This window comes from Schistocerca cancellata, chromosome 1, assembly GCF_023864275.1.
Source record: "Schistocerca cancellata isolate TAMUIC-IGC-003103 chromosome 1, iqSchCanc2.1, whole genome shotgun sequence".
Classification (NCBI taxonomy): Eukaryota; Metazoa; Arthropoda; class Insecta; order Orthoptera; family Acrididae; genus Schistocerca; species Schistocerca cancellata.
Window position 1 is genome coordinate 541,626,765 of NC_064626.1, and position 72,089 is coordinate 541,698,853.

General features: G+C 41.6%; 1 protein-coding gene and 1 non-coding gene across 2 annotated transcripts; both read right to left on the reverse strand.

Moving 5' to 3' along the window:
* Window positions 1-11,749: 11,749 nt before the first annotated feature.
* LOC126189591 (odorant receptor Or1-like) lies at window positions 11,750-60,055 on the reverse strand. The gene is made up of 7 exons (XM_049930958.1): window positions 59,801-60,055; window positions 52,419-52,568; window positions 44,999-45,462; window positions 36,832-36,931; window positions 24,551-24,664; window positions 13,784-13,939; window positions 11,750-11,847 (listed from the first exon to the last, which is right to left on the reverse strand). Exons 1-7 carry the CDS (start codon window positions 60,053-60,055, stop codon window positions 11,788-11,790), a joined length of 1,299 nt encoding a protein of 432 aa, XP_049786915.1. The 3' UTR covers window positions 11,750-11,787.
* Trnas-uga (transfer RNA serine (anticodon UGA)) lies at window positions 23,155-23,236 on the reverse strand. Its single transcript is given in 2 exon segments — window positions 23,155-23,189; window positions 23,199-23,236. It is a non-coding gene; the product is annotated as a tRNA-Ser (tRNA).
* Window positions 60,056-72,089: the final 12,034 nt, after the last annotated feature.

Genomic DNA, 72,089 nt, shown 5'->3' on the forward strand with positions numbered 1-72,089 from the left:
GTGTACCTGATGTACTGCCAGAATGATAACATGGAATATTACTACGACATTTTAGTGTCTTGGATACGCTGATAAATGCTTCTGGGAAAAGAACTTCAGATTGTCTCACTTGGTGTTGTACTTCTGTGGAAAGATATGGACTTTCAGTGCAGCTGGGTGCAACCTAAAGTGCTACAACCATGATACAATTCTTCCCTTCCTATCCTAGTTCTTGTAACATAGCAAAAAATCATTTTTTTGCTAACATGATTTGTATTCATGACCTATATATTTATATGCCAACTAGCTCTGCAGATGAAGAAATTGAAGAAATGTATGATGAAATAAAAGAAATTATTCAGATAGTGAAGGGAGACGAAAATTTAATAGTCATGGGTGACTGGAATTCGAGTGTAGGAAAAGGGAGAGAAGGAAACGTAGTAGGTGAATATGGATTGGGGCTAAGAAATGAAAGAGGGAGCCGCCTGGTAGAATTTTGCACAGAGCACAACTTAATCATAGCTAACACTTGGTTTAAGAATCATGATAGAAGGTTGTATACATGGAAGAACCCTGGAGATACTAAAAGGTATCAGATAGATTATATAATGGTAAGACAGAGATTTGGGAACCAGGTTTTAAATTGTAAGACATTTCCAGGGGCAGATGTGGACTCTGACCACAATGTGTTGGTTATGACCTGTAGATTAAAACTGAAAAAAATGCAAAAAGGTGGGAATTTAAGGAGATGGGACCTGGATAAACTGAAAGAACCAGAGGTTGTACAGAGTTTCAGGGAGAGCATAAGGGAACAATTGACAGGAATGGGGGAAAGAAATACAGTAGAAGAAGAATGGGTAGCTTTGAGGGATGAAGTAGTGAAGGCAGCAGAGGATCAAGTAGGTAAAAAGACGAGGGCTAGTAGAAATCCTTGGGTAACAGAAAATATATTGAATTTAATTGATGAAAGGAGAAAATATAAAAATGCAGTAAGTGAAGCAGGCAAAAAGGAATACAAACGTCTCAAAAATGAGATCGACAGGAAGTGCAAAATGGCTAAGCAGGGATGGCTAGAGGACAAATGTAAGGATGTAGAGGCTTATCTCACTAGGGGTAAGATAGATACTGCCTACAGGAAAATTAAAGAGACCTTTGGAGATCAGAGAACCACTTGTATGAACATCAAGAGCTCAGATGGAAACCCAGTTATAAGCAAAGAAGGGAAAGAAGAAAGGTGGAAGGAGTATATAGAGGGTCTATACAAGGGCGATGAACTTGTGGACAATATTATGGAAATGGAAGAGGATGTAGCTGAAGACGAAATGGGAGATACGATACTGCGTGTAGAGTTTGACAGAGCACTGAAAGACCTGAGTTGAAACAAGGCCCCCGGAGTAGACAACATTCCATTGGAACTACTGACGGCCTTGGGAGAGCCAGTCCTGACAAAACTCTACCATCTGGTGAGCAAGATGTATGAAACAGGCGAAATACACTCAGACTTCAAGAAGAATATAGTAATTCCAACCCAAAGAAAGCAGGTGTTGACAGATGTGAAAATTACCGAACAATCAGTTTAATAAGCAACAGCTGCAAAATACTAACACGAATTCTTTACAGACGAATGGAAAAACTGGTAGAAGCCGACCTCGGGGAAGATCAGTTTGGATTCCGTAGAAATGTTGGTACACGTGAGGCAATACTGACCTTACGACTTATCTTAGAACAAAGATTAAGGAAAGGCAAACCTACGTTTCTAGCATTTGTAGACTTAGAGAAAGCTTTTGACAATGTTGACTGGAATACTCTCTTTCAAATTCTAAAGGTGGCAGGGGTAAAATACAGGGAGCGAAAGGCTATTTACAATTTGTACAGAAACCAGGTGGCAGTTATAAGAGTCGAGGGACATGAAAGGGAAGCAGTGGTTAAGAAGGGAGTAAGACAGGGTTGTAGCCTCTCCCCGATGTTATTCAATCTGTATATTGGGCAAGCAGTAAAGGAAACAAAAGAAAAATTCGGAGTAGGTATTAAAATCCATGGAGAAGAAATAAAAACGTTGAGGTTCGCCGATGACATTGTAATTCTGTCAGAGACAGCAACGAGCAGTTGAATGGAATGGATGGTGTCTTTAAGGGAGGATATAAGATGAACATCAACAAAAGCAAAACGAGGATAATGGAATGTAGCCGAATTAAGTCGGGTGATGTTGAGGGTATTAGATTAGGAAATGAGACACTTAAAGTAGTAAAGGAGTTTTGCTATTTGGGGAGCAAAATAACTGATGATGGTCGAAGTAGAGAGGATATAAAATGCAGACTGGCAATGGCAAGGAAAGCGTTTCTGAAGAAGAGAAATTTTTTAACATCGAGTATAGATTTAAGAGTCAGGAAGTCATTTCTGAAAGTATTTGTATGGAGTGTAGCCATGTATGGAAGTGAAACATGGACGGTAAATAGTTTGGACAAGAAGAGAATAGAAGCTTTCGAAATGTGGTGCTACAGAAGAATGCTGAAGATTAGATGGGTAGATCACATAACTAAAGAGGAAGTATTCAATAGGATTGGGGAGAAGAGAAGTTTGTGGCACAACTTGACCAGAAGAAGGGATCGGTTGGTAGGACATGTTCTGAGGCATCAAGGGATCACCAATTTAGTATTGGAGGGCAGCGTGGAGGGTAAAAATCGTAGGGGGAGACCAAGAGATGAATACACTAAGCAGATTCTGAAGGATGTAGGTTGCAGTAGGTACTGGGAGATGATGAAGCTTGCACAGGATAGAGTAGCATGGAGAGCTGCATCAAACCAGTCTCAGGACTGAAGACCATAACAACAACAACAACCTATATATTTTTTGTTGATTTGTTGATATGTTCTAAACTGCAGTGCATGTGCACTTATGTCACTTGTCAACATGATTTTTTACCATTGCGTTTATTTGTTGTGAAAATTTTGAAGAATTTTTCAGTGCATGTGCACTTGTGTCATGAGTTAATATGTTTTTTACTGAACAGTGCCGTAGACACTGGCGAGCAGATTGATGCCGTATTCCTGGACTTCAGGAAGGCATTTGATACGGTTCCGCACTTACGTTTAGTGAAAAAAATACGAGCTTACGGAATATCGGACCAGGTTTGTGATTGGATTCAGGATTTCCTAGAAGAAAGAACACAACATGTCATTCTTAACGGTTCAAAATCTGCAGATGTAGAGGTAATTTCGGGAGTACCGCAAGGAAGCGTGATAGGACCTTTATTGTTTACAATATACATAAATGACTTAGTTGACAACATCGGTAGCTCCGTGAGGCTATTTGCAGATGACACGGTTGTCTACAAGAAAGTAGCAACATCAGAAGACTCGTACGTACTACAGGAAGACCTGCAGAGGATTAATGCATGGTGCGACAGCTGGCAGCTTTCCCTAAACGTAGATAAATGTAATATAATGCGCATACATAGGGGCAGAAATCCATTCCAGTACGATTATGCCATAGGTGGTAAATCATTGGAAGCGGTAACGACCGTAAAATACTTAGGAGTTACTATCCGGAGCGATCTGAAGTGGAATGATCACATAAAACAAATAGTGGGAAAAGCAGGCGCTAGGTTGAGATTCATAGGAAGAATTCTAAGAAAATGTGACTCATCGACGAAAGAAGTAGCTTACAAAACGCTTGTTCGTCCGATTCTTGAGTATTGCTCATCAGTATGGGACCCTTACCAGGTTGGATTAATAGAAGAGATAGACATGATCCAGCGAAAAGCAGCGCGATTCGTCATGGGGACATTTAGTCAGCGCGAGAGCGTTACGGAGATGCTGAACAAGCTCCAGTGGCGGACACTTCAAGAAAGGCGTTACGCAATACGGAGAGGTTTATTATCGAAATTACGAGAGAGCACATTCCGGGAAGAGATGGGCAACATATTACTACCGCCCACATATATCTCGCGTAATGATCACAACGAAAAGATCCGAGAAATTAGAGCAAATACGGAGACTTACAAGCAGTCGTTCTTCCCACGCACAATTCGTGAATGGAACAGGGAAGGGGGGATCAGATAGTGGTACAATAAGTACCCTCCGCCACACACCGTAAGGTGGCTCGCGGAGTATAGATGTAGATGTAGATATAGAACTTCAGTGCCTGTGCACTTTTCTCATTTTTCAATTTGTACTCATTCTGTATACATTTTCTGATTTCCTGATATGTTCAGTGCGTATGCACTTCTGTCATTTGTTACTCATTGTATATATATGTCGTCATTTGCTGATATATTCTGTACTACTGTGCCTGTGCACCTTTGCCATTTGTAAATATGTTTTGTACTCATTGTAGATATTTTGCCTTTATCTGATATATTTTGTACTCGGTGCATGTGCACCACATTTCTTTAATGTTCTATATCTGTATATATGCTGCAAATGTGAAGTTAATTAATTATAAAAAAAATTGTTGCTCATGGCAAGTCCAAATGACTCACCATCGCTGCCAAATTTTTGACCTCCTAGTGGAGGGTTATGAAACACGTATGTATGCAGGGTATACTGTACAGCGATGGCGAGCCATGAGAGAATCTCTGACCAGAGAGTTACTTATCGTTGCTAGTCTGCGCTTGACCGCGCGAGAGTTCAGTTGCATGTAGGGAGTCGGTAGTTGCAGTTGCAAGAGAGTAGTGGTACGTAGCGAGTCGCGAGAGTATGTAGTACAGTTGCGGTTAGCAGTTGTGTGTGAGGAGTCGGCGGCCGTCGACGTGGCTCTATGGTCGGGATTCAGGACGAGGTATATTGTTAAATAAGGTAATGAAGCAGCATTGCGCTCATCTGATAATGTACTGGATCTTAAGTATAATTAATTTGTTCAAGAATCGCCCTAATAATAATTTTGTTTTCAAACCAAGCATTTTAATAAAACAAACATTTTATTGAAAGAAAATTTCCCTTGCATTTCCGTAAAGAAAAAATTTACTTAAGTTCAAAGAATTTTTGCGATGCATTTCCTCCAAGCTATGTCGAAAAAAATAAGAGCACATGCAATTTTACTGAGGTAAGAACAGGGCCTAAGATCGACATTTCGGTCTATTTGCGTTTTCAGTGTCACTGAGATTTCATTTTTTTTATTGAATTGACTTTACATTTTTTGCTGGTAGGCTAGACTAGGTTCTATTCTCGTTAACATTTAAATATTGTCTTTCAAATTTCTCTGGGGAGGTTACAATGTCGGCAGGTTCGGGAGTTTTTACATAGGGTAAAGAATAAGAAATTAATATTACTACCTGTAAATTAAAATGACAGTTGGCAGTATAAATAGGCCGATAAGGCAGGGGACAGTAGGTTAACAAATAGGTGTATCTCTGTTTAGATTATAAGATTATTTGGAGGGGTAATTTGCAATGTTTTATTACAGAATTGATAATGGTTTGTTTGTTGTTTTGTCACATAAGGATTTTTGGGCAATTATAAAGAGATAGTTTAGACACACATTTAATTGCAAGGAGATCAGAGAACTCGATTATTTGGTGAATGGTATCAAGTCAAAAATCCGTGTACAGTATCCGTATAAATTAGGTTTTCGTGGGTATATAAGGAATTAATTTATGTGTATGTATGTTTTTGGCTCAAGTTTTGAATGGTTTCATGTTTGTTGTAATTTCGAAATTGTAAGACGTGGTCACACCAAGTTAGGTGCACAGAGGTCAGAGAATTTTTGAAAATGAAAATTAATAATGCTTACCTAGGAAGACAGATGTATGTTTATCTACTTATCTGAGAATATTTTGGGGAAATAATTTATTGTTGTATGGAGCAACGATTTGTGTATGCAGCTTCGCTGCACGGAATTAAACGAGGAGTGAGATTTGTCCATATTCGTTGTTAGTTTTGAATCTAAGGGAGTTATTTAAATTAAAAGAAAATATTAATCTGCCAGTGAATTCGATTGGGAATCTGTCACAAGATGCATGTCTCTAGTGGGACTTGAATAACATGTCAGAATCATTGAAGGATCTACGGTCATCTTGCAAACACAGTAAATCAAATGTTTACTGTGGTGTTTAGATCTGTTTGTATCGATTCCAGCGGGGGAAGCGTTCAGTGCAGATCCTGGGTGGTTTCAGAAGGTGTTTGCTTTTAGGTATCTACACCTGATTCGAATTTAAACAGATTTGTTCCCGAAAACGTTGGCGATGGAATGCAGAGCCATACAGAATTTCAGTGAGGTACTCGGCTCTGAATGTGTGGAACGCCTCTGGAGACTTCGCTGTGGCAAAAAGATTCTGTGATAGTGAGCGAAGTGGTGCTGATATTTCTGCGGCATTTCAGTAGACAGTGGATTTCGATAAATGTATAGCTTTATTTGGCATTTAATTAATAGGCCGCAATTCGTAATTTACATTAGATATAACTTTCTTTAAACTTAAAGCATGCTGCATCAACACCACTACAAATAATTACACTATTGATCTGGCGCTTAGGATATTTATACTATTGTATTATAAATTTATGTCTTATAATTTTGGGTGCTACCTCATGATACATGGCACGCCAACATGTTATGAAGTGGAGGTGTATTAGTTAACGAGCATTTCGCTCTCATATTGTCGAAAAAGTTAGCCTTCAGGAATTGTGAAATAAGCCTGTCGTCCAGGATAGCATGCCACAAAGAGCGCTGATTCGCCACGAGATGGCGTCTATTGTGCTATAGTGTGCGAGTGAGACAGGCGAGAACCTGCGTCTAGGGAAACCCAGTAGAAGGAGTTTGTGGCCAGGGAGACGTAACAGTGTAAAATATGGCGGACATAATAAGATCGGGCATAAAGGGAAACATTTATGGAAACTATTTAATTCTGTAGTAATTTAGGGAATGAAGCAACAGTAATTTTAAACCACCATCCTCCCTAAATTTTCATGGTGATCCCAATAAAACTTGAGTACTAATCACATCAATAATAGTTTAGGATTTACTGTTAGAGTGAAATTAACAAGTTTTGTAACAAAGACCTGAATGCTAAAATCTGAACGCTTTGGTCAATCTTAACTATCGACATTTAATATACAAGCGCATCATTAAAATGACAAGCGCTGTAAATATCAAGTTTGTAACTTCATTTGTTTAAAAGATGTAGTAAATTTAAATTATCAGTATTTTCAGTTAAGCATCAGATCATCATTTCCTTCACACTAAACACATTGAACGATGACAGCATGACATCTTACTGAATCATTAGGTAATAGAATATTTGTTGTAAAGTTTAGTGCACAATAGTTACTTTTGTTCTTTATTTATTTATCAGAAAGCACACTAGTGCCAGACTACTGGACGTTGTCATTCGAAGCTAAGAAGGAAATTATATTGGTTTTATGTACAAGAATTTAACGTTTATTATGTAATGGACATTATAGTTACTTAATTCAGACTGTAAAAGTGATCAAGCTTTGATTATTTAAATATGTTAAAATGTGAAATAATGTAGAATAAGCTGTAGCCGATCAGATGGACGGCTTCAGGAAAGGGAACTGCCCCAGTAAGTTGGGCGAGGATATTCGGCCAGCGGAAACGCGGCCGCTGACCGACAGAGGACAGTTCGGATTGAGACTCGAAAGCGGACAGTCGGTCTTTAGGCAGCTAGGCAGCTTGTGCCAAATTGATAGTTTTATTAATGGGATGGGCGAACTTATACCAGAAACAATAAGTGCCAACATAGCACCCAGATTCAAATACTGCCCACTTACCTCAGTTGATGTAGAACGGTCGTTTTCAGCTTGTAAGACACAATCTTACTACAGAACGTTCGGAACAGTATTTGGGCGTTTATGTTTACAATAGTAGAAAAATGTACAATAAGTGATATACGATGCTTTGGCCCAATAGTATTAATTAAAAGTTAATGCTGTTCCAAAAATTTTAGGTTATTTTTTTCAAAGAAAAAGTTACGGAGTTTTTTGAGAGCGCCCTTCTACGTCCAATATATCTGGAAGTTCGTCCTGTACATATTGATTGCTTCGCTGTGACTCACACGCGTCTCATCCGCTTGTTACCGACAACAATAGCTAAGTAGGAACAATTCTTGAAACACAGTACGCGATCCCATTTTGCAGATTTTTAGAAAATAACCGCAGAAAGGTCCCTTCTTAGGTTTGAATTTGAGATATAATGCACACCGTAAATACTACGTCGTTTTTTGTTATTTGATCTTGCATATCTGGACACTTTTCATGCATTTTTATGCATTTTGATTCATATATGGATGCATATTCTAAGGTTCTTATAATGCATATAATCCGGTCTTTACTGATCAGTGTCTGATAGTCAGTCACATGGAGTTATGTAGATTAATGTCTCTTAAATCTCAGTGTCGGGATAACTTTGTCGATTTAATAACAGGAAACAACTCTCTCACGCATGTGTTTAAAGGTTAAGTTGGAAGTAAAGAGGTACATCGGCAGCCAGAAGCGAGAAGGGTCTGACAATTAAATCCAAATCTGTCTACACCTGATTCGAATTTAAACAGATTTGTTCCCGAAAAACGTTGGTGATGGAATGCAGTGTACGAGAATCTCTTTGAGAACTCATATCGAAATGTTTCAGTTACGTAAATGCTGTAAGTCATGCTTGGTCCACATATAATTGCCTTGAGTTGCGGAAAATATTCCTGGTCATGAACTTGGAGCTGATTTTTCCATACGATTACTTTTTTTCTGGTAGTATCAATCTTGTGATCCATGCCAATTGCCAGATTACTCTACCCTCGGATTAAGAAACTTAACAAATTCAAATAATTGGTGACGTCGATGATAAAAGATATTTTCAACGCTATTTATTAACCATTAACTCGGTTTTCTCCGTTAATGGCCGCCTTCAGTTCAGCCAGAATACACTGTCGTTCGTCAGAAGACAAGTGCATCGTATTGTATTTGTGGTTGGCGTTGTAATAACTTTCTAATATGTGGTTTACTAGCACATAAGAGTGGCATGGCCTATTAAGCATTTTACATAGCCTTTAAGCTGTACCAATATTAAAGTAATTCCTATTCGGCACTGAACGATGTGGCTTCCACACTTCTCTTTTTTGGACAACTGGGTGGATGCCACAATATTCACAGTGCACTATGTAAACGTAATTTAATGCAAGTCGATTTGTCAGCAAACTGCATGGCGTCTGACTGCTTTGCAGTAGGGGCGTCCAGCTTCAGCCTCCACTTTCCTTTCCCTCCCCACCCCTCAGCCACACTCAAGGCTGCGCTCAGAGCGCTGGGCAGGAGCGCGGCGTATGATAGTGAACATACACCTGATTTTTGGAACAGTAAACGTACAGATGAACTACCGGACTTAGATTAACACTATACGCTTATACACTGACAAAATAGAACGCACGTCTAGGATGACTTTAATTGCAGCAGAGATAAAAATTTGGGCGTCAGATGAGTAATCAAGTCGACAATAAAACATAAACAGCATATTCCACCTCTTTTACATATTGCCTGTTGCCTGCATGCGTTTCTCTCTTACATTTTCTTTAACAATATTAATAATATGCACTTTATTTCAACTTTCACTGAAGGACTTGTAACACCATAGCTCTAATGCTCAACTGATTTATTTTGCTTTTGTTTCATTTAATGTCACATTGCTGTGCTTCTGTAAATGTGTTTGATTGAACAGATAACACAAAATTGTATACTCTTTTCTTTGTCAAACCTTTGATGTCATGATTTGATCCTATGCAATGTAGTGTATCTGTTATTTAAATTCTTTGTCCCATTTGGAGGGGACAAAACTTACTGTATATGATTGTAATTTTGTGTGAATAATTTTATGTAAAAGTGTCAATATGCGAAAATGTTCTGTTTTATTTAATGTGTTTGTTTGCTGTTATGTAAACTGCCGACCTTCACTTAGGGTTATTAGTTAATTTGTATGTAAAAGGTGTAGTGGTTCCCCTCGGGAACGGAACTGTGTAGCGCGCGTAAATTGTGGTTGGCCTAGGTAGAAAAGGTGGAACTGATAGTCAGTCGGAGACGAGCTACGAGTCGGAGACGAGCTACGAGTCCGTGCACTGCCATGTAACAGATGCATATTGTGCTGGTTCCGAGAGAGGCTTTTCCTGCCGCTTTCCAGTGCCTCGGAAGAATGGATAAATAGCTGGAAATATTCTGGGATTGGTATCAATCATCGCCACCAAGAAATGACAGAGTCCAGCAATTCTACCTGCAATTCCACCTAACAACATGTAGTTGCCACCACCTTGAAGGATCTGCTTAATGGATGTGTTAGTGTGCTCAAATATAAGGTAATTTATATCTGAATTTATGTACCTACCTTGATTTTTCTCCTTATCATAACACCTCTCAGGTTCCTCTCCGTTTGAGCTAAAGTGATATCCGAGTGTCCTTACTAAAAGAACATTAAAGCCCAATATTTTGCTCATTAATGCCTCTTCAACATAGTAAAAAGAAAGTTAAAGTTAAGGTGGCAAGAGAGTGAGTTAAAGTAAATGTTGTTTGCTGAAAATATTCCCATTAAAACTGCTTATTAAAGTGCTGTTGCTAACTTCAAAATTAAAAGTTCTTAAGACTGAGGCTTATAAAGTAAATGATCACATTGTTGTCTGTAGTAAATTCGAAAAGGTGAGTCAGTTTCTTGCAATTTTGTCAACATTGTGTTTCGCTGTAGTAAAAGTGAGAAAGCTGCAGTTGTGAAGCGTTATATACTCATGTTTGCTAAGTGTTTGTCTCTCTTGTGTATTAGAAGTGCATATTAACAGTATAAAAGGATTCACAGTTTGTCTGTTGTATTAATGCGCGGTAACAAGTAACGGAAAGACCACTAATTAGTAAAACCATAATTTCTTTAAGCCCCGAAAGTAATAGTGTATTTCGCTATCTCTTATATTTTTGCAAATAGTTTGTGCTGCTCCAGTTGTTAGCTTCAATCTTACCGTAAACATATGTATGTGTGAGAGTTCCCTGCACTCGCGTGTGGCAAAGTATAGGTTGTGTTTATCCATTAAAGTTACTAATAACTATTTTCTTGAACGAGAATGTTAATCATTTTCTTGCCTAGTTAGGCTGGCGACCGTTTTCTTTATCAGTTAAACAGTGCAGATAGGCAAAATTTTGTTTGTTACTGCCTCCAGTTTTGAGGTTATGGTATAACAGTAGCAGACGGGAGATTTATAGACTGTTTCTCATATGTATTTTGTTATACTGAATCAATTAACGACAGATGTGATTTACACTTACATTTTCATATATTCTGTGTTTTAAATGGTAATTGCACACGAAAATTGTGTACTCATAGTTTTGATAATTGTAATAATATATACTCACTTAGTTAGCCGCAAAGAGACATAACCAGCGTTATAAACCGCGTTGTTCTGATGTGTGTCCATTTCAGCTCTCTGCAGGTGATGTACGTAATCTTGTTGACTTTTTTCTCACTCATGTGTACATTTTAAATAATTTACTTATTAAATGTACAATACAAACAACGGAAAATAAATCATTTTACGAAAGAAACTCACTGCTTTTATTTATTACTCAGATGAGTACAAATAGGGGAACTGTGTATAAGCCTCTGTCATGTTTCCAAGATATCACGTACCAAAAATCTCATTTAAAAGAAGAGTGTGCAATACCTTAAAATAGTCGTTTTGTGAACACTTATACTGACTGGCACTGATGTTTTTCATTAGCGTGCATAAAATATACAATGTAACTTTTTCTATAGGTTTTTCCATAAAAATTCGTGTCCTGCAGTGTATACTACAGTGTATGTGTTTTAAAGCTTATATACTTATGTATTGCCGAGTTTTTACTCAGAGCTGCGTACTTGGAAAAGCATGTTCAGCAGGACGTATGTTCCGTTGAGTACCTGTCGGAAGAGCAACCCTCAGTTAGAATAAGATATATATAGATAAATAATAAAAGTCAAGAAATGTGGCTTTCACATTACTTGTAAAACCTTGAATGCAATTCAATAGTGATTTAACTTCCCAATTTTTTATACAATATTATGAACTGCTTCTCGTGTACGAACACCAATTTTCAATCTCCTTCTAATTGTTTCAGTGCTAATTTTATCATTTTTACTGACGTGTTATTGTGTAAGGTTATACGCTCCAAGGCTTCTACGAACTATCAGGCCACATTCATTATGGTTCTAGGCCGTCCCTTCTTTCTATGTGATTTGCTAGCTGCTACTTATTTAACTATAGAAGAAAGCACTGTACCAAACACCTTTGATGATGAAAGATCGTCTCGTTTAATGATCTCTGTAATAGATACAAATGTGTAAGTGGAATGTGATTCAAACACAAAGTAGCTCGCTTCAAATTTTCTACTATATAGCTCTCTAATAGTGTCACTTCCTGTATCAGTTGTACAAACAGCATGTGCATGGAGTCATTTCTCTGCCGCTTCTCACCACTTTTTCAACGAACGGAGATCGAATGTCAGAGTGACACCACGTCCATGAGCCCGCTGTCGATTTGCCTTGAAGCTGGCGAGCAATCGCCCACATACAGAAAGACCAGGGGACTTTACCGTTGAATCCAATGGGCGAAGGGTGTTCCAGTTATTTAATTACATATGTGCATCCTTTGTTTCGTCTCCAATTCTGTTTATGTGTACCGAATGAGAATATTTCTGTTTAGGGCACAATATCTGTATGAGATAGCATTTAAAATTTAACCGTATTTTAAACTAAAAATTAAAATATCATAAGAAATCTGTCTTCATATTAAAACTTAGCCCAAACACTGTATAACATAAAAATGAAAAGAATGCCATAGGAAAGCCTGCATATGGAACATGGGAACATACGGTCGCTGAAAAAAATCAGAAGTCGTGCTCACATCTACCGGGTAACATCCTAGAACATGCAGTGGGCACTGAAATGTGCAGTTGTTTGGCAATTTCCTTAAGCATATGGACAGAGATTTTATGTAAAATTGTCAGCTGCTACGGACAAAGTGATCAACAGCTGGAAATACGTTGGAGAATCAGATAAACTATACTAGGATCATGTGAGTTGAGTAAGAACTAATCATCGAATTAAGGAAGAACAGAGCTGCTTTATTAAGCCACACGCTAAGTAATGCTATTTAGGGTAGAAGGAGTGAGAATACACAGTAAAATTACTTGCAGACAAGGGCAGTTCTCCTTAAGGGAAGTCCTGCAACAGAGGTGAGGTAGGTGTTTCTGAAACAACAGCTCTGTTTTAAGAGCAAATTTACATAGCAGTGAAATCAGGTCTAAAAAGCAACCAGAGAGGAATAGCTAGAAGCGTTTGATATTTGATGGTGCCATAGAAGAATGTTAATATATAAAACGACAGAGAAATTTGGAATTGAAGAGCTAATGGAATGAATAGGAGAGGTAAAGATACTCAGGAAAATCCTAAACAGAACAATAATAATGATGACAGGTTTCTTAGGCACCGATTTAAGAAAATTCGAGTGTGTTTGTAACTGATGAGGTGACGGCCTTCATGTACCTGGAATTTTGAGTCACACTACTGTCTCCGCAGGCCAATTCGCTGTCAGGTCCGTTTGCTCATTTCTGTGGATTCCAGCGCCTCCTTATTCTACGTTGCTAGACTCTCGATTGATGAGGAGGCTATATTGTATATCATTTCTGGATGCCTTAGCATGTATGTCACAAAATTATCCCTATCATAAAACCGACAGCTATGTAGCACTTGTGCTATTTCATACAGGAATAGTTAACTTAGCACTGTAGACATCAACTGAGGTAAACAAATTGAGATCAGGATATGTATGTTCAAGATTCATGATCTGCTTACTAACCTGGAGCAACATCTGCTTGGACAGTTGACACGTCTTTCCCACTGTGATCTCGACTGGCCTTCCCACCATCATCATGAAGATGAGCAAGCTGCGTTTGAAGTGAGAATTGCAGTTGATCCAACCACAGCCGAAGGCCGAATGAGACAGCTTCTCACTCTGCAACATTGTAGGTGTCATTAACGGTGACGAGCACGGCAAAACGATTTACAATCATTCTTTCGGTGATTAAAGATGTTATCACTGATTCTTATTTCGATGACTTATTTAATTTAGGCATAAAATGTCATGCTGTCTCAGAAAATTAATTTGAACAATTAGTTCATTAGCCCTCTCGAAACGTAAATGTTTGCGAAAGCATACCTGACCTCTTAGCAACAAATAATCCGGGACAAATAGGGAGTATCATGACGAATACAGAGATTAGCGACCACAAGGCAGTTGCTGCTAGGCTGAATATCGTAACACCCACAACCATCAAAAAGAAAAGCAAAGTTCATCTATTTAAAAGTGCTGATAAAAATTCTCTTAACGTGTTTTCAAGAGAGAGTCTCAACTCATTCCCACCTGACCAGGTAAGTGTTGAAAAGATGTGGAATGATTTCAGTGAGATAGTGTCGACGGCAATTAAGAGATATATGCCACAGAAATTAATAAGTGATGGTGCTGATCCGCCATGGCACACAAAACGGGTCAGATCGCTATTGCAGAAGCACAATCCCCAAGATTTGCACAGTCTAGCAGTAGTTCGAAATATAGCGCGTACTTCAATGCGAGATGCTTTTAATAACTTCCACAATGAAAGTCTGGCTCGAAATCTGGTAGAAAATTCTGCTAATACATAATGCACACCAGTGGCAACACGCTATCATTACCTTCACTGCGCGATGACAACAGTGAAGTCACTGATGACAGTACCACTAAAGCAGAGTTATTAAACACGATTTTCCCAAACCCCTTTATCAAGGAAGAAGAAGTACATATTTCTGAATTCCAATCAAGAACCACTGCCAACGTGAAACATAGAAGTAGATATCCTCGGTGTAGCAAAGCAGCTTAAATCACTTAATAAAAGCAAGTCCTCCGGTCCAGATGTATACCAGTCAGGTTCCTCTCAGAGTATTGTGGCATCATAACTCCATATTTAGCAATTATATACAATCACTCGCTCACAGAAAGTTCGGTACCTAAAGACTGGAAAATCACTGAAGTCACACCTATACCCAAAAAGGAAAATAGGGGTAATCCGCTAAATTACAGGCCCATATCACTAAAGTCGATTTACAATAAGGTCTTGGAACATATACAGTGTTTGAACATTATGAATTACCTCGAAGAAAACGATTTATTGACACATAGTCAACACGGATTCAGAAAACATCGTTCTTGTGAAACACAATTAGCTGTTTTACTAATGAAGTACTGAATGCTATCGACAGGGGATCTCAAATTGATTCCATATTTTTAGATATCCAGAAGGCTTTCGACATAGTTCCTCACAAACGTCTTCTAACCAACATACGTGCCTGTGGAATATCGCCTGAGTTGTGCAACTGGATTCGTGATTTCTTGTCAGAATTGTCACAGTTCGTAGTAATAGACGGAAAGACATATAGTAAAACAGTAGTAATATCCAGCGTTCCCCAAGGAAGTGTTTCTGATCTATAGCAACGACATAGGAGACAATCTGAGTAGGCCTATTGGATTGTTTGCAGATGATGCTGTCATTTACCATCTTGTAAAGTCATCAGATGACCTAAACGAATTGCAAAATGGTTTAGGTAAGGTATCTGTGTAGGGCGAAAAGTGGCAATTGTCCCAGAATAAAGAAAAGTGTGAAGTTATTCACATGAGTACCAAAAGAAATCCGCTAAATTTCGATTACGCGGTAAATCACACAAATCTGAAGGTAGAAAATTCAACTAAATACTTAGGGATTACAATTACAAATAACCTAAATTGGAACGATCACGTAGATAATGTTGAGAGTAGAGGAAACAAAAGACTGCGAATCATTGACAGAACACTTAGAAGGTGCAACAGAACTACTAAAGAGACTGTTTGCATCACGCTTCTACGCCCTATTCTGGAGTATTGCTGTGCAGTGTGGGATCCGCATCAGGTGGGACTGACGAATGACATCGAAAAAGTTCAAAGAACTCGTCAAAGATGTGACAGGTTCCAGGAGACCTGGCGTCTACATGACATTTTGCGAGAGTAGAACAAGACAAGGAAGAAGACCAGAGATTTTACCGCTCACGCTGCATCAAAAATCCGTTTCACCTGATCATACTCTGGAGAACTGTTACCGAATCAAAACTGAAGAAACACTTGTAGTGACTGGCTGTGTCGGCTTCTGGGGCAGTGTAACTAAAGAAGCTATGAAAATAAATATCACCAACAACATCCGCAGCAGACACGGCTGCCTACAGCTCAGAGTGGATCGGGGTCCAGCGATCGCGTCGTTGAAGCGCACAAGGTCAATCTAGAGTCCGTGTAAGCCAATACATGACGATGCCGTGAGCGCCAGTGACGTCACAACCAGCAGCTAGAATATATAATGGGGTACCAGCAGTTAATCAGCAGTCATCCACTTGACAATCGCAAGGGAGTGCTTGGTCGCATGTTCTTGGCATTTGAGTTTTAGGCGGTAGGAAACCTTAGAACATTTTATTCATGGTAAAGTTTCGCCAGATATAAGTCAGCTAAGATAATTCCTAACAGTACAGAAAAAAAATCAAGAGAGGGCGGCGTGCAGAGTGAGTGAGGACCTCAGAAAGAACAGCCATTAGTTGGACGTGGGTGGCGTCGCAGGCGGAAGCGCTGACAAAGAATCTCGAGCCAGTTGGGGGCAGGCTTGCTGAGCGTCACACGTGTTGGCTCGCGAGTGCACAAAAATAGCAGTGGGGCATAAACTGCAATAAATTTTACCAAATGCCGATGAGCAAGGTGAAGCAAGTGCAATTATTCCTGAAATAAAATGAAATGATCGTGTGGCATTGTTAACCTAAAGGCATCATCCAGGGAAATTCGGCCAGCGAGTTGCAAGCCTTGTTTCCGGTGACGCCACGTTGGGCGACTTGTGTGTCGGTGATGACGACGAAAGGGTGACATGGACAACACAACACCCAGTAAAAAAGCGAAAAAAATCAGGAATCGAACTCGGGGCCACTGCGGGGTAGCAAAACACGTTCCCACTCAGCTAAGCAGGCGGACGTTAGTTCCGGAAAATGTGCGCAACACACTTTATTAAACTGGTTGAAGATAGAAGCTCCAAAGTGTGGATAACGAACGGTAAATCGGTTACGTACACGTTGACGTGGAAGGAGTGAGATTAATGTATATCCTGACTCAAAAGCCGTGCGGGGTAGCCGAGTGGTCTGGAGCGCCTCCCCTTGTCGTGGTTCGCGCGGGTCTCCCCCAAACCCCCACCCCCCTCCCCTCGCCCGAGGTTCGAGTCATCCCTCAGTCACGGGTGTGTGTGTTGTCTTTAGCGTAAGTTAGTTGAAGTTAGATTAAGTAGTGTGTAAGCGTAGGGACCGATGACCTCAACAGCTTGATCCCATAAGACCTTACCTCAAATTTCCCCAAATTTTTTCCTGACCGAGAACAACTTTTAATAGTTTCGATGTTAATCTTGGCCTGCATCGTGACCGTGATAGGTAGGGGACATTCAACTAACAAGTAACATTTTTTGGCTCACTTCTTCACGTAATTCGATAGAGAGTGGTTTTGTATTGACGGTAAATTGTACCAAGACATCCGTGTAACTATCCAAGAAACTTAAACTACAAGTTTTTCAGTCCCTGAAATCACCAAGAGTACTTTCCCAGTACTCATGTCGACAGCAAAAGGTAGCGATTCCTGGCAGCGCCACCGGTTGTTTCTGCTGACCCTAGACGACACCGACTAACAGATCGTCTAACTGTGAGTACTCATTAAAAGACTGTCCAGCGTCCAGTGAGGCTATATCGAGTACATCAACTTCTGGAGCAGAAATGTTAAATATTAAGGAACTTGACTTCAACATTTACTAACTCAAATAACTTACCTTCAGATACTTTAACAATCAGTAGTTTACTTATTCTTTGTACGTCTAACAAAGCAGTCCTCCGCTGCTAATAATGGTACATTGCAAAATTCTTCCCCATGTTCACCACAGGGGAAACTTTGTAGTTAAAAGTAGCAAAGGTGTTGTAATGGAGTCCCTTATCGAAATTTTGGTATTGTGGATTCTAAGGTGATTGTGAGCACGCGAGAGGGATTGGTGACAGAACTGTTCTGTTGTGGGAGGCTATTGACATTGAAGGACGCAAGCCTTGCCCCCAGGGCAAGAACTGAGAAGAGATGCCATAAAAGAGTTACGACGTAGCTGCATGGTACAAGAAAAACTGATATGGCATGAATGGCTGGGCGATACCGACGACCAAGTTAAGCCACCTGAATTGGGACTACAGGGGCGGTGGTGGCGTAAACTGCCCCATCATCAGTCTTTGCCCCAACGTCCCAGATTAATTTTCAAACATATCCCCTGTCTTATAAAGTAAGGGCATGTGGCGCTGATGACGGTGGTCCATCTGTTGCATATGGACTTTATGCTCAGCGGCCCCCCTTGGTGCTCTCCAGAGGAGTAGACTATATGCCTGTGCCAGGTTTCACCCTTTCCTGTAAGAAAACGGAAAAATATTGTGTAAATTGAAGGTGAAGGGGGAGAAAGGAAAAGAAAGGGAAGGAACTAATGATATCATGTGCATTGGGACTTATATGAGGAATTACTGGCGACAACCGGAGACTTATGCTGGACCGGTCACACATCTCCTTCATGCTCGTTTGTTTCAGATTTCCGCTGGAGATCGAACGTAAATGTGCATCCCGAATTAATCTTGTGGATTCATTGCGGCAACACCGCATGGTGGTCTGACGGAAACCGGTGCATCCACCTCGGAGTAGCCGTTGAAATCGCGTCGTGTCGCAGGGCGGCAAGGCGTCCGCCCAGCAGGTCTGGACCCAACCGCAGAGTCGCAGTGTTACCGCTTAACGACACGACATCCCAAGGGCTCCCGGCGAGGCTTCAGAAGCGGTTAAGTCTAGCGCGGAGAGCTAAATCGAACGCAATAGATTACTTGAACGATTTAATTCAGACCAGTCGCCAGTTAGTTCGTAACGGGTCAACTGTATATTACACGATCTCACTGGATGGGGCATTAGTCTTCTTTCTGGCTGAGCATAATGTTTCTCGTGGTAACGTGCGCTTTTTCCTGCCACTGGACTGTAGAGTGGTGGTACTCCACCATTTTCTGAAAACAATACACTTACTTAACGCCTTCCGATCCACTGAAAAGCTCCACAGTATTTCCAATTTCTCTTTGCACCTCACTCTGAACTTTTTGTGCGTGCTCGCTCCTATGTGAATCTTACATACCTCAGAACTGTAACTTCGACCTGCTCGTGTCTGAAAGTAGTATCTGACATAGTAGCATCATATCCTTCAGTAAGAGAGTGCCAGACCTGTCAAGAGCCCTGCGAGAACTGGTACAATCAGTGTCATCGATCTTCATACATACAGTCCCGACTGGACCCTATCCGTTTTTCATCTGTTTACAGATCTTAAGGAACGTCTACGATGACTTCATTTTGACAGTAATGAAGCAGTGCAAGAAAAGATGATTCCGTCAACAAAGTCAAATATTCTGCAGTGACGGTATCCACAAAGTGGTCTCTCGTTGGGAGAAATATGTTCGTCAACAAGGAGAGTGAAGTGAGAAACACAGTGATCAGCCACAATATTATGACCACCGACCTACTACCGCTATAAACCCGTCCAGGGGATAACAGCTTCTCCTAGTGAGGAATGACTGCTAGTCAGACTCACAAACTGTGGATGTAGTAACAGTGAGTGTGCTGCCCGTGTGTAGAATGAGGAAGGGGCGATCTATCTGCGTTTGACAGTGGGCAGGTTGTGATGGCCCGGAGGCTCGGAATACAGAAAACGGCATGAGTTGTCGGGTATTCGAGGAGTTATGTGGTGACTGTCTTTAACGCGTGGCGAAATAAAGGTAAAAACACATCCAGAGATGGTCGGGTTGGGCGGCCACAGCCCATTACAGATGGCGGATGTCGTAGGCTGGACAGACTGGTAAAACCGGACGGGCGGTGAACTGTCGCGGGAGTAACATCACAATTTAATGCTATGCGGAGTACAACTGTGTCTGAACACACAGTGTACCGAGCACTCCTAACGATGGACTTACTCAGCTGGCGACCAACGCACGTGCTAATGTTAACACCACAACATAGGCGACTACAAATGAAACGGGCACAGTAGAACAGCGTTGCATAGACTCGTGAATCCCGATACCCTATTCGTAATGCCGATGGGAGGGCTCGAATCCTTCATCTTCCACGGGAACAGCTCCTTGACACATGTACTGTGGGACGAAGACAAGTCGGCAGAGGCTCCACTATACTCTGTGGAACATTCAAGTGGGCATCCATAAGTCCAGTGGACCTCGTGCAAGGCACCATGACTGCATATCATACGTTGGTGGCAGACTACGTACACCCCTTCATGCCGATGATGTTTCCCGACGGCAGAGACATTTTTCAACAACAGAATGTCGTATGTCACAAATCCAGGAGAGTGACGGAGAGGTTCGAACAACACAGTGGCTAGTTCCAGTTGTGCTGCCCCTCTACTCATCATGTTAACCCGATCGAAAACGTCTGGGATGTGATCGAACATGCCGTCAGAACTCATCGCTGACGTCCCCTGAATTTACGGACATTATTTGAGCTGTGTATGCAGCAGTGGTACCAATCCCCTCCAGCGACCTTCCAAGGCCCCATTGCTTGGATACCACGACACGTCGCTGCTGTTATTCGTGCCAAAGGTGGACGTACCGGCTATCAAGTAGGTGGTCATAAGGCTCTGGCTGATCAGTTAAAGTACGTAGAATAAAGATGTAGAATGTTTATAACGTCTGTTTCACTTGGAAAGCCTTAAGAATATTCACAGAAAAAAATCGGAAGTGTTACTTATCAACACGCCCTCGTATATTATGATTTTGCTGGTATTTCCAGTAGCATACATAGCTACTGAACGCAACTTGTGTTTGGAATAGAGTTAGGAGTGACGAAGGAATGAATTGGAACCTTATGACTTCTGCTGAAGTACTTCTGCGTGATAGCAAAACAGTAGCAAGCGATGAACTTCGTTCTTTTCATAACTTTCTGGGAGGATTGGCACGGAGACGGGGTGGGGGCCTAGTCAGCAAGGAAACGATCGCACTACTTTGAAATTATGTGTGAGGTGCGTTGCTAGTTGCATAATGCTCTCATTATTAAACTCAGGATGAATATAGTCTCGGCATTTAAATGGTTCATATGGCTCTGAGCACTATGGGACTTAACATCTGAGGTCATCAGTCCCCTACTACTTAAACCAAACTAACCTAAGGACATCACACACATCCATGCCCGAGGCAGGATTCGAACCTGCGACCGTAGCAGCAGCGCGGTTCCGTAATGAAGCACCTAGAACCTCTCGTCCACAGCGGCCGACCCTGCATTTAAAGCGCGATGAGTTGCACTACTTCAAGGTATTTTTACAGATACCACCTCTGACACTTGTTTACTGTCTTAAAACGCTAACAAAAGAATATTTGCGTTAATGAGGGGACTACGGGTGCGTTTCAGATTTTTAAATTCGGTCAAGGGTTATATAACGTACTGAAAGTCTAATTTTTGTTACCGCTGAAAGCCGTTAAACGAGCAACCTGAAACTGACAACGTGCGTCTTCAAATATGAACGCTGAGCAGGGCTAGGCATTTAGTGATATAGATGGCAGTGTGGCATGACGGTGATTAGAATTAACATAGAACCTATTAATCGATCCAAATCATAAATCTGCAATGATCAACATGTATTATGTGAGCATATCTGTATTAACCGAAGGATAAACTTCATCCTTACGTATCTAAATAGTAGCTTGAAGTTACTATTGTTAGTGAATTGAATAATTTATTATCTGACTAATAATAAAATACACTGGTATTCAAATTTAGTGCCACTTGGAATAAGTCGAATGAAGTTTGAGGTGCGGCTCAAAGAGGTGCACAACCGAGGCGTTCGTGTATATCTTTCGCTATGTTGTGAGATTTAGACGTTTTATTCACGTTTGAATAACGTTTATGCAATGTAGAAGGCGGGCAGTGACCTGCACCAAGAGACGCACGTTTTGAGATACCATATTTATCTAGTTTGTACGTCAAATTTAAATAGTATACGAAAATTATGTGTTTGTGAAAGGGTGGCGAGAATTCGCAGTTAGCAATGCTTTATAAGCAGCGAGAAATTGGTGCATGTGGCCATTTCAAAGCTCAGTCTGGGCATTCAGTTTGTGAGACGGGAAAGTGATGTGCCGTATGAGATCTCACAAACACCTAACCTGGGTGATAAAAAACGTTGGACAAGTTTCGGAGTCTTGAACTTTCGACGACTTTACGCAGTTTGGTATTCATTCGGATTTGGAATTGTCGCGATGTTTTGGAGCTTGATCATGTATTTCATTCCATTACATGGCTACAGGACTTACACTTATTTAGCAGACTTTCACTATGTTCTCTTTTTTATGCGCTGCATTGGGTCGTTGTGGTTAAATACCTATCGCATGAACTGACCGTAGCGGTCACGCGGTTCCAGACTGCAGCTCCTAGAACCACTCGGCCACCCCGGCCGTCTTTGTGTAAGAGTGCGCGATCTGTCGATTTAGTCTAACAGGTTCACACATTTTCCGAGTTCTTTGTGCAGACTGGTAGAAGATTTCTATCTCAGCGATTTACTCTTAGTTAACCAACCAACTGAGAAGCTTATAACCCTGGCGTTAACATTAACCATTCCTACAATGCCCATGATGTGCTTGCCGTTTTCTCTGCGAAATCCATAATCACAAAACCGTATTTCAGCTACAATCTTTGAATTACACTACAAGCCCTTAAAATTGCTACACCACGAAGATGACGTGCTACAGACGCGAAATTTAGCTCACAGGAAAAAAGATGCTGTGATACGCAAATGATTAGCTTTTCAGAGCATTCACACAAGGTTGGCGCCGGTTGCGACACCGACAACGTGCTAACATGAGGAAAGTCTCAAACCGATTTCTCATACACACACAGCAGTTGACCGGCGTTTCCTGCGTTTCCGACTTTGATAAACGTCGGATTGTAGCCTATCGCGATTACTATAAATCGTATAGCGAAAAAAATGGTTCAATTGGCTCTGAGCGCTATAGGAGTTAACTTATGAGGTCATCAGTTCCCTAGAACTTAGAACTACTTAAACCTAACTAACCTAAGGACTTCACACACATCCATGCCCGAGGCAGGATTCGAACCTGCGACCGTAGCGGTCGCGCGGCTCAAGACTAGCGCCTAGAACCGCTCGGCCACTCAGGCCAGCTATGGTATCGCGAGGTTCCCGCTCGCGTTGGTCGAGATCCAATGACTGTTAGCAGAATAGGGAATCAGTGGGTTCAGGTGGGTAATACGGAACGAAGTGCTGAGTCCCAACGGCCTCGTATCACTAGCAGTCGAGATGACAGGAATCTTATCCGCATGGCTGTAATGGATCGTGCAGCCACGTCTCGATCCCTGAGTCAACAGATGGGGACGTTTGCAAGACAACAACCATCTGCACGGTTGACGAAGTTTGCAGCAGCATGGACTATCAGTTCGGAGACCATGATTGCGGTTACCCTTGACGCTGTATCACAGACGGGAGCGCCTGCAATTGGCGTTCTCAACGACGAACATGAGTGCACGATTGGCAAAACGTCATTTTTTCGGATGAATCAATGTTCTGTTTACAGCATCATGATGGTGGCATCCGTGTTTGATGACATCGCGCTGAACGCACATTGGAAGCATGTATTCGTCATCACCGTACTGGCGTATCACCTGGCGTGATGGTATGAAGTGCCATTGGTTACACGTCTTGGTCACCTCTTGTTCACACTGACGGCACTTTGAACAATGGACGTTACATTTCAGATGTGTTACGACCAGTGGCACTACCCTTCATTCGATCCCTGCGAAACCCTACATTTCAGCAGGATAATGCACGAAAGCAAGGTGCAGGTCCTGTACGGGCCTTTCTGGATACAGAAAATGTTCGGCTGCTGCCCTGGTCAGCACATTCTCCAGATTTCTCACCAACTGAAAACTTCTGGTCAATGGTGGCCGAGCAACTGGCTCGTCACTATACGCCAGTCACTACTCTTGATGAACTGTGCTATCGTGTTGAAGTTGCATAGGCACCTGTACCTGTACACTTCATCTAAGCTCTGCTTGACTCAATGCCCAGGCGTATCAAGGCCGTTATTACGGCCAGAGGTGGTTGTTTTGAGTACTGATTTCTCAGGATCTATGCACCCAAATTGCGTGAAAATGTAATCATATGTAATCATTCTAGTATAATATATTTGTCCAATGAATACCCGTTTATCATCTGCATTTCTTCTTGGTGTAGCAATTGTAATGGCGAGTATTGTACAATGAAATTAAAACATTTTCTACAGGACTGCAAACTGAGAGACAATAGAAGCAATGCAAATAGAAGAAAATAGAAAATGAAATGTACGATCGCGATGTTTTCATGTGAGCGCAGTTAGATATAACCTTCTATGAAATTATCCATTTTTACAAAACAATTGTGTCGAATTCCTACCGATTTCCAATGAGTTCAGCAGTGTCCTCTGAATGAACACTTACCTGGTCAGTTGTGATTTGTCCGAAAATGCAGTACATCCCTGTCTGGAAGAGGACAGGAGGTATCGTCAAGAACGCCTTCATCGCCTTCGTCAGATTACCGTCTCTCTGCAGCAACTATTCAAGACAGAATACTCGTATTTAACTGTCGACTGCCTGGGAGATCAGCTTGGCCTAATTTCTAAACACTATTTCTATATTACAATAGTGAATAGATGTCTTTATGCAGTTACTTGTATATGCACTCACAAATGCACACACACACACATACACACACATACCGTCATACAAAACATCATAGTAACGATGGTATATGAGAACGTGACATAAAATTCCTCCACTTAGGCTGGCATAAGCATGAGTAAAACAACTAGGCGAAAGCCCAAAATAATTAACATTTAAGTGATGTGTCTTACAAAATACATGGTTTAGCAAATCATAGCGGCGACTCTACCATAAAGGAAATTTAGATAAAGTCAGTACAGCACTCACATTCTCAAATCGTAATGCGAATAGCTCCTGCCATCAAACAAAAGAGGATTGACGATCACTGATATCCGAAACAATCTAAAGCAACTCATGAAACTGAAGTCAGAGTTTTCCTTGGAGTTAAATACTACCACTGTATCTTATATAGGGATTTTCTTTACTTCATAATTATGAAAACGTTCATTCTGACAAACTCAATGAATTGAGGCGCTGAGAAACTTATGGGCCTGAAGCACACCTTCTTTGATTTTGAGATTTTAGCACATGTGAATACCCCTTAAATCTGCTGATCTAACTGTAAAGCAGGTGTATCTCTAAGTATAAGCCCACAATGGAGGGTAAGTTGAGGAGAGTTGGACCACTGGGTGGGACAGACCAGTGGAGTGTTTCACAAGTGCGCTGCTTGAGAACAGCATCCGCTACTTCTAGCCACCGAGTTTGCTATCTGCAGATAGAAGTCGAGATGGTCCACCTCTGCAAGAGAATCAAGATAGAAAGACCAGCGTTACGTGGGAGAGATGGACCACTTGTTTTAATGTAGGAGAGGTGGAGCACTATTGAATTTAGCTTAAGGACTGTACAATAATATCAGTGAAAAAGGCCGCAGCTCCAGACTATGCTTATTTGCTAAAAGATACGTATGTGCCAACAAATGGGAGAGCAGAATCTCATGCAAAGGCCTACCAACCACTTCAAAGCTCATCAAAAAATCTAGTGGTCCGAAGCACATCAAAAGAGCAGAGATAGCTGCACAAGTTAAATTTCTTCACTGACGCAACTTCGGACCCCACTCCTACTAAACAAAACCTCCAAGAATAGCACTTGAAAACTGATTACTCCTAAGCCAACACAGAAAAAAATTATGAAGAAATATCTGCTGCTTCTTCTGTTGATAAAACCATTGATTCCAAGAGGAAGTCAGTAACTTTATCGATATGGCTAATATTTGCTGTAAATATCTAAACGGTAAATAAAAGAAGGATAAGAAAAGAAAGGAGACAGGAAAAGGACACAAAAAGGTCACCAAATGGGAATACTAGTGAAGAGAAAACAGGTAGACGAAGTTAAAAAGGAAAAATATTACACCTTGTTCTTCAGTTGCAGACGTTGTAGAAGATTAAGAAAAGAACTTCGTTGAATGGGATGAAGACTGAAGTACTGGCTGTTATAAACTCTATTACAAAATTAATAAAAATGGCGGTTGGATTCAGTGTGCTTTCTGTAGACGATGGTCATATATGTGTTGTTCAGCACATGATAATAAGTGTAACTACTGTGGTGAGAGAGCGGGCCGCGGTGGCCGAGCTGTTCTAGGCGCTTCAGTCCGGAATCGCGCTGCTGCTACGGTCACAGGTTCGAATCCTGCCTCGGGCATGGATGTGTGTGATGTCTTTAGGTTAGTTAGGTTTAAGTAGTTCTAATTTCTAGGGGACTGATGACCTCAGATGTTAAGTCCCATAGTGCCCAGAGCCATTTGAACCATTTGCGCTGAGAGAAATATAGCCCAATGCTAGAACAAAACCAACAACTCATTAGAAAAGCCACTATTAATTCAAGACTTATAATTAACTGATAATACTGTGTGGGACTAAAATATTTAATGCTACAATTCTGTGCTCATTGCAACATATTCAATATAAAAATATATGATTTTAATTGAATCATATCTTCTTCTGTAGCCATTTTTATATGGTCCGTTTCTCCCAGTACAAAGGGCCATCTCACTTGTACACGTACAAGTGAGGTGGTCCACCCATGTATATTTTCATTTGTTCATATATATTGTATTTTAAGTGGCAGTGCCTCAATAATATGCTGTACTTAAGTGTATATGACTCTCTATACGAACATCCTGCCACAAATCAAAAGAGGTTGAAAAATACACTATTTTTATGCTGGAGGAAGAAGTGGTCTAGCTCTCCCGGACTTATACGATACATGAATATTCATGAAAGGCTGTCTCACCTATTTCTCGGATGTTCATTTAAATATGGGCCCAAAGCACAAAGCTTAGTACGGTTGCACGGCGTTGCTGAATTTCTGTTTAAGTTTGGCTACATAATTTAGTGTCTACATCATGTGTGGAGCAGTAGTCGGAGGTATATCGGCAGCTTTATCTGAACCTCAGGTTACAGAATGTGCTTAACGAACATGATAATAATGCGGACCATGAAGTGTTGCAATAGGTCATAATTGTGTGTGTAGTGCATTTAGTATCTGTTGTTTACTTTCTGATTCTAGTTTCAGTTCAATCACAAACCTAGCAACGGGCAAAACACGCTGTTCATTTACGTATGGAAATTTTGTGAATAAACTTTAACAACAGTAATCCTAAGCATTAACCAATGTTTCATAACATAAAGTGGGATCATTATTTTTCATAGTAAATATGGAATTTTGAGAATTGCTTAAAAACAAGTCAGAACTATGAGACTCGTGGTTTATCGAAAAATTAGATTTTCACAAACATTTATTTTTCTCGAAGCTTTATGGGAGTGCTTTGTACTCTTTTTGTTCTCAGTACCTGAATTAAAGAATAACAGCTCCATGAAGAATATTCTACGTGTAACACTCTTCGAACTATCGAATGAAAAATATTAGGGAGGTTCACCATGACATAATGAAATACGTTTTCAGTACCCTCAATATAGTAGTATAACCATAAATCACATCATCTCTCAAAAATTCTTACATAAAATCACTTAATGAAACCATTTTGAATACATAGATCTAACTGTCTAAGCAAGCACAGGCCTTTATCTTAGATTTTATCTGACATTGATGATAACAATAAGAAGAGAAACAATAAGAGGTATTCAAATGAAAGTAACTCGTGGAATAAAAGCAAGTTCAATGTTTACTATTTAGAAAGAAGAACTGTTAAAACGTTTATTCCACTACGTGTGAAGCCGAGCAATACCTACATGGAAAAATGTTTGCGATTGTCTACTGAACCGTGACTGAACCCAGGCTTCCACCTCTTCGACCCAAGCAAGTCGACGGTCATGAATATCTTTCTTCTGGGCTCCAAAAATACGAAAATCGTATAGGAAGAGATCGAAACTGCATGGAGGATCTGTTAGAGCTTTCCAGTGAAACTTCTGCAGCGTAATCAAAACAGCCTTGGCTACATGTGGTCTGGCATTGTCCTGCAATGGAATGAAAGTCGCAAAGATTGTTTGGACAACGTTGCAGAACTTTCTCTGGAAAGCCCTACCACGTCCTCCGTATAGTGCCAATCTTCCCCATACGATTTCCATACTTTTAGAAACTATGATAACGTTCTGTTTAAATTTCAATAAAATTTACCGACTATAACGTAAGATGACCTTTAAGAGAGACATAACATAGCCATACGCCAGTGTTTCGAGTTTGTTCACACCAGATCCTCTAGTTTGGTCAGTAGGCTTTAACGAACAGGGAATCGGTGTGCCGAACGTACGATACTCTAACGCTGATGTCGAGCACAAGCAGCTATTGCTCAGTAAGGTATGAGACCTAACTGGCGTACTACAGAAGGGATCTACCATGACAGTAATATTTCTATGCTGACTAGTGAAGCTACTCTAATACATTGACAACCACCGTTAGTCTCATTTAGTGGAAATTATTGGAAATCCGAATGGCAAACTACGACTTATTATTGCTCCCGATTACAAGTTGTGATACAAATGCAGACAAAAAGTTTGAAAACATATCAAGAAAGTTGCTGTTGGCTTCACTCTGAAGTCTGTTCTGGTGCTGTTCTCTACGCTTCTCTATCCTACGCAAGCTTCTTCTTCTCGAATAACTACTGCAACCTACATCCATTTGAAATCGCTTACTCTATTCATCTCTTCGTCTTCATCTAAAATTTTTACCTCGAACGTACCTTAAATACCAGACTAATGATTCCACGACGTCTCAGAATCTGTCATATCAACCAATTTCTTCATTTAGTCGACTTATATCGCAAATTTCGGTTCTCCTATCAAAAGGCAAAAAGAATTAGCTATAAGTAGAAAAGACACGTCAGTTTCTAACACCATAGCTCTAATGCTCTACTGATTTATTTTGCCTTTTTGTTTTATTTAATGTTACATCGTTGAGTTTCTGTAAATGTTGTAGGATTGAATCGATACCATGAGAGTGGTTATTCTTTTCTGTGTAAAAACTTTCATGTCATGGTTTTATTCTATGCAATGTAGTGTATCCATCTTTTAAATTCTTAGTCTCATTTGGAGGGAACAAAACTTAATACATATAATTGTAATTTTGTTTAAATATTTTTTTTTGTAGAAATACTAATATGTGCAAATGTTCTGTTTCGATTAATATGTTTGGCTGTTGTTATGTAATTGCTGTTCCTCACTTAGGGTTCTTAGTTATTTTGTATGTAAAAGGTGTTGTGGTTCCCCTCGGGAACGGAAGCATGCAGCCCGCGCAAATTGTAGTTGGCCTAGGCAGAAAAGGTGGAATTGAGAGTCAGACGGGGACGAGCTACAAACTATCAATAGCTCATGCAAAAGTTGTGTATTGTGCTGGTGGCGAGACAGGGTTTTCGTGCCACTTTCCAATGTCTCGAATGGACGGATAAACAGCTGGATCTATTCTGGAATTGGTATCTATTATCGCCACCAAGAAACGACAGGGTCCAGCATTTCCGCCTGCTAATCCACCCACCGACATGCACTCGCCACCACGTTGGGCAGTCACTGAAAAAGGAACCAAGGAATTGTAAATATGTAATGTAAAGGATAAGGTCATTGGATGTTTTAGTGTGCGCAAATATAAGGTAACTTATCCTCGAACTCTTATACCTACCTTGGTTTTTTATCCCTTGTGACACAACCACTTAGGTCCTTGCCATGTCAAAAATGCTTACCGAGTGTCCATATTGTGAAAATAGGAAAGCCCAGTGTTTTACTAATTAATGCCAACTGAACATAGTAAAAAAAAAAGTTAAAGTTTATGTAGCGGAACTGAGTAATATAGTAAATGGTGCTTGTTGAAAATAATCTTTCTATTAAAACTGTTTATTAATATTTTGTTGCCAACTTCTAAAGTGAATGTTCTCAGAACTGTGGCTTATAGAGTTTTGCAAATTAAGTGATCACAGTGCAGTCTGTTGAAAATCACTCAAAGGTGAGCTATTGTCTTATAACCACGTCAAGTTGTGTTCTACTGCAGTAAAAGTTGAGCACTATTACTGATGAAAGTTACATGTTCATGCTTGATAAGGGCTTGTTTCTCTGGTGTATTGAAAGTGTGTTTAATTCGCTCTGCTACAGTGGTCAAGATTAAGGGGCCCCTCCACTGAAAGTAGTTAAAATGCACAAAGTTACTTAAATATGGAAAGTTTCAATTACTCTTGCTATTCAGGTCAAATTCTGTACAATATTGGGTCTTTCTTGTGTATTGAAGGTTCATATTAATAGTGTAATAGGATCCACAGTTTATCCTTTATACTCATGATAAATAAGAACTAATAAAAAAGACCACTTTCTATGACAACAGCAACGTCTTATATTCAAAATTCAGTGAGAAATTGTATGTTAGTGAAATCCATTTAACTTTCATTCTAAATAGAAAAGTATTTAGTTGTGAGAGAATCTATGCACAATAACTAATTATACTGTGAACCATATTCATATTTCATGTCAGATAGGAATATGTTTGAAAAGTAATTTTGAGCCTATGCCCAGTTTACGATTCCGCAGAGGATATTAATAGTGACATTATTGAGACCATTCAGTTTGACTAAGTCCTCAAGATAATACTGTGATTCGTTATTTATGCAAATAGTTTGTTCTGATCTGTTAGCTCCAACCTTAACGTGAACACACTGTATGCAGGTGCCAGAGTTCATTGCATTCGCGTGTGGCAAATTATAGGTTGTGTTTGTCCGATAAAGTTACTCATACCTATTTTCTTGAACAAGAATGTCCATCGTTCTCGTGCCTAATTAGGCTGGCGACCGTTTCCTTCACTCTTTGAACTGTGTAGATAGGTAAAATATTGTTTATTACTGTTTAAATATTTACATAATTCTCACTTTCATTTTCGATAAGCGACCTCCGTTAGGTACAATAGATCAATATAACAGAATTCCTCTCAGAGGGTAACACTGCTCTGTTGCTTTATACCATAATTGCTTTAACACGAACTGCCTCCTACTTTAAGGTTATGGTATAGCAGTAGCAGGTGATAGTGTTAAAAGTTACGTACAATCTTAATGGCTACAGACTTTGCACATGTTTTTTTTTTTTTTACTACGCTTGTTGTATCAAACAAAAGAGTATGAAATATTATTCCAAAAAAAGGTGTGGCTCCGCGAGACAAAAGAAGTAAATAGGAACAAACAAAATTTCAGCGGAAAGAGTAGCACTTATTGAAGAACACATCAGAAGTTTCCCTAAGTATTCAAGTCACTACAGCAGAGCAAACGCTGTCAATAAAATGTTCCTTAATCCAGACATGAATCTAACAATTATGTACAACCTGTACAAAGAATCATGTGAGGAAAGAGGAATCGGGCCTGAAAAAGAAAGGATTTATCGAAAAATTTTCAACACAATGTTTAATTTGGGTTTTCAAAGGCCTCAGACAGATACCTGTGTCACGTGCGACAAGCTCCACATAAAAATGCCACAGATGAAGGAAGAAAGTTGGCGATGAAACCAAAAGAATTACACTCGAGAAAGGCTGAAGCTATAAAACAATTAAAAGAAAAAAAGCACGAAGCGGTTCTAGGCGCTTCAGTCTGGAACCGCTCGACCGCTACGGTCGCAGGTTCGAATCCTGCCTGGGGCTTGGATGTGTGTGATGTCCTTAGGTTAGTTAGGTTTAAGTAGTTCCAAGTTCTAGGGGACTGATGACCTCAGATGGTTAAAAATTTTGAATAATTTTTTTTGAAAATCACCAAAACAAGGCAAAATATACAGCATCAATCTGTTTTGACTTTCAAAGAATGATACCAACGCCTGCAGTTAAAAACTCCAAAGCGTATTATATGCGACAACTGCGGACATATAACTTAAATGTCCATAATCTCAAAGACGGTATCGGTAAAATGTACATGTGGCATGAGGGGCAAACCAACAGGGGGGCCGCGCGGGATTAGCCGAGCGGTCTCAGGCGCTGCAGTCATGGACTGTGCGGCTGGCCCCGGCGGAGGTTCGAGTCCTCCCTCGGGCATGTGTGTGTGTGTTTGTCCTTAGGATAATTTATGTTAAGTAGCGTGTAAGCTTAGGGACTGATGACCTTAGCAGTTAAGTCCCATAAGATTTACAAAAAAATAAAAGAAAAAAACCAACAGGGGGTGTCAGGTAATAATGAGTTGCCTTCTAAAATACATTGAGACCCTCCCTAGCTACATCAAACACAATGCGGCATTTGCCGACAAACGTGAAGGCCAGAACAAGAGCCATTTGACGTCAAAATTTTGGTTGTACGTGGTAAGAAACACAGGCATTGAGACAGTCACCCAGCATTACTTTGTACCTGGCCACTCGTACAACGAGTGTTACCAAGACTTTGGGCATATACAGATAAAAAAAAAGAAAACCAACTGAGAGACGTGCGTTCCGCACGACTGGTTAAAACTAGTAGCATCAGCATTTCGGAGGTTTATTGTAACTAAAATGAGAGATAAGGACTTTGTTGATGTTGACGCCCTGAACAATGTTATCCCCAAAAAGGTAAAAGGCATCAGAGAAATGCAAATTCTTAAATCTGAGGAGAGTACTCCAGGCATCCTGCACTACAAGTATTCGGCAGCGTACGTAGAGGCATACAGTCAACTTAGCCTGAAACAAATCGCTACTGGAAAACTACGTGCAAAACTCCAAATTCTACAACCAACGACAACAAAGCCGAAACTAAAACCACAAAAAGCAAAAGACCTGATTGAGCTGCTCCAGTTTGTACCACCCATCCATCATTCCTTTTATTTGGAGTTAAAAAATGTAGCCGCTTGGCCTCAAGCCCAAGCAGAAAGTCGACATGATAAAGAGGCATTACTAAGAAGTTTAAGCTCTGGACAATGTTTAAGGAAATGACGAGAATGAATGAAAATTTGTATTTTTTTATGTTTTTGGATCTTTACTTTTTGTAATACTATTATTAGGTCTTAAAAATAAAGACAAGTGCTTATCTACTTTCAAAATAATTTCATTACTGACCTAAATTCAGAATCAAAGAGGTACAAGTGCAGATGTACAAGAGATCCAAGTGCAGCGTGCGAAACATGGTGAACTTTCAGTATATAAAAATACATTTATATATAATTAAAATAATGTTTTAATACGTTGTATGAGAAGCTATACCATTGAGGTACATGGTAATGTAAACAAAACTACCTAACCCCAAATATGACTTACTGGAATTTCTTTGAACTTTAACTTGAATTATTTCGAAGTAATGTTTTTTGTACTTGGAACTCTTGGCTTCTAGGCGCCACAATTATAACATTCCTCTTGAGGTATCAGGGTATCTCACTGGCCTTATAAACCTCCTACAGCCGGTGTAATACTTCTGTCATTGCTGGCTCCACCAAGGATATCAGTAGCTCTAGGGCTATGTCGTCTTTTCCAGGTACCTTGTTTACATTTAGGTCTTTCAGTGCTCTTTTAAATTTTTCTCACAGTATCAAGTGTTCCCCATCATTCTAATCTCCTTCCTCTTCCCTTTCTTTAATATTGCCGTCAAGTTCATTTCCTTTGTGTTGGCTCTCCATACATTCCTTTCGCCTTTCAGCTTTCGCTTCTTTACTTACACCTAAGATCTTGATATTCACACAGCGGCTGCTCTTTTCTCCAAGGCCCCTTCAGTTTTCCTGTGGCTGCTACGTTCCTCATCTTTTTACGTGATTCTATAGACTTGCTTTTATTCTCTAGCCATGCCTAGTTAGCCATTTTCCGCTTTCTATTAGTCTCATTTCGCAAACCTGTGTATTTCCTATTGCCTACTTCGTTTGCTGCATTTATATGTTCTCCTTGCGTCAGTTAAACTCAGTATCTCCTGATATGTCCAAGGATTTCTCCCAAACTTAGATCTTTTCCTATTCGATCCCCTACTGCCTTCACCATTTCCGTCCCAAAGATACGCACTCGTATCCTGCTGTATTCCGTTGTGCTGTTCAAGTCAGTCATTGCCTAATGCTCCCTGCGATACTGTCAGAAAGCTATAGTCCTTTATTTTAAACAGGTACCATCTTTTTGTTTTCGTACCTTTTTGTATTATCTTCAAATTGCTCTACAGTTCATAATCAACTAACTTTGATGAGAGTGGCATCGGCCCCTGGTATGTCTTACAGTTTAAATCTGGTTACAAAATACCGTATCTTATCAGTATAGGATTAATCACAAACCTTACGGAGTCTCCAGGTCTGTTTCGTGTATGCGGATTCCTTCCACGATTATTAAACTTAGTGATAGCGACGGGTAAATTACGCTCTGTGTGAAATTCTATCATGCAGTTTCCTCTTCCATTCCTTTCCCCTGGTTCGCATTCTCCTCTTACTTTTCTTGATACCGAATTCCAGTCCCCCAACACAACTGAACTTCCCTCTCCCTTAACTGCGTGAATAACTAACTTCATCTCACTGTACATTCTCTCAATCTCTTCATCATCATTGGAGATAGTTGGCACATAAACCTGTAATACAGTGGTGGGTGTGTATCTTTGCTATCATAATGCGTAATGGAAGCTTCCCCGCCTTAATGTTTTCTTATTCATTATGACACCTACACATGCGTTACCCCATACTGATTTTGTATTTATGACCATCGACTCCTTCGACCAGAAGTTCTGTACATTCTTCCACCGAACTGCAATAATTCCCATTATATGTAACGCCATCTCTCCACTTCCCTTCCTAAATTTTTTCCTACCAAAATAAGGGATCCAACATTCCACACTCTGACTAGTATTGTTTTTCCTGTGATGACGACGTTCTCACTTTTGACCCCCCCAACCCCCTAGACACCTGAATGACGGAATATTTTACCTCGAAAATATTTTACTACGGAGGAAGCCATTATCACTTAACTATTCAGTAGAGCTGCATGTTCACGTGAAAAGCAAGAGCTGTAGCTTTCCCTTGCTTTCAGTTGTTCATACCACTAATGCAACTAGGCCATCTTAACTGGTGTTACAAAGTTAGATCAGCCTATTATACAAACTGCTGCACTTGCACATACCGAAAATCTGTTGAATTTGTTTAGGACTTACATGCTTGTCTGGCCTCTCCACATATAACGCTCCACTGTGGTTACACGTGCGGTAAGATCACCTATATCGTTGGCACGTGCAAGCCACCCTACCTCCACAAGATCCGTGGTTCATGGAGAGATGTATCAAGTAAGAACATACGAATTGCTCCAGTATGGCATGCCAAAGTGCATGAAATAGCTGAGACAGAAATTATATAGTTCTGAAACCTACTAGCTTCGTCAACTACAGCTTCTTAACGTCTAGGCACACTATGTGATCTAAAGTATCCCCACACCCCATAAACCAAACGTTTTTCATATTATGTTCATTGTGCTGCCACCCAATGCCAGGTACTCGTGAGAGAGCAGAATGGGGTGATCCGCGGAACTCACAGTCTTCGAACATGGTCAAGTGATTCGGTGTCACTTGTGCCATACGATAGTGCGCGAGGTTTCCACACTCCTTAACATCTCTAGGTCTACTGTTTCTGATGTGAAAGTGAAGTGGAAACGTGAAGGGTCACGTACAGCACAAAAGCGTACAGGCCGACCTCGTCTGTTGGCTGACAGAGACCGCCGACAGTTGAAGAGGGTCGTAATGTGTAATAAGCAGACATCTATCCAGACCATCACACAAGAATTCCTAACTGCATCTGGATCCACTGAAAGTACTATGAGAGTTAGGGGGGAGGTGAGAAAACTTGGATTTCATGGTCTAGCGGCTGCTCATAAGCCACAGATCACGCCGGTAAATGCCAAACGACGCCTCTCTTGGTGTAAGGAGCGTAAGCATTGGACGACTGAACTGTGAAAAAACGTTGTGTGGAGTGACGAATCACGGTACACAATGTGGTGATCCGATGGCAGGGTGTAGGTATGGCGAATGCCCGGTGAACGTCAACTGCCAGCGTGTGTTGTGCCAACAGTAAAATTCGGTGGCGGTGGTGTTATGGTCTGATAGTTTTTTTTTTTCATGGAGGGAGCTTTCACCCCTTGCTGCTTCGCGTGGCACTACCACAGCACAGGCCTACATTGACGTTTTAAGCACCTTCTTGCTTCCCACTGTTTAAGAGCAATTCGGGGATTACGATTGCATCTTTCAACACAATCGGGCCTGTTCATAATGCATGGCTTGTGGCGGAGGCGTTACACGACAATAACGTTCCTGTAATGGACTGGCCTGCATAGAATCCTGACCTGAATGCTACAGAACACCTCTGGGGTGTTTTGGAGCTCCGACTCCGTGGCAGGCCTCATCGACCAACATTGATACCTCTTTTCAATGCAGTACTGCGTGAAGAATGGGCTGCCATTCCCCAAGAAACCTTCCAACATCTGAATGAACGCATGCCTGCGAGAGTGTGGGCCAACACCATATTTAATTCCAGCATTACCGATGGAGGGAGACACGAACTTGTAAGTCATTTTCAGCCAGGTGTCTGGATAGTTTTGATCACATAGTGTACTTCGTGATTGAACGATATGTTTGAACTTAGTAATGTATGGTGCCTTCCCAATAACTAATATGTGCGTTCATTATGTGGACTACCAAATACGCAAAAACAGTTTATACTCTATTACTAATGAAGGAAAATTACTTACACCAGACGTGACAAACATAATTGAACACAAGTTTGCCATATTGAAAAACAGAAGAATGAAGGTAGAAATGTTCATTGCTGTCTGCAACAAAGAGGATGACCTGCAACAAAAATTTGTCATGTGAACTGTGAGAAAACTGAAAACAAGAATGTTACAATAGAGGAACTGGTTATTGATTATACTGCAACTGGTACTCTGTTTGGTGGTGATGGGAAACTTAAGCTTGCAGTTATTTACTACTTGGCGAAGACTCTTCTCATATCTTCCCAGTTTTGAGGGAAAATATACTGTGCCAGAAAAAATAACTAAAGCACCCATATCACATTTCGGACGGCAGTATAACTTCTTACAGTGACACAACAACAGCAGGTATGTAAATGATTAAATACGCAGTTCTCAGTGGCAGCTAGACCGGCCAACAAAGTGTATTAGTGTCGTTCGTTTTTAACATTGTTACCAGGTCTGGAGCGGTATATTAATGGTCTGAACTGTATCAGATGTTGAGTGATCACCGGAAAGGGCACTCGTCTGAGACAGTATCGGCACCTGACGGGGTTTGAAACGGTCCGTGTTGAGGGTCTCCAGTTGAGCGTTTGGTCAAATAGTGCAGTTATTTTTTGTGACAGTGGCCCGATTTTTAACTGCATTTCACCGTAGGGGGCAGACATCCTGCTTATCATATTTCGGTCGACCACGTCTGACCACCACAAGGGAGGATTGCCGCACTGTGCATCAGTGACATCGTAACTCCTTCACATTTGCACCTGCAGTCCGTGAACATCTTACGCCATTTGCACCATTGGCCGGGCAGCCGAAGCATGGAATTATAGCTTCATGTGTAAGCTGCCATTAACACCACAACTCGAACGGCTACATGACCGGGAAGCATGCAGGGTTGGTGAACGAATCTGCATTGCGTTCAGGAATGAACCACAGTTCTCCACCATCCGGGTATTGTCGTGAGCGAATATGGAGACAACCTACTTAGAGGCACAGCGGCATTACTCCTTCGATCATGACGTCAGACAACCGGGTATGGCTTCACGTCACGGTTGATAGTGATGAAAGAACTCTGATGACATAACGATATACCACACACTTACTGCGTCCTCCTGAGTTACCCCCCCCCCCCCCCCCACGTGAAACCACGGTGGTGCCACTTATCAACACGACAATATTCGTCCACATATGTCACGTGTCTCTGTGAACTGTCCGTTTGATGTTGAAGTATTCCTGCGGCCATGAAGATTCCAGATCAGTCCCTGTCAGAACATACACTACTGGCCATTAAAACTGCTACACTAAAAAGAAATGCAGATGATAAACGGGTATTCATTGGACAAATATATTATACTAGAACTGACATGTGATTACATTTTCACGCAATTTGGGTGCATAGATCCTGAGAAATCAGTACCCAGAAAAACCACCTCTGGCCGTAATAACGGTCTTGATACGCATGGGCATTGAGTCAAACAGAGCTTGGATGGCGTGTACAGGTACAGCTGCCCATGCAGCTTCAACACGATACCACAGTTCATCAAGAGTAGTGAGTGGCGTATTGTGACGAGCCAGTTGCTCGGCCACCATTGACCAGACGTTTACAATTGGTGGCGGTCGGGGTGGCCGAGCGGTTCTAGGCGCTACAGTCTGGGACCGCACGACCGCTACGGTCGCAGGTTCGAATCCTGCCTCGGGGATGGGTGTGTGTGATGTCCTTAGGTTAGTTAGGTTTAAGTAGTTCTAAGTTCTAGGGGACTAATGACCTCAGAAGTTAAGTCCCATACTGCTCAGCGCCATTTTTCAATTGGTGAGAGATCTGGAGAATGTGCTGGCCAGGGCAGCAGTCGAACATTTTCTGTACCTAGAAAGGTCCATACAGGACCAGCAACATGCGGTCGTGCATCATCCTGCTGAAATGTAGGTTTCCGCAGGGATCGAATGAAGGATAGAGCCACGGGTCGTAACACATGTGAAATGGAACGTCCACTATTCAAAGCGCCGTCAATGCGAACAAGAGGTGACCGAGACGTGTGATCAATGGCACCCCATACCATCCCGCCGGGTGATACGCCAGTATGGCGACGACGAATACACGCTTCCAATGTGCGTTCACCGCGATGACGCCAAACACGGATGCGACCATCATGATGCTGTAAACAGAAACTGGATACATCCGAAAAAATGACACCATCGCAGGTGCTCCTGTCTGTGATGCAGCGTCACGTCTAACCGCAGCCATGGTCTCAGAGCTGATAGTCCATGCTGCCGTAACTTCGTCGAACTGTTCGTGCAGATGGTTGTTGTCTTGCAAACGTCACCATCTGTTGACTCTGGGATCGAGACGTGGCTGCACGATCAGTTACAGCCATGCGGATAAGATGCCTGTCATCTTGACTGCTAGTCGGCGTTCCGTATAATCCTCCTGAACCCACAGATTACATATTCTGCTAACAGTCATTGGCTCTCGACCAACGCGAATAGCAATATCGTGATACGATAAACCTCAATCGCGATAGGCTACAATCCGACCTTTATCAAAGCCTGAAACGTGATGGTACGCATTTCCCCCCTTACACGAAGCATCACAACAACGTTTCACCAGGCAACGCGGATCAACTGCTGTTCGTGTATGAGAAATCGGTTGGAAACTTTCCTCATGTCAGCACGTTGTAGGTGTCGCCACCGGCGCCAACCTTGATTGAATGCTCTGAAAAGCTAATCATTTGCATATCGCAGAATCTTCTTCCTGTCGGTTAAATTTCGCGTCTGTAGCACGTCATCCTCGTGTGTAGCAACTTTAATTGCCAGTAGTGTATGTGGGAGCCTCTCTGATGTCAGCTTGTCTCAATGCTACACCCAGGGTATCAAAGACCTGTTTTGGGTCCGGTTGCTTCATGACAGGATAAAACAGCTTTGACACGTTCCCAATCGAATCAGCGCATGCATGCGGGACAAAGGGAGTGTAACGTGGTACTGATAAGTGGGTTCGTACTGCCACGTACTTCATGAATTAGACTCGATTTTTAATCACCGAAATAACATCACATATCATTTCAATCCATGAAGTTACATTTTATGTCCTCCTTCCTTACTGGGAACCTAAGTTTTTCTATCACACAGCATATATTCGCTCCACAAGCTTCATGCCACAAGCCACTACAGAACACCTGGGGCAAACTGCTGCGAACGAATATTAGCAACTTTCAATTCTATACCATTTGCCAATGAGCGAAAGAATATTATCGTCCATACGCTTTTGATCGCACCCAAATCTTTATTATTTATTGTAATGATTCCTGCGCGAAATATACTGTGCAGGCAGCGTCACATTCTTCCATTTTTTCTCATTTACGTTCGCCATGCGTTACTGTTACATTTTCGTGCGAAATATACTGACATGCTAAGATCCTTGTTGCGTGCTTCTGATTTCGTTCAATGTCTGCTGCCATTACAACTTCATAAGATCTCCAGCAAGAGAGTAATGTTAAAATGGTAGGTGTTTCCTTCATCGTGAGATACATCTAGAACTATAGGATTACTTTACAATTGACAATGGCAGATGGTACAACGAACCACTTTCACACTATTCCTTTACCGTTTCGCTATCGAACTGTATGCGGGGAAAATGAGTACTTAAGTCTTTCCGTACGAGCTCTCATTTCTCTTATTTCATCGGAATGATGATCCATCCCTATGTAGGTGAGCGTGAAAAAATTTTTTTCGCATTCGTAGAAGGAAGTTTGTGATTAATATTCCGCCGGAAGGAAAAACCCTTTTGTTTTAATGATTGCCATCCCAATTCGCGTGTCATACCCGAGACACTTTCCTATTTCGCGATAAAACCAAATGTGCTGCTGTCCTTTGAAATTTTTTATGTTGTCCCTCGTTCCTACGTAGCAAGGGTGCCATACCACATAGCAATACTCAAGTAGAGGACGGAAACGCGTAGTGTAGGTGGTCTCTTTAGTGGATTTGTTACATCTGCCACTAAATGTGGTCTTTGTTTGGTCTCACCCTTTTCTATGTGGTCGTTCCAATTTGTTTATTTGTGTATCCAATGTGATATGATTAGGGCCATCAGGATATAACATGCATAGTACCAGTACAGTTTTTACATCATACTTACCTAAGAAATAATAATTTTAATAAGACAAGTAGTATTAAAATTGTGTGAGTGTCTGTAGTGACAATGTGATGAAACAATACCGCCTATGAAGTAATAAAGTTAATAGTGGTAGTATTTCTACGTCTGCTTCTGCTGTCACTAATAGTGATACTAGTAACAATAATAGTAATAATAATAATAATAATAAATATTGACGTAGATACAAAAAGAATTTATAGGTCTACAAAAAAAAGTTTTCTGGTATAGTCAGTTCTAGGGAAAGGAAAGAAGGCTGTAGTAGGGTAACAAATGCATACGGGGACAACGGTAATCACTGTTGCTGTATTAGTAGATGTTTTCTCAAGTGTCTTCTGAAGCTTCATTTCTGTAATATAATGCGACAGGATATTGCAGAGCCTTGTTCCTGCTATTGAGGGGGACTTCGAGGAAATGGCTAAACGATTGAGTGGACAGAAAAAGTTTTGCTCTGTTGTGAACATGTGTTTCTGCCATCTTGTTCAGACAAGAGCATTAAATTTGAGAGAAGATAAGAGGGACTGCGCGTTGGTAGGACAGTAGAGAAGTAGATGATACACAAATCTCTGCACTTGTCTACACACAGGCAGGACACTTGTGCATATAATAATGAAATATGATCAAAGAGTCGAACATCACAGATACAATGAACACAGGTATTCGTAACTAGTTCCAGATCCAGTGAGCTTTCCTGCGTACGACTAGGACAACTGACACCGGAGATATTTGTGTGCATGCGGCACAGGCTAATGGACCGTTTTGATACTTGCAGTCATCACATGACACAAGTGCTACGAGATAAGTTGGACGCAATATGTCTGTTTCGTGGTTCAGGAGGTGTACATTACTCATCACCTACTGATTAACAAGAAATAGGACTGAATACATATGGCAATGAACACTGCGCCATATTAAGAAAATATATTAAAATTATTAAAAAAACGTCATCTTGGGTTTCAACAGGAATTTTGTCATCTTCAGCTTCATTGCCAGACCGCAGAGAGAATCTGATTTGCCTCTTCATACTTGATATATCAAGGACTTCGTGAAACACCGAGCTGATACGCAGTTTGCCGCCGGCAGGAGTCGGTCGTCCCACCAATGACTGATATTGCAGCCACTACACCTTCCATCTAGAATACGACGGTGAGACTGAGCCGCAACTGAGAGTTGATGTACAGAGAAGCAAAAGTAATTTTATAACACATCGGTCACTTCAAGCTTCACTTTGAAGACTTGCATTTCGAATCAGTGAACAGCTTTCTTTCAACTCAAATACCAGGCGTGACGTGTTCCCACCTGTTTTCAGTTAACATCGTGATAATGACTGGACACTTTGCAACTGCAATTAATTCACTTGCGTGACTATAAGCATCTTCCCCCACCCCTATGTCACATAGGCCAAAACCTTGTTATTGTTAATGTTTGTCTTTTTTTTGGTTAATAACTTTATCGTAATAAATTAAAGTAGTTGTCATTCATGTCTCATTTAATAGTAACAAGTTTCCTCTTTCTTAATTCTGGAGGACACCCTAATTTTTGAGACATCTGTCAGGCTTACAGTTCATTTAAACCTGGTACACGTTGCAACTGATTCACAGAAAATGGACTGTCACTGAAATTAGATAAAACACGATACATGAAATTATGTCTGGCACAAGAATCGACGATATCTCCATAAGTAATGCATAAGGTAAATTAATAAATGAAACAGACTACTATAATTTCTTAGAGATTTATGTTGATAAGAACTTAAACGTGAAGTCTGATGTTAGATGTCCTCTTAAATGTTCAAGCTGTGCATCGATTGGGTTGTGGGTAGTCTCATTTATTGCAGTCAAGAAGCTGGACTTTTTTTTTTTACCATTTTCATTCCACCTTGTAACTCATCCCCTTTTTACCAACTACAGTAATGGGCCACGAATGAAGAACTCTTTTTCTTACAGTAAATTTGTTATGACATCACGTACTGGGATAATTTGTTACTTAGAAAGAAAGTATTTATTGCACTGAGGTGTGCAGCAAGGATAATATTTGGTGCCCCTTGACAACTTCTTGTGCACAGCTGTTTAAACAGTTGAGTTTGCTGGCAACTGCCTCAGATTGCATTTACTGTATTCCATAGATTACAGTAAACAATCCCAAAGAGTTAAGGAAGCCAAGAACCTCATAAATGTAACAGTAGAAGAATAAACAATTTAGTCAATCTGTACCTCAGCCATAATGTATGCAGAAATGAGTGGTATTTAGCGATTAAAATCTTTGACCTCTTACCCAGAAAGTCATAAAATTATCTTCAGATTCCTACTGAACTCAGAAATACTTCACAGTTCTTTCCACTCCACGCAAAAAAATCTCTGAATGTGGTACACTGGTAGAGTGAACGTGTATTTAAACGAAAGAGAGACAGATGGAGTATTAAGTATAAATTAATCAATGTATGTTAGAAAGAAAATAATTGGGAGAAGGAGAGAGAGAGAGAACGTGAATATAGTCAAGTAACAGTCACTGTGTGCGTGTAAAACACACCTTAAGAAATTAAGTAATTGGTCATATGCTACCTTCTTCTTTTAATGAAAAAAGCGCACTCTGATTGTAAAACTGGCTCGGTCTATTTGATGGCCATAAGCCGCCATTACGATCCATCGAAAATGCATATAATCAGCTAACTCAGTGAGTATCTGCATCTCCAATCATCAGAGTACGTTTTGTTAAAGTTCCCTTTGTATATACCAATGTTCATAAAATGTTCATCGTTTTGATTTGCAGCTCCTTGTGTTGGCCGTGTTTGCAGTTAAATTGTTGGATGTGATGTCCACGAGTTACGCAAAACACCGTTTTTTCTCAGTACCCAAACATGTTTCGGCACGACTGTGGTATCATCAGTGAGTTTTCGTTTTTATTTAATCTGTAATGTGAACATTTTTATTAAATGATTGTGTGCATAATTGAACTAAAGATGCACATAATTTTTATAATCATGTAACAAAAATGTTCCCATTACATAATAAATAGATACGAAAACCTACTGATGATGGCACAGTGGTGCCAAAACATGTTTGGGTACTGAGAAAAAACGGTGTTTTGAATAAATGGCGGGCCTCACATCCAACAATGAGATTAACACATTAGTTTACGTATATTGAACTGTAATTGGGCCTTTTGTCTTTACTCTTGTCTGTTATGTAGATCAACTCGACAACTGTATTATAATTAAAAACTGTAATCAATAAACATTGTACCTATAGAGTAGAGTAATGGTGTTCCAAAAATTGCTTTTTTCAGTACATTGCAGGTGTGCAGCACTATCAGCAAAATTTACCCATCTGGATTATTTATTAGTTGGTTACAAGATCAATACTGTATTAATAGTAAATCACTACTGCCCCATACTCTGCAGCTATGTAGAGTGAAATCCATCACCATACTTGTTTGTCACTACAAATGGCTCTGAGCACTATGGGACTTAACATCTGAGGTCATTAGTCCCCTAGAACTTAGAACTACTTAAACCTAACTAACCTAAGGACGTCACACACATCCATGCCCGAGGCAGGATTCGAACCTGCGACCGTAGCGGACACGCGGTTCCAGACTGACGCGCCTAAAACCGCTCGGCCACACCGGCCGGCTTTGTCACTACAGAACCAAGTCGGTACGACTTCGGTAATAATTACCTAATCAAATGATTAGGGATCCAGCATTCTCCTAGCTGTTTATAGGAAGGTGATGGTGTTACTTTTTATGTGTCAGCACAATATTTTCATCTCTTACAATTTCCAAAGAAATAGTACATAAGGCGTTCGTTACCGTATGTACCAAATGTGGATACAACATATTCGAAGTTAGTTGGCGATCATGTACATCACATATCGTTAGCAAAATGCTTCCCATATACATAAATATATGTAGGCTAATACAGTGCAGTTTTCTGTATATTCTGTTGATTACACTGTACTCCAGGTCCGTCATTTTAACACCTTAAGGACAGACAAATGTGTTCAGTTGTATTCTGATGCTAACCTGAGAATTGCCTGGTGATGAAGAACATTCTTCACTAGCTTAGAGAACATTTCATCTGAAGCGGCGTCTGAGGATTCGTCTACAGGTGGAGTCGCGTGACCAACACCGGGTGCCATAAACGACCGTTCGCTCCTGACTCCATATAGATAATCAAGCGACGCTGTATCCTTCAGATGGAAATCATGCATTGATGAAATGCTTTGATCTAAGACTTCTATTTCGGCTGCAACGAACATCATGAGGCGAACAAAGAAAACATCCAGGCACAGCGTGGCTTCCGCCGTTATCGTCAGACAGGTGGCTTGGATGATGAACAGCAGTTCATACGTCGGTGACGAGTGCGTGTCTGCGGGCAGCCAGAGTGGCAGCGGCAGCTGTCGCTGGTCCTGCTGACCAGCTGCCAGGGCGCCATTGGAAAGCAGCGGAGACGCCACCCAGCACATCACCGCAGGCACAGTCATCACCTGCAGAGTAGGATAAACGTCACAGGTTTTATCTCCTGTTACTGGTCTTCTGTTGTTAGGAATGAATGAATATAAATAACATGTTGTGCACCGGTAAATATTTTGGAACTAACATGGTTACAATACGGTTTTAATTAATGAAGTAGTATCGTTTCGAATCTGTTCAGCTGATTATCACATTGATATTCCAAGCATAAACCGCAGTTCTTTTTCTTATTAAAGCTGATTTCTGTTCGGAGAGACTTCCATATATTTTTGTGGACACTCAAAAGCGCAGAAATGCACTTTACGATGAAGGAAATTACCCGCCAACAATTACTAAAGTTTCCAGATGAAGGAGCCAAGTCGAAAGTACTGTATCAAAAGGCGCTGGGCGCTTGCAGTTCTATATCGCAATAAAAGAAGTTACAGAGTGGTGCAACATTTTGCCATGAGTAAGTTTCACGGATGCTTTTGGGTCTTTTTTATCTTATTAAGGGATGATACGAACTACATACTCAACGAACATTGCAATGCGTTTTGTGCAAACAGCTTTATCTTTGCAACTAATGTTTGCGGAGGGAACGCAATAACCAGAGAGAGTATGGCCATCTCTACTTTCGAACAGATATCACGAGCCGAATTGCACATATGATCACTACTGTTACCTATGTATCGCCTTCGTTTATTTGCGTCATTTTGTCATCTGCAAAAAGACGGCGAGTCTCAATAATATCGCACGTGACTCTAGGAAAAGTTTGAGCGGTGCCGCGAATATTGAAGGTAAACTAACTTCCATGGAGAACACCACTCGAAATATCTTTAAAAACTACAAGGCTTCCCCCGTTATCTGGGTAGAGACGTGTGCACACCGTAGGTTTCAAGAGGACAGGACGTGCATTAGAAATAAGAGCCACCTTCTCCTGAAGCAGGTGCATAGGCAGAGAACAGTTAACTGGGCTACAGATCTGATTTCTTGGAAGGGATCAAGCCGCTAAATGAATTCTCTGCCGGCCGGAGTGGCCGTGCGGTTCTGGGAGCTGCAGTCCGGAGCCGAGCGACCGCTACGGTCGCAGGTTCGAATTCTGCCTCGGGTGAGGATGTGTGTGATGTCCTTCGGTTAGTTAGGTTTAATTAGTTCTAAGTTCTAGGCGACTGGTGACCTCAGAAGTTACGTCGCATAGTGCTCAGAACGATTTGAACCATTTTTTTTGAATTCTCTATGATATCTTATCTGATACTAAGAATAAAGAAAGCACTTCATGGCTACTCAGAGAAGAGATATGCCTATATACCCCACCATCTCCACAACGGAAAAATTTCAACGAAATTTATTCAGTGATGTGCAACGGCCAGAGTGTGCTGCTGTCCACAGTCTCTTCCCGGGAACTGGGTGTTTGTGTTGTCCTCATAATTTCATCATCATCATCATGCTTGACAGTGGCAAATTTGGACTGAGAAAAATTGGGACTTTCTATTTAATTATTTATTTATTTATTTATTTATTTATTCAGTGATGTGCAACGGCCAGAGTGTGCTGCTGTCGACAGTCTCTTCCCGGGAACTGGGTGTTTGTGTTGTCCTCATAATTTCATCATCATCATCATGCTTGACAGTGGCAAATTTGGACTGAGAAAAATTGGGACTTTCTATGGGCGCTGATGACAGCGCAGTTGAGCGATCCACCAATCCAACATCACGATCAGAGCGTGCAGCCATCTCAGGTGCTTGAAGGTCCTGATTGAAAACACATCAGAACGGTTTCTGAAACTGGCAAATACTACGATATACCACATGCAATTAGGGGATATAACGATCTTGCGTGTGACCAAACACTACGGTCAGTACTCCGGGTACTTACAATAAGTGTGTCATTTAACTCTGGAGTAAGACTCAGTACTAAGAAGCAGAGATTGTATGGAGTTTCAAGAGCAGTACCACATACGTTTTTAATTATTTTCTATGTGTTCTACAGTCTGTGCGAAGTAAGGTATTTTCATATCTCACTCTTACGTGAGTAAACGTTTTGTGCAAATTTTGATGAACATAACGATTTCGTACGTATCAGACCGATATGCGACCCACCTTGTGAGTAACAAAAAGTTATTTGCAAAACATGCAAAACGGCGCGAGTGAACAAGTTAACTGGGTTGTATCGTTGTTTAATTCCGGTACCTTAAGAAAATCAAAATTTTTTTCGTGTGAAGTTTCGAAGAATTTGTTATTTATCTACTTTAAAACACCTAGTTTTACAGGATTTGCAAAGTATCTTCTTTCTGAACCACTCACCCTACGTCTGTTATCTAACGGTTATCACATTCTACGAAACCCATTGTTGTCATGTCTGATAAATTTATTTTATTTTACTGTCAAGCTGTTCTTTTTCTCGGCACAGTCGCTACGCAATGTAAGTGAGGGCATCATCATTCCTTGAATTGTGTAAACTTTATTCAATGTTTCATTGTATTTCAGTTGGTGAATCGTGTTTTCTGAGGCGCCCATGGGTGACCAGTCCAACATTTGCATAAATGAGCATCTAACGTCAGCTATAAAACCGCATTACACAGGTCGCTGTACCGGACAAAGATTGTTAATCTATCGTTAATCCTTGTCTGGTTCACCTCTCTGTCTGGCGACGTGGCGCACTGCGTGTTTAGCTATACAGTAGTGGCAATCAGTATAAAGGCAGGGTTCCACGAAAATAATACTACAATATCTGAAGCATTCACGTAACGAATTTACTATGAAAATGAAGTTTCGTGCGGCGACGGCCTCCCAGTGGGTTCACCGGATCGCCTGGTGCAAGTATTTTCAGATGACGTTACTTCGGCGACTTGCACGTCGATGAGGATGAAATGAGGATGATGAAAACGACACAAACACCCAGTCCCTGAGCGGAGAAAAATCTCCTACCCAGCCGGGAACTGAACCCGACATATGTCGTTATACTGGATTTCATACTACTGCATATACACACATCAATAAAAGGTTTATATCACCTCGGTTCCGAGAGTTCCGGAACCTGTACGAAAATTGGAATAGAAATCAACATAAATATCACGTCCGCAGTTTTCCTTGTTCATGAAAACCACACATTGTATGTTGTACAACCATACAGTGAGACCTTCAAAGGTGGTGGTCCAGATTTCTGTAAACATCGGTACCTCTAATACCCAGTAGAACGTACTCTTGCTCTGATGCGTGCCTGTATTCGTCGTGGCACACTATCCACAAGTTCATCAAGGCACTGTTTGACGAGATTGTCCCACTCCTCAACGGCGATTCGGTATAGATCCCTCAGAGTGGTTGCTGGGTCACTTCGGCCATAAACAACCCTTTTCAATCTTTCCCACGCACGTTCGATAGGATTCATGTCTGGAGAACATGCTGGCCACTCTAGTCGAGCGATGTCGGTATCCTGAAGTAAGTCATTCACAAGATGTGCACGATGGGGGCACGAATCGTCATCCATGAAGACGAATGCCTCGCCAATATGCTGCCGATATGTTGCACTGTCGGTTGGAGGATGGCATTCACGTATCGTACAGCTGTTACGGCGCCTTCCATGACCACCAGTGGCGTACGTCAGCCCCACATAATGCCACCCCAACACAGCAGGGAACCTCCACCTTGCTGCACTCGCCGGACATTTTGTGTAAGGCGTTCAACCTGATCGGGTTGCCTTCAAACACGTGAAGGCATATGCGACACTCATCGGTGAGGAGAACGTGATGCCAATCTTGTACGGTCCATTCGGCATGTTGCTGGGCCCATCTGTAGGGCGCTGCATGTTGTCGTGTTTGCAAAGATGGACCTCACCATGGACTTCTGGAGTGAAGTTGCACATTATGCAGCCTATTGGGTACAGTTTGAGTTGTAACGCGATTTCCTGTGGCTGAACGAAAAGCATTATTAAACATGGTGTCATTGCTGTCAGGGTTCCACAGAGGCATAATCCGTAGGTAACGGTCATCCACTGCAGTAGTAGCCCTTGGGCGGCCTGAGCGAGGCATGTAATCGGCAGTTCCTGTTTCTCTGTATCTCCTCCATGTCCGAACAACATCGCTTTGGTTCATTCCCAAATGCCTGGACACTTCCCTTGTTGAAAGCCCTTCCTGGCACAAAGTAACAATGCGGACGCGATCGGATCGCGGTATTGACCGTCTAGGCATACTTGAACTACAGGCAGCAGGAGCCGTGTACCTCCTTCCTGATGGAATGACTGGAACAGATCGGCTGTCGTACCCCCTCCGTCTAATAGGCATGGTTGTTTACGTCTGGTTTAGTGACATCTCTGAACAGTCAAAGGGACTATGTCTGTCATACAATATCCACAGTCAGGGTCTATCTTCAGGAGTTCAGGGAATCGAGGTAATGCAAAACGTTTTTTGATGTGTGTACGTTGTGAACAATTATTCCTAACGATATTGTTAGTTTCCCGACAAATATCCATTCCTTTATTCTGATTTCCACTACAGTAGAAGGTTAATTTAGTCATTTGCATTTAATCTTCATATTATGCGTGTTTCTATATCTAAGAAATACGTTTTTATATTTTTAAATTAAAATTTTTATTTACGGTTTAGCAGTTCGTAACCTGCTGCCTCCAGTATGCACTCCAGTACCATCACTTTAAGGCTCAGTTTTCTCAGTTTCTGTCATGCAGAAGGCTATACTATAGAAATAAAGTTTCCCCTGGAACTTGCCTAGCACTCAGGCTCAGTTTTCTCAGTTTCTGTAATGTAGAGTGTGATAGCAATAAAGTTTCCTCCGCAAGCTGCCTAGCACACCTTTCGAACGTCATACCCAGCTTACAAACCTGTTACATGTTTGCCACCTCGCGTCAGTTCAGTTAACTGGGCTCTGATGGCAGTCACGAAAGTCAAAACCTGTTAGTAAACAAAGTAAACACAGCAAGACAGACGGTGGATGTATCATGTGGCTATCACAACGTTATACCAGACAGGGACGGATAGTCTAATCGATACTAATATAGTAAAACCGATAATAATACGTAAAAATGTCTGTATGTCTACGGCGCAACTGCTGGACTACAAATTTTCCACGAACTTCACTAATACGCTCCTCAAAATGAGACCTACTGCTGTTTAGCAAGTTCCCAGATTTCCTATACATTACAGCTTATATGAGGACATTGAAACAAATTCCCAAATAGTTCTAGGTTCAGCAATTAAGTGCCCCATTCATTATTATGTTTTAATGTATGTTGTAGATTCGTAAGAGAATTTTCTATAAAATGTTTTAGCTGAAAATTTAGAGTCGCTTCGAACGTCTAAAGTCACACGAAAGATTTGTTACTGAACTATAGTTTTCCAGATATTGTCAAAAAAGAAAATCTGATTAACACCTACTGCAAATCATCCTTCTGCGCTTACTTCATGTTATCCATATATTTCACTCCAAATAATGGTATTTGCACTTCTTCAGTATGTTTGGTACTCCAGTAGTTTGATGTCTTAAACGTTCTGCAACCGCAAAACCCGGGTCAGGAGATACTGACTGGGAAGAGGTGCTTGGCCTTAGGTACGCAATGAGGCAGTTAAGCAGTTATGAAAGAAGAGGTTTATTGAAGTTCAGGCGACGACGATCCCTGAGCTAATTTCAAAACTAAGATCTGAATATCTGCTTAGTTCGAATTTGACGAAGCTGAATCTCAGCTTCATGACCGTAGATAACAGAAGAGGCCTTTGCCCAAGATCGTAGTTCGATTATGTGCTACTAAACGAACGCGTCCGCAGCTCGTGGTCTAATGGCTAGCGTTGCGGCCTCTGGATCACAGGGTCCTGGGTTCGATTCCCGGACGGGTTGGTGATTTTCCCTGCCCGGGGACTGGTTGTTTGTGTTGTCCTCAACAACACCATCATTCGTAACATTGACTAAATTAGCTTTCGTAATAGTTGGACTGTGAAAAAATTGGGACTTTCTAGGGGCGCTGATGACCGCGCTAAGCGTCCTACAAATCAAAAATCATCATCATCATAATCGAACGCCATTTGAAGTCCGTAACTGCAATAAGGTCAGGATTCGGATGCCGTGCTACACATTTACATCGTGTTGGAATTCTACATTTTAGAAACTGTAATTATTATTATTTTTGTTATTATTACTACAAGGTTAATTAACGAGAGATCAATTAATAACAATATGTTGTTGTATTTCTGTTATCTTCAGTCAAGCCTCTCTATTCAGGGCCTCCTTCTCGCGTAACCCGAAATGGAGCAACATTCAACAGACAAGGTCATTCCAAGAACATCGTGGTCTCCTTCTTTTATGTCTGACAGGTGGTTTAAGGTCTAAGGTCGAAGTCGGAGCCGCGACTGTGTGGAGAAGTAACTGGTAGATATAGCTAACTGTTGAAAAAAAGCATTTTTGATTTTCACAGTGGTTTCCATTTCGTGACAGATCGAAATTTACTTCCCGTTAAGCTCTCCTGTATACGACTGCGTAATATGACCACATTTTTTTTATACTTTCGCTACTACATGTGCCCAACGTTGTAGCTTGTTAGAAATATTTGCATAATTGAATGTAATGTCTTTATAAATTAGTTAAACTATAGCAAATGCTGGCTGATAGAGCGATGTGTGTGGCTACCTTTTAAAGTGAGTAAGAAAAACAGTTTGATGAAGAACGACAGCAGTTACAGAAAAGAACTGCCAGGCACGAAATACCGTAAAATTTGTGTTACATCCACACGAAGGATAAAATTACGTTTGAAAGCCGGTTTTCGCGGTACTTGTAGCAAAAGCCATTGAAAGGATCAGGTGATTCTGTTTTCTTGTTAACGGTATTGACACAATAGTTTAAAAGGATTCCATACTAGTCGTTTTCAGATAGCAAACAAACAGTGAAGTTTTGTATAACTTAAATGTAAATAAAAGTTAATAGTCTTACTTAAAAAGCACTAGAAAGCAAGAATAATTTACATAAGATGCCGAAGAGCAAAGAACACACACCTGGAAGTATCGGTGCAGCCTGTCCACTATTCTTGTATAACGGTTGCGGATGCAATCACTGCTGTCGCCGCTGCCGTACTGCCTCCTTGTATCGCTCAGTAGGTGAACCAGCTCGCGTAGAGTTCCCCCTTCTCCAACCAAAAGAGCAACCTGAAAGAAATGCAAGGAAGTTGCTAAACTCCGTCGGCCTGTTACACCATCACCTCAACTGCCTGCATAAATGCTTGTAACACAGTAAGCGGTGTAGGTAAAGGAGCAATTAACGAGGAAGAGGGCTTTATTCACACACATTACCTAGCATATTCAGTCCTCTTGTATATTTACTAGTACATTAGTAAGTCAAAATTTACAACCGCTATGTTACTGAGACGTTATCGCGATGATTGCCAACTACCACCAGTTCCTTCCTCCCCAAGGGAACTTCTTCTTTGGCCATGAGACTGGTTTAGCAGCAGCTGGCCATGTGTTTCTGTCTTCCTCCTTCCTATTGAGAGTAGTATAGCTGGTCCATCTGGTACGATTCAAGATCTGGCTGAAGTGTTGTAGTCTGGATGTGCCTTTTGCAGTCTTCCCTTCTACAGTTACTTCAGGGTTACTTCTGATGACGATCCTGCCTCAGCAGATGATCAACCCGTGAGTCCTTTTAGTCTTAGATTACCTTCAGGAGACAAGGATTCTCTTCGCCCACTCTATGGAGCATGTCTGCGTTTGATATCCTGTCTATGTGGAAAATCTTGAACATACTGTAGCAGCACTACATCTTGAAGGATGTTATTTTATGTTTTTCTGCTTCTCCAGTTGTCAATGTTTCACATCCGTACAGCAGTACACTACAAACAAATGTCTTTATGTGGTCTTCCCTGAGATGTTTATCTATGCTGCTGGATGTGAAAAGGCTCCTTCTCTTGTTAAAAGCACATTTTGCCTGCTAGATTCGGCTTATAATTTCCTTCATATTTGTTCATTTATACATTGCATTAACCCAAGCAGGCAGCAACTCTCACGATGAAGCTCGACTCTCCTGACAATGCTGCTACATACATTGTGGCACTATATCACGGTTAGCCATATACCTGAGCTGAGATGCATACTTCCTGATGTTAACTGCAAGTAGGAAAAAAGGATCAGTAAGAATAAGACAAATATATAGTATAGTTGTAACAGCGTTGAAGCGATTGAAGTAAGAAATATACATTGAGTAATGCAGATAATAATAATGATAATAACAGTAACTGAATAGAACTCTACGAGAAGATTTGGACCTAACTTCTTAATTTTCATGTGCGTCAGGAGATGTATTGTTGGTAATGCCCACAATCACCACCACATACATTTCCAATGAGACTTGATGGCTTGTTTGTTTATTATCATTTAATAAAACCACTCATTGAAAATATACAAGCTCTGTTGATATCGTTAATTGTAATAACTACAGATTCTCTCCAGTCTTGTCATTTAGTGTCGTGTACGGTTTCAGTTCATAGTATGAGTAAATTTTTGAAAATAACACTTGCTAATTTAACGCGGTGTTCCAGTATTTTAGATTTTAGAGGAAAATGTCTATGACGGGAGCATTGGTAACAAATACGTTCCTTCTTGTATAGCTGACAATTGGCAACTGAGATAAGCCAGTGTGCACAGATTTATGTTTAATTTATAATTATACATTTATCTGTGAACTGTATTGTTATTTGATAAAATGTCTAATAACTACACCATCTTTGTAAGTATAGTAAAAACAAGAACAAGATATTTGTATTTTATTAGTTTTGTACCGTAGATTAACTATATCACAATACAAAGATGACGAGAATGACGGAACCGTATATTACCTGTGAGCGTGAGCATTCAGTTCGGTATGAAACTCTTACGTGCCGCATTAGCGTCTCCAAACGTCGTAATATAGCATAAGAGAACGTTTGGATACCTTTCGCGGCCCCTTCCCACTCGGCTCGCAACGTCCAGGGCTGGTTCCATGAGAACGAGGATGAGTTGTCGCCACTCTCCTGGTCACAAAAGTCGCCGCATTGCAATATTGTTCGCATTGCTGATCTACTGTGGAGGGGAGGGATCCTGATGGCTATACACCTTCAATATGACTAGCTAACCTTGATACTGTTTTACAGGAAGAATAATATTCCAAAGGAAACCATACAGGACCTGAAATAATCCATTCCGAGAAAGTTGGAAACTGCTTTGAATCACAGCTGATTTCCTACGCTCTGTTAGATTTTATTATGATGGTCCTTTCTCCCTATGCAGGTTGGCGTCAAAAAAGTATGCCCAGAATCGGAGGAGAAAGTTGGTGATTGAAGTTTTGTGACGAGATCCCGCCGCAACAAGAAACGCCTTTGTTTTAGGAATGTCCACCCAAAACCCTGTATCATGTCCGCGACACCCTCTCCCCTATTTCTCTATAATATAAAACTTTCTGCCCTTCTCTGAACTTTCTCAATGTACTCCGTTAATCCTATCTGGTAGGTATCCCCCATCGCGCAGCAAACAGACAAGCGTAGTGTAGACAAGTCTCTAGTAATTCTGTTACATTTTCCAAGCGTTCTGTCAAAAAACGCAGTCTTTGGTTGCACTTCCCCACAAAATTTTCTATGTGTTGTTTCCAATTTAAGTTGCTCGTAATGGCTGGTCCTAGGTATTTAGTTGAATTTACGGCTTGATTGATTTATCATGTGGCCAAAATTTAATGGATTCCTTTTATCACTCGTGTGCATCACCTCACACTTTTCTTTATATAGGGTCAATTGCCAATTTCCGTAACATGTAGATATCTTTCCTAAATCGATTATGAATCTGTTTTTACCTTCTGATGACTTTAAAAGACGTTAAACAACAGCGTCACCTGCAAACAACGTAATACGGTGGCTCAGATTGTCTCATAAACCGTTTATATAGAAAAGGAAAACCAGAAGACCTATAAAACGCCAGAAATCGCTATTGTTTAATTCGTTTACCTTCAGTTACTACAGACTGTGTCCTCTCTGACAGAAAACCACGAATCATGTCGCATAACTGAGACGATATTCCCTAAGCAAGCAATTTCACTACAAGGCGCTTCTCAGGTACGGTGTCAAAAGCCTTCTGTAAATCTAGAATACGGAAGCAGTTTGAAATCCTTTGTCGATAGTAGTCAAAACTTAGTGCGAGTAAAGCGCTAGTTGTGTTTCATAAGAAAGATGTTTTCTAAATCCGTGCTGAGTATGTTTCAATAGACCATTCTCTTCAAGGTAATTCATAATGTTCGAACACAATGTATGTTCCAAAATCCTGCTGCATATAGATGTTAATGATATGAGCCTATAATTTAGTTGATTACTCCTACTACCTTTCTTGAACATTGAGGTGACCTGAGCAGCTTTCCAGTCTTTGGGTAGGGATCTTTCTACAAGCGAGCGGTTGTATATGATTGTTAAGTACGGAGCAATTACATCAGCATACTCTGAAAGAAATCTAAGTGGCATACAGTGTGGACTGAAATACTTGATTTTATTAAGTTGCTTCACTACTCCAAGGACATCTACTTCTAAGTTACTCGTACTGGCATCTGTTCTTGATTCGAATTCTGTAATTTTTACTTCGTCTTCTTTGGTGAAGAAATTCCGGAAGGCTGTGTTTAGTAACTCTACCTCAGCAGCACTGTTCAAATGGTTCAAATGGCTCTGAGCACTATGGGACTTAACTGCTGAGGTCATCAGTCCCATAGAACTTAGAACTACTTAAACCTAATTAACCTAAGGACATCACACACATCCATTCCCCAGGCAGGATGGTTCAAATGGCTCTGAACACTATGGGACTCGACTGCTAAGGTCATTAGTCCCCTAGAACTTAGAACTAGTTAAACCTAACTAACCTAAGGACATCACAAACATCCATGCCCGAGGCAGGATTCGAACCTGCGACCGTAGAGGTCTTGCGGTTCCAGACTGCAGCGCCTTTAAACGCACGGCCACTTCGGCCGGCTCCCGAGGCAGGATTCGAACCTGCGACCGTAGCGGTCGCGCGGTTCCAGACTGTAGCGCATAGAACCGCTCGGCCACCCTGCCGGCCAGCAGCACTGTCATCGATAGTATTTCCATTGTTCTTGCGTAGAGAAGGCATTGATTGCGACTTGCCACTAGCATACTTTACGTATGGCCAGAATCTCTATAGATCTTCTGCCAGGTTTCGAGACAAACTTTGATGGTGGAAACTATTATAAGTATCCCGCATTGAAGTCCGTGCTAAATTTCGAGCTTCCGTAATATATCGTGATCCTTTTGGACTTAGCGTTCATTTAAATTTGGCATGCGCTTTTCGTTGTTTCTGTAACAGTGCTCTGACCTGTTTTGTGTACCTTAGGGGATCAGCTCCTACGTTTGTTAATTTATTAGGTATAAATCTCTCAACTACTCTCGATACTATTTCTTTCAATTCAAGCCACATCTAGTTTACTCTGACCTTATCACTTTGTAAGGAGTGTAGATTATCTCTCAGGAACGCGTCAAGTGAATTTTTATCTGTTTTTTGAATAGATATACTTTCTGTTTTTTTGTTGGATTAGAGAGTTACGGTACTCAGTCTTGCTACGACATCTCTGTGATCATTAATCCCTGTACCTATTTCAGGATTATTTATCCACAATAGGTCAATTGTGTTTTCACAACCGTTTGCTATTAGAGTGGGCTCATGAACTAATTTCTCGAAATAATTTTCAGAGAATGCATTTAACACTATTTCGGATGATGTTTTATGCTTACCTTCAGATTTAACATGTACTTTCGTCATAATGTCGAGGATAAATTGAAGTCACCACCAACTATAATTATACGAGTAGGGTACATGTTTGAAATTAGAGTCAAGTTTTGTTTGAGCCGTTTATTAAATGTATCATCTGTGTTGGGAGGTGGATAAAAGGATCCAATTCTTCTTTTATTCCGATTGCTAAGAATGACCTCCAGCCATGCTAACACACAGTACGTATCTACTTCAATTTCGCTACAATGTAAACTACTTCTAACAGGAACAAACACGCCACCGCCAACTGTTTTTAGCGAATCCTTTCTGAACTCCGTTAGGACCTTTGCCCAAAATTTCAGGTTTAGCCAACTTTCGGTGGCTATAATGATTTGACTATCAGTGCTTTCTATTTGTGCTTGGAGCTTTGGTATTTCGCCAATACCGCTAAACAGTTCACAACTGTTGTACCGATAGTTCCTATATCGACGTTCTTCCTACATTTTGCCTGCATCCTTCGAGGCGGAAAACCTGTTTGTGTTTCCCCAAGACCCTCTAACCTAAAAAACCATCCCGTCCACGCCGTACAGCACCCGCTATCCGTTTAGCAGGCTTCTGTGTGTAATGGACTACTGACTTACCTAGCAGAACCTGAAATCCCACCGCCCTAAGGCGGAAGTCGAGAAATCGGCAACCTACTCCGTCGTAGAACCATCTGAACCTCAGATTCAGACCCTCCACTAGGCTCTGTAACAGCGGTCCTCAATCGGTCCTGTAGATTATGCTGCAAATGGTGAGCTCTGCTTTCATGTCGCAAGCAAGATTAGAAGCCCTGATCACTTCAAGTAGCTCTCGAAACCAGAGAGAATCTTTTCTGATCCAAAGCGACACATATCATTGGTACCGAGTGCCCCACCACCTGTAGTTGGCTTCACCGTGCACTCTTCATGACACTCGGGAGGACCCGTTTTACATCTGGAATGAGTCCAGCCAGTGTGCACAAGGAGTGCACAACGGCTTTCTTTCTGTCCTTGGCAGCCATGTACTAAGGGGCCCCATAAGACGCCTTACATTGATGCTCTCAACTACCACCAATTCCACGCTCTGTGACTGCCTGCAGGTTGAGAGGTTAAGTCACAGACGGCACCTGAAACTTGTTTATCAGACTAACTGTGGAGGCATTTCGTTAGGACCCCAAGGAATGTCTTTCACAGCTGCCACGTCGTGAGGTTACCTGCCACTCGACCATAGGCGAGGGGTTAACCTAACTGCTAGCAGTAACTGAGCTGGCCACTAGTACGGACCGATCGGCGGACTCAGAGGTGCTGGGCGTCCGTTGAATCCCCACGGTCCCCCCACTACAGTGATGCCCATACACTGTAGCCTAAAGCCGTGTTACTAAAGCCAGCACACAGCAATCAAAGTCCCCATCCACACTAAAGGCCGTCGAATATTACATTACATAGAAAAATACATTCTACACACAATGTGGATCTCAACCGTAGACACAGGAAAACGCAGCAACTGTGGCTAATAAATTAGATTAACACGCAGAGATATAAAAACTAAACTTCCAAGGCGCACAGCAGGGACTAAATAATTCGCTCCTGTTTAGAAACTTGTAAAATGACACAAAATCGGTTACTTTCCGACATAAATGAAAATGCGAGGACTATGTTAAAATTAAATTAATTGTAGAAATTCAAAACCTGAACTGCCACAACACACAGATGAGACTATATGATTCGTGACTCATTAGGAGCTTCTGAAATGCCACAAAATCGGTTTCTTCCCTGTTGCTTGTTTCTCTGGGCTACTGTCTGAGTATATTCTAGCTGTACTAAAGGAACTACTAGTCATCAACGTATGGTATATTCGAATACATAACAGGTAACGTGAACAATTTGTTTCTAAATGAGGCGCTACCCCTTTCTTCATCGAACCTTCCATTCATCGCTGCATAGGACCATCATGTGTTCTCTGGTTCCGCATAAACAGCTGCATGGTTTGAAGGGAGACTAAATATCATTGGTCACCCCTTTTCATGACCCGGCTCTTTACATATCAATCTGCGAGAATGCTGATATTTCCGATTATACAAGGGAGGTCGTCACTGAGACTGGGTGAACACCGTCGCTTTACATACTAGTTAGGTTACTGTTGTTACAATGTTCCTACACTGCCTCTAAGACTGAATTTATTACGGTAATTCTTTCTGAAAGTTGCAGTTTTGTATTACATTACATATGCCAGAGAATGAGTTATAAAATAAGCGTCATGACAGACTTAATCTTCCAGTTGGGCTTACGCGGGTGGCTCATCTGGCAGAATAACGCTTCCGGACGTGAGGGGTCTGATTTAGAATCCCAGTTTCAAATACACGAACTACATTTATAACTACTCTTCCGCTCACGTGGCAATTCGAGGACATACAGAATATGTTGGAATTGCAACGCGATGGTATGGGGACACAGTGTTCTGGTGAAGCCTTACTGATTACGCTCGTTCTCCACCGCTCACACTTATATGGCACAGCGGTAATTACCAGATCAGCAGTAAAATATCGGCAATAATTCATTTCAGAAGTTTTCTCCTAGGCTAAATGTCTCTTTTCCTAGAGATATCGTTGTATAAAACCTTAAAAGCCTCACCTTAATCATAGATCCGGAGCAAATAATAAACATGTAGCTGCAGAGCACCAATTCCTCCAGTTCTTCTGGGAAATCTGCACACAGTCTGAGAGCAGCTCCAGCAGGAACTACAGCGATTGAGGCCAGAGTTACAGACGCAATCAGAACTCCAGGTAAGCTCCCGCCGCCTTGCTGCTGTCTCCAGAGTCCCAAAACACGCAGCACTAGCGCCTCTGGACCCAGTAGTTGGCCAGAGGCTCCTGTTCTATGTTCCATGTTTCTGCAAAGACGAACGAAATTTTCATACCCAAAACGATAAAACGTGGTTGAACTTCAGCGACAAAGATATTTTTCGTTCCTTATTGCTTACATGTGAGTGGGAGTCGTAATACTCCAGTTATTGCTATGACTTGGAGTTCGTCTTTCACTACATACTCACCCTCGATTGTAATGTTGCTGTCAATGTTAAGCAAAGAAGTCCTGCTGTGAGAACAAATGGCACCCTAGACCATCACTCCTGGATGATGCGCCGTATGTCGTGCACAGTGCGGTTGGCATCGCACCATTGTCCAGGACATCTCTGGTCATCGGGGCTCATTTTGAAGCGGGACTCATCACCGAAGATAATTCTACACCAATGAGGTTGCAAGCCAAAGAGATGTCTATAGAGACCTTCAGCAGCGGTATGGGCTGCCATTTCTTTCCAAAGCAGTGGTACGTTACCGATACTCTATACACCGTTTTGTTGCCCTTCTTGGCAATCCATCCTGGGATTACGTCACAGCAAGGTAATATCCGTCCACACACTGCTAGACTTTCTACTGCTTGTCTTCATGCCTGGCAAACCCTGCCTCGCATCAAGGTCATTGGATTTCTTCCGAACTGATAACGTGGCGAGCATTATGGGAAAGGTACTCCAATCAGCTCAGTATTTCAACGATCTAATGCACCAATAGAGGGCGGAGGAGTGGACAGAGGTTCAGGGCACTCTCTTGTCTAAGGGGTGGGAAATTGCCCCTAAAGGTGGAAGAATCAGCAACGATCAACGACATGAGGATGCAGAAGGCAAGGGAAACCACTGCATTAAAGACACGTAACGTGTATCCACAGGACATGTGGCGTGTAATTGAAGAATTGTCATGATGATCTCTCCATTGGCAAAAGATTCCGGAATAGTCCCCCATTCGGATCTCCGGGAGGGGACTGCCAAGGGTGAGGTTACCATGAGAAAAAGATTGAATAATCTACGAAAGGATAACGTTCTACGAGTCGGGGCGTGGAATGTCAGAAGCTTGAACGTGGTAGGGAAACTAGAAAATCTGAAAAGGGAAATGCAAAGGCTCAATCTAGATATAGTAGGGGACCTTTGGAGGGCCTACGGTCAAATAAGGCAGAAGGGATAGATAACATTCCATCAGAATTTCTAAAATCATTGGGGGAAGTGGCAACAAGACGACTATTCACGTTGGTGTGTAGAATATATGAGTCTGGCGATATACCATCTGACTTTCGGAAAAGCATCATCCACACAATTCCGAAGACGGCAAGAGCTGACAAGGGCGAGAATTATTGCACAATCAGCTTAACAGCTCATGCATCGAAGCTGCTTACAAGAATAATATACAGAATAATGGAAAAGAAAATTGAGAATGCGCTAGGTGACGATCAGTTAGGCTTTAGGAAAAGCAAAGGGACGAGAGAGGCAATTCTGACGTTACGGCTAATAATGGAAGCAAGGCTAAAGAAAAATCAAGACACTTTCATAGGATTTGTCAACCTGGAAAAAGCGTTCGAAAATATAAAATGGTGCAAGCTGTTCGAGATTCTGATAAAAGCAGGGATAAGCAATAGGGAGAGACGGGTCATATACAATATGTACAACAACCAAGAGGGAATAATAAGAGTGGACGATCAAGAACGAAGTGCTCGTATTAAGAAGGGTGTAAGACAAGGCTGTAGCCTTTCGCCCCTACTCTTCAATCTGTACATCGAGGAAGCAATGATGGAAATAAAAGAAAGGTTCAGGAGTGGAATTAAAATACAAAGTGAAAGGATATCAATGATACGATTCGCTGATGACATTGCTATCCTGAGTGAAAGTGAAGAAGAATTTAATGATCTGCAGAACGGAATGAACAGTCTAATGAGTACACAGTATGGTTTCAGAGTAAATCGGAGAAAGATGAAGGTAATGAGAAGTAGTAGAAATGAGAACAGCGAGAAACTTAACATCAGGATTGATGGTCACGAAGTCAATGAAGTTAAGGAATTCTGCTACCTAGGCAGTAAAATAACCAATGACGAACGGAGCAAGGAGGACATCAAAAGCAGACTCGCTACGGCAAAAAAGGCATTTATGGCCAGGAGAAGTCTACTAATATCAAATACCGGCCTTAATTTGAGGAAGAAATTTCTGAGGCTGTACGTCTGGAGTACAGCATTGTGTGGTAGTGAAACATGGACTGTGGGAAAACCGGAACAGAAGAGAATCGAAGCATTTGAGATGTGGTGCTATAGACGAATGTTGAAAATTAGGTGGACTGATAAGGTAAGGAATGAGGAGGTACTACGCAGAATCGGAGAGGAAAGGAATATGTGGAAAACACTGATAAGGAGAAGGGACAGGATGATAGGACATCTGCTAAGACATGAGGGAATGACTTCCACGGTACTAGAGGGAGCTGTAGAGGGCAAAAAGTGTAGAGGAAGACAGAGATTGGAATACGTCAAGCAAATAATTGAGGACGTAGGTTGCAAGTGCTACTCTGAGATGAAGAGGTTAGCACAGGAAAGGAAATCGTGGCGGGCCGCATCGAACCAGTCAGTAGACTGATGACCAAAAAAAAAAAAAAAAAAAATGCACCAATTGGACAAAATTTGGCATGATACCCCTCAGGAAGATATACAACACCCTTATAAATCAATGCCAAACTCAATAAGTGCCGCACACAGGGCGCTAGTGCGATATGTTGGTGAGATATCTTCGAAATTCTGGGATTCGTACCACGTTTAGGATTAAATGAAGACATTGAAGCAGTTCAGAGGTGGGTTGTTGGATTTGTTACTGGTAGGTTCGAACAACACGCTGGTGTTATGGGCACGCTTCGTGAATTCAAATGGAAATCCCTGGAGGGAAGGCGACATTCTTTTAAAGGAAGATTACTGAGAAAATTTTGAGAACCGGCATTTGACCCTGACTGGAGACTGATTCTACTGCGTCAAACATACATTGCGCACAGCTCCCACGAAGAGAAGATACGAGAAATTATGGCTCAACTGTGGTCAAAGGGTATCGTCCTTGAGCCTTAATCAAAACTTCTTCGGTCCTCGGTTCGAATCCCACCTCTGCTTAAATTCTGATTAATAATCAACAATGAAGGCCGAAGACTTTCGGCGTAAGAAGTCACCCTCATTCTGCCTATGGCCTTGTCAAACGGGGCGAATGGAGCGGACAGAGGTTCAGCGCACTCTCTCGTGCCCTAGGGGTGGGAAACTGCCCCTAAAGGCGGAAGAATCAGCAATGATGAAAGGCTTGTGGATTTAGAAGGCAATGGAGACCACTGCATTAAAGACAAGTAACGTGTATCCACAGTACATAGGCCCTTAACTGAAGAAGTGTCATGATCTCTCCACTGACAAAAAATTCTTGAATAGTCGCCCATTCGGACACCCTCCCAAGGGGAGAGGGAGGTTGCCATAAGAAAAAGATTGAATAATCAATGAAAGGCTAACGTTCTGCGAGTCGGGGCGTGGAATGTCAGACGCTTGAATGTGTTACGGAAACTAGAAAATCTGAAAAGGGAAATGCAAAGGCTCAGTCTAGATATAGTAGGGATCAGTGAAGTGAAGTGGAAAGAAGACAAGGATTTCTGGTCGGATGTGTACAGTAGCAGAAAATGGTACAACGGAAGTAGGATTCGCTATGAATAGGGCAGAGAGTTTGTTCCTGGGAACAGTTCAGTGATAGGGTTGTTCTTATCAGAATCGACAGCAAACCAACACCGACAACGATAGTTCAGGCAAACATGTCGACGTCGCAAGCTGAAGATGAGATAGATAAAGTGTATGAGGATACTGAAAGGGTAATACAGTATGTCAAAGTAGATGAAAATCTAATAGTCATGGGGTACTGGAATGCAGCTGTAGGGGAAGGAATAAAGAATAAGGTTGCAGGAGAATTTGGGCTTGGGACAAGGAATGAGAGAGGAAAAACACTAATTGAGTTCTGTAAGAAGTTTCAGCTAGTAATTGAGAATACTCTGTTTTGAGGAGGAGGTATATTGGGAAAAGGCTAGGTGATACGGGAAGATTTAAGTTAGATTACATCATGGTCAGACAGAGATTTCGAAATCAGATACTGGATTGTAAGGCGTACCCTGGAGTAGATGTAGACTCAGATCACAATATAGTAGTGATGAAGAATTGGCCGAAGTTTAAGACATTAGTCAGGAAGAATCAATACGCCAAGAAGTGGGATACGTAAGTACCAAGGAATGACTAGATACGCTTGAAGTTCTCAAAGGCTATAGATACAGAAATACGGAATAGCTCAGCAGGCAATAAAGTTGAAGGGGAATGGACATCTCTATGAAGAGCCATCACAGAAGTAAGGAAGGAAAACATAGGTACAAAGGAAGTAACTACGAAGGTACCATGGGTAACAGAAGAAGTACTTCAATTGATCGATGAAAGGAGGAAGAACAAAACTATTCTGGGAAACTCAGGAGTACAGAAATACAAGTTGCTGAGGAATAAAATAATTTGGACGTACAGGGAAGCTAAGACGAAATGGCTGCAGGCAAAATGTGAAGACATCGAAAAATAAATGATTGTTGGAAGGACAGACTCAACACACAGGAAATCTAAAGCAACCTTCAGTGACATTAAAAGCAAGGGTGACAGCATTAAGAGTGCAAACTGGAATACGACAGCTAATGCAGAGGATAAAGCGGATAGGTGGAAAGAATACACAGAAAGCATCTATGAGAGGGAAGATTTGTCTGATGTCATAGAAGAAGAAGCAGGAGTCGATTTAGAAGGGATAGGTGATCCAGTGTTAGAATCTGACTTTAAATGATCTTTGGAGGACTTAAGAATAAGTAAGGCAGAAGGGATTGATAACATTCCATCAAAGTTCCTAAAATCATCGGGGGAAGTGGCATCAAAACGACAATTCACGTTGGTGTGTAGAATGTATGAGTCTGGCCACATACCAACTGACTTTCAGAAAAGCAGCAGCCACACAATTCCGAAGACGGCAAGAGCTGACAAGGGCGAGAATTATTGCACATTCAGCTTAACAGCTAATGCATCTAAGTTTCGTACAATTTCTACAGAAGAATGGAAAAGAAAACTGAGGATACGCTAGAAGATCAGTTTGTCTTTAGGAAAAGTAACGGCACGAAAGAGGCAATTCTGACGTTGCGGCTAATAATGGAAGCAAGACTAAAGAAAAATCAAAACACGTTAATAGGATTTGCCGACCTGGAAAAAGCGTTCGACAATGTAAAATGGTGAAAGATGTTCGAAATTCTGCAAAAAGTAGGTGTACGATACAGAAAGAGATGGGTCATATACAATACAACAGCCAAGAGGGAATAATAAGAGTGGACGACCAAGAACGAAGTGCTCGTATTAAAAACGGTGTAAGACAAGGTTGTCGCTTTTTCCACCTACTGTTCAATCTGTACATCGAGTAAGCAATGATGGAAATAAAAGAAAGGTTCAGGAATGGAATTAAAATTCCAGGTGAAAGGATATCATTGATACGATTCGCTGATGACATCTCTATCCTGAGTGAAAGTGAAGAAGAATTACGTGATCTGCTGAACGGAATGAACAGTCTTAATGAGTATAGAGTATGGACAGAGAGTAAATCGAATAAAGACGAAGGTAATGAGAAGTAGTAGAAATGAGAACAGCGAGAAACTCAACATGAGGATTGATGGTCACGAAGTAGATGGAGTTAAGGAATTCTGCTGCCTAAGCAGTAAAATATCCTATGACGGACGAAACAAGGAGGACACCAAAAGCAAACTAGCAATGGCGAAAAGGGGCATTCCTGGCCAAGGAGAGTCTACTAATATCATATATCGGCCTTAATTTGAGGAAGAAATTTCTTAGAATGTACGTCTGGAGTACAGTATTGTATGGTAGTGAAACATGGACTGTGGGAAAACTGGAAGAGCAGAAAATCGAAACTTTCGAGATGTGGTGCTACAGACGAGTGCTGAAAATTAGGTTGATTGATAATGTAAGGAATGAGGAGGTTCTGTTCAGAATCGGAGACGAAAGGAACATGTGGAAAACACTGATAAGGAGAAGCGACTGGGTGATACGACACCTTTTAAGACATGAGGGAATGACTTCCATGGTACTAGAGGGAGCTGTAGAGGGCAAAAATTGTGGAGGAAGACAAAGACAGGAATATATCCAGCGAATAATTGAGGACGTAGGTTGCAAGTGCTACTCTGAGATGAAGAGGTTAGCACAGGAGAGGAGTTCTTGGCTGGCCGCACCAAACCAGTCAGGAGACAGCTGCAGAAAAAAAAAAAAAAAAAAAAAAAAAAAAACCAGGCATCTTAGCGCTGCGCGAGAGATTACGTAAAGTTAAGTAAGAGGTCAATGACGTAGGGTTCTCTTTGTAAAACCGAACTGGCCACTTATATGGTTTCAATTCTTTTAGTTGTTACTCTATGCCAAGGATGCTTATTACTGTGTCGTCCATACGAGACTCTGTGCGATGGTCATACGACGATATGTTCGCATGATTCTTGTGTATGAACGAATTCACTCACTTTAGTACAGGATACATCGTTCCAAGCACTTCGGATACTTTACGCACACTAAACAGTGTTACGTGCATTTATGTCATTAACGTGATGAATGAGATATAGCAGCTTGAAGGCTATACAACTGTCGTGCTGCCCGCACAGCCCCCCATATGCATTTTATAGAGGAAGGACACCGTTGTGGCCAGTTATGCGTGGGTGTCTACTCTTAACATGAATGGAAATGTCGGAACAGGATTCAGGCAATTCTAGCTGACCCAGCCAACCTCCTTTGGTTCCTCCCAAATCATTGGAGAAAAATTCTAGTGATTAAATGGATATTCAGTGCAACTTTACATTAGATAAATTGAAAAACATCAGTCATACATACACTCCTGGAAATTGAAATAAGAACACCGTGAATTCATTGTCCCAGGAAGGGGAAACTTTATTGACACATTCCTGGGGTCAGATACATCACATGATCACACTGACAGAACCACAGACACATAGACACAGGCAACAGAGCATGCACAATGTCGGCACTAGTACAGTGTATATCCACCTTTCGCAGCAATGCAGGCTGCTATTCTCCCATGGAGACGATCGTAGAGATGCTGGATGTAGTCCTGTGGAACGGCTTGCCATGCCATTTCCACCTGGCGCCTCAGTTGGACCAGCGTTCGTGCTGGACGTGCAGACCGCGTGAGACGACGCTTCATCCAGTCCCAAACATGCTCAATGGGGGACAGATCCGGAGATCTTGCTGGCCAGGGTAGTTGACTTACACCTTCTAGAGCACGTTGGGTGGCACGGGATACATGCGGACGTGTATTGTCCTGTTGGAACAACAAGTTCCCTTGCCGGTCTAGGAATGGTAGAACGATGGGTTCGATGACGGTTTGGATGTACCGTGCACTATTCAGTGTCCCCTCGACGATCACCAGTGGTGTACGGCCAGTGTAGGAGATCGCTCCCCACACCATGATGCCGGGTGTTGGCCCTGTGTGCCTCGGTCGTATGCAGGCCTGATTGTGGCGCTCACCTGCACGGCGCCAAACACGCATACGACCATCATTGGCACCAAGGCAGAAGCGACTCTCAACGCTGAAGACGACACGTCTCCATTCGTCCCTCCATTCACGCCTGTCGCGACACCACTGGAGGCGGGCTGCACGATGTTGGGGCGTGAGCGGAAGACGGCCTAACGGTGTGCGGGACCGTAGCCCAGCTTCATGGAGACGGTTGCGAATGGTCCTCGCCGATACCCCAGGAGCAACAGTGTCCCTAATTTGCTGGGAAGTGGCGGTGCGGTCCCCTACGGCACTGCGTAGGATCCTACGGTCTTGGCGTGCATCCGTGCGTCGCTGCGGTCCGGTCCCAGGTCGACGGGCACGTGCACCTTCCGCCGACCACTGGCGACAACATCGATGTACTGTGGAGACCTCACGCCCCACGTGTTGAGCAATTCGGCGGTACGTCCACCCGGCCTCCCGCATGCCCACTATACGCCCTCGCTCAAAGTCCGTCAACTGCACATACGGTTCACGTCCACGCTGTCGCGGCATGCTACCAGTGTTAAAGACTGCGATGGAGCTCCGTATGCCACGGCAAACTGGCTGACACTGACGGTGGCGGTGCACAAATGCTGCGCAGCTAGCGCCATTCGACGGCCAACACCGCGGTTCCTGGTGTGTCCGCTGTGCCGTGCGTGTGATCATTGCTTGTACAGTCCTCTCGCAGTGTCCGGAGCAAGTATGGTGGGTCTGACACACCGGTGTCAATGTGTTCTTTTTTCCATTTCCAGGAGTGTATTTACAGAAGCACCTAGCTACAAAAGGCTGACTTCGATACCAGCACAAAATTGAGTTCACTAGACTTTTACCCACGGGAAAGATCACCGGATAGCAGTTTGAATGGAATTGTGGTCGACCGGGAGGGGCTTGGGACGGAGATAATTCGCTGCTCCTACCCGGGCCGGCCGGTGTGGCCACGCGGTTAAAGGCGCTTCAGTCTGGAACTGCTCGACCGCTACGGTCGCAGGTTCGAATCCTGCCTCGGGCATGGATGTGTGTGACGTCCTTAGGTTAGTTAGGTTTAAGTAGTTCTAAGTCTAGGGGACTGATGACCTAAGATGTTAAGTCCCATAGTGCTCAGAGCCTCCTACCCGGTACCGATTCCACTAACGGAAAAAGTTCTATAATTGTATCTTTCTTATTATTCATATTATATTTTTCTTTATTCATTTGATTTTGGCTTTTAATAATTCAACGTTTTACTATTCATTTCGTTGCCTTTTAACGATTAGTTAATATGCTATCGTCAGGAGCCATTGACACAGAGGTCCAGCGGAATTAAAATATGCAAACGAAAAATAATAATAATAATTAAAACTTTCAAGCAGGCTTACGTCTTCCACCGTACTGACAGGACGACTGTTAGTCTGACATAATGAAGTACATGTAATTCGATTGCTCATAAGTATGTACATACCTCATAAAAAATGGTTCAAATGGCTCTGAGCACTATGGGACTGAACTTCTGAGGTCATCAGTCCCCTATAACTTAGAACTACTTAAACCTAACTAACCTAAGGACATCACACACCTCCATGCCCGAGGCAGGATTCGAACCTGCGATCGTGGCGGTCGCGCGGTTCCTGTCTGTAGCGCCTAGAACCGCTCCGCCCATACCTTATACCCGTACGTTTGTTCACATTTCTCCTGTGACGCATTATCGTAATCGTTTGTGCATTTCAGGGGGAACAAACATGTACCTTGTCTGACATAGCCACCACTTTGAGTGCAGTGCTTGTTTTGTGCTTGTTTTGCTCGCTATTCCGTATTGATAAAGCATTTGTGTTGTAATAAGTCGCTTTCAGAATTGGTGCCAGTATTGTATAACAATTACTTCGCTGTGGTGTAAATACTGTAACGATAGTTTGGTAGCCTAAAACGTGATACTCATATAAAACTCCTGAAACTAAACATAGGTACCAGGCTGTAATGGACAAGGAAAGATCTGTCAGAACTTGAGCATTTCGTACAGGGATGGCAACTTATATCAGTTAATTTGTCGCCAGTGCTACAGGCCTCTACGAGCAAAGGTGATTGTCAACGCAGGGATCCTTGCTTTTTTGAATTTTATAGTTTTATCGCCCCGTTTGGTTGTACCGCAGTCTATGGGCTGCTCTTAAGAGAGTGGGTACATTTGTAAGGGTGTATATAACGTATGTGCCAAACAGTTTAATTCACCGTAGAATGTAGGACAAAGAGAAGTGAGGGTTTTCCTTAGCTCTCTTAATTTCTCTTGTGCCTTCCGACAGGTGTACCCGCTTTAAAAACATCTTTGGAGAAAGAATTTTCTTGCAATTAATATTTCAGAAATTGCTCTGGAGTACAATCTAACGTTATCTTATCAGGTATTTTGCTCAGTGCCGCTAGTGATTAAACTTGTAGAGAGACCCGTAAATATTGAGAGCATTAACCATTAGCCATAAAAAAGACTCCTAACCGATTCATGGGATATTTGCTATTCCCTTTGTCCATCTTTAAGTCTAGTACACAAGCAATATGAACTGCTCTCTTATTGATAGAACGTAACACCGGGAAAAGAACAGGAGCACTTAAAGACGGTAGGTTACTTCATTTGAAAGTGCGAATTCCGTTTTACTCTACCAGTAACTACTCTGTAATAGTATAGATAACAAGCTAATAAAAATAATAAAATGACTATCAGATGTCGAGTTTTCCTATAATAATTTTTATTGTAAATAGTGAATGATCACAGAAGAGTAAAGGAAAATAGTATTGTGTAAGTCTAAAACTTTTATGAATTTCAAACAATAAATAGGGGGAATGAATGAAATAGAGGCACATATGAACACAAATGGGAATGAAACAGCATCTCAGGAGTGACTAGTTTTGGTACAATTACAATTGTAAATGGGCGGCCGCCTTGAGTAGTAACGTGTTGAGCAAACTATCGAAATTTTGAACCGCCGAAATTTTGTGTCAAATTAATTTCACACCAGTATCTTGCATGATTTGCAGCAATTTCATCTTAGCGTGAGTAATGCATGGTTTTGTTTTGGGAATCAGAGAGTGAAGCATTGCAAGCATTCGGTTTACGCTGATGCCTTTTCCATAGTTTCGGAGCGTCTGCTACACTGTAAATGACCATCTGCTGTTGAAGCTCCCTGTGTGGAGACTGGACAGATGGATTGCTTGTGACCGTTCGTCCATAATATAGACATAGCAAGGTGAAATTGTGTGTCAAAAACACTTTGATGAATAATACAATTTCAAAATAATCCGAGGACATTCATTAAAGAAAGCACAATGCAAAATCAATGTAGGCCAGAGCCACAGTTTCTCAGCTTCTTCTAAATATGTTGTATTCAAAATTGTATATCATCCGGCGGCCAGAGACCAAGAGATTTTGCGTGACGAAGTGATTCAGTTGGCGCGCAAGTTATAATGAGCGTACATCTTTCTGGTGGTCGCCTGAATGATTTTATAAATGGAGGTAGCGGAATCAACATTATGACATTAGAGAAGGGTCATCTTCCTGACGGTTTAACTGTTTCATTTGGTGGCTAGAGTCGCAAGAAAGTATAAACGTCGTGGCTTATTTTGAACTGCGCAGAAATTACGCAAGAGTATTTTAAATCCGAGAGCGGTGTAAATGAACTCGGTGCTAGCTCGATGGTTGCGTGTGGAACATAGCTTTGTAAGCACAGATCGCTACATTAAGCATTCTCTTAAGTTGAACTCAAGCGCCGTAAGTCTGGGACATGTAACAGGAGACTTTAGCGAAGCGACGCAATCCGCAGGACAGCTAACTCTCATTCTAGATTTACTTTTATCTTCCTGTTTCTACACAAGCTGAGACTTGGGACGTTGTTAAAGAAATGACACCGACAATTTCAGAGAAGGATGAACTGGATTGTGTGACACCTCCCGAACTGTTAGTGTAGTTTGTTACACTTGTTTACGAAATTTTTTTCTAGTATATAAGTCTTATCTTTTAATATTGCGACTAAAATGTAAGTGAATTCAAACTTTTAGCCACTATATTGTTTTTTTGTAAATCTGTAGGCTTTCGTGGCCGTTGTCACTGAATTTAAAATCTTCCGGCTTATTAGGCCGCTTCAGATTTCTCCTAAAATGATCGACGTTTCGAATACTCTGCTGGGATATTCCTCAGGATCTTTTGGTGGACACCAGAAGATCCCGAGGAAGGTCCCAGCAGAGTGGTCGTTACGTCGATCATTTTAGGAGAAATCTGAAGCGGCCTAATAACCCAGAAGAATTTGACTTCACTGTATTGTTTATTTGCAGATCTACCGATGTCGCAACGCTGTCTCACTTTAAGCGTTCACTTGACGTACTGATGAATATGAGAGAACCTCAAAACGTATGATGCACATTACTATGGGATATCACTGCATTCCACTTCAGAGTGACGCAGACAAAAAATGATACATTTTTCAACACTGTCATCCAGCCTCTGTAAGTAACGGCAGCAATCGTCTACCA

Coding starts and splice junctions, on each gene's coding strand:
- LOC126189591 (XM_049930958.1), bottom strand. CDS start 60,055: ATGGAACATAGAACAGGAGCCTCTGGCCAACTACTGGGTCCAGAGGCG. Junction 52,569..59,800: donor GCTCCGGATCTATGATTAAG/GTGAGGCTTTTA, acceptor CATTTCTTTCAG/GTTGCTCTTTTGGTTGGAGA. Junction 13,940..24,550: donor GACAAATCACAACTGACCAG/GTAAGTGTTCAT, acceptor ACAATGTTGCAG/AGTGAGAAGCTGTCTCATTC.